The sequence below is a fragment of the Capsicum annuum genome, chromosome 9 (assembly GCF_002878395.1).
Source record: "Capsicum annuum cultivar UCD-10X-F1 chromosome 9, UCD10Xv1.1, whole genome shotgun sequence".
NCBI classification, from domain to species: domain Eukaryota; kingdom Viridiplantae; phylum Streptophyta; class Magnoliopsida; order Solanales; family Solanaceae; genus Capsicum; species Capsicum annuum.
In genome coordinates, this window is record NC_061119.1 from 215872727 (window position 1) to 215933868 (window position 61142).

Consider the following 61142-nt stretch of genomic DNA (forward strand, 5'->3'; position numbering starts at 1 on the left):
TTCAAATTGCCCCTCAACAAAAACTGAAGAACCATAATTTGGAAATTGGAAAGAAGAGCGAGAAAGAGAAACAGAGCAGAATCGGAGAGAAATGGAAAGGATGATTTCATGCAGGTAGATGACTTCTTTCTTTACCTAAACAAGTATAGAGGCAGTTGAAAGAGAAAGCAGAAAGTCGTTTACTCGCTTTATTGCCTTCCCTTTCATCAGTTTGTTCATCCTACCATGAAATGCTTTCAGTTTTTCAAGACTTTCATACTCACAGTAGCAAAGTATATGAGATTTAAGATTTTATTTAATTGTTTAATCCGAATGGGAGTTCTCTTGATGATAAGTTGTTCGGATGGTAAGCACTAAGCACCCTCCACCTCCAGCCTTGAGGCTACGGGTTCGAGTCACCAAAGGAGCAACAGCGGTGGGAGCTCTAGGGGAGGGGGTTTAAAAAGAAAGAGTATCATCTCTCGTAACTCATGCATCAATAAGAAAAACACAACATTAAACACTGCTAACACAAATTGCTCCATCTTAGAAAAGCAAAGAATGGTAATAAAGATGCATGTAACCTCCATTCCAAAAGAGGTAAAGCTTGGTTTGTTGCCTCATCAATATAGAGAACAAAATGTCCCAAAAGGAGCTTCTCGAAATTTCTAAAGGTAAAAAATAAAATCATGAATACATACCAATTGATTGTGAATCTTCTGACTACAAGTTGTTGACAGACCAGCTACAACAACCTTAGCATCAACAGCATCCTGCATGCAGAATATGAAACAAGTGAAGAGTTTAAGAAGATATAAACAGATACCAACACTTCGAAAGCAAAAGAAGCCCTAATACCACACCTTAAAATCCGCTAATAATCTCTTCACAGCATGATAAGCAGGATCAACGGTACTTTCAACCACAAAGAGGAACTCCAAAGGACCACCATAAAGAGACGTGATCTGCACCATTCACAAAGGGAACATAAGCAGACCCAACAGACTATAAATTTATCTGGACAAAGTGAGAAAAAAATGGAGCATGTAACTCAAGGTCTTCATCACACATCCAAAACAACATGAATATAAATTAAACTCCAAATGGAGAGCTAAAACACAATATTTTTCTATGTTACTTATGAAGTATAAAGAAAAAATTCATTAAAAACGGCAAAAATGCCCATATACAAGAAGTATACCAAAAAGTAGAAAAACTTAACAAAAAGACTTAAAGACACAACAATATGCGACTAGGCCCACTATGTTGTATGTAATGCAGGGCTTCTCAGAAGCAACAAAGAAGAATTAGGTCCCAAACTTGAGATTATATTTTATAGCTGAAAAGATGCCATAAAGAAACCGTAGCATAAAGTCAAGTACCTCAGCTTAATCGAAAACTCAAAGATAGCTCCATGCCAAAAGGTTTCTTGTCGTTTACCTGGCTTCTCCAATTGTGTAGATTGTGCTCGCCAAACCCTTTCAAAGGCATTACAACTGTGACTCGAGGCAAATTGACCTGATTTGAATGCTCAAGATCATTAATGTCCAATGTAAGGAATGCAAAGTTATTTCCACTTTTCATACTACTCTTCATGCGTCGAATCTCCCTGCCCCTGAAAAAAAAAAAAGGTGCATGCAAATCATTACTTAGAATCCATTCATCATCTAAGTCAACAACAACAACATACCCAGTGTATTCACACATAGTGGGGTCTGGGGAGGGTAAAATATACGCAGTCCATACCACTACATCTGAAGAAGCAGAGAGGTTGTTTCCGATAGACCCTCGGCTCAAAATGGAAGACAGTAAACAAGGTCGTAATAAAACATGAAACAAGATGAAATAACAGAAATAAAACACCCACAAACTAGTACTCAACACTATCAAACCGGGAGCACACCCCTCACCCCAACCCTCCTACGACTACTAGCACGGCTACACCAAAGCACTCCTATCTACTAGCTACGCCTCCCCCGCCCACACTAGCCCTCTAACCTAATTCGCGTCTTCTGCAACGTCCTATCCAGGGGCATGTCCTCAGTAAGCTATAACTGATCCATATTACAAATAATCAGCAAGAAAAATGTCCACCATAAACAACTAATATAGATTATAAGATCTCATACCTTACATAAGCAGCCAAAGCCCATCCAAGACCCAGTATTAAGACAATTATACATCCCTGCATACACAAAGTCCCATAAAAATAGAAGAAAAATAGATAAAGAAACAAGACATGGAAAGTAGAAAAGTGTGATAAGTAAGTATTACAGTTTTCTTACTGTCGATAACAGACCAAATACTAATCACACGCTGATAGAACGCAGAGCAGTTGAGCATAAGGAAAGAGATTTATTCATGTTAAACACATCGCCAAATATTAATAAACAACTGCAAATTTATACATATTTTGTCATTTTGTCTTCAGGCATATCAAGCCATTTTATTCCCATTCAAACAAAAGATATATAGAAGACAAGCTTAAATAGATAAGACTATTTATTAGTAACCTTAAATAGATACTTACTCAAGTCCCAATTCCTAATTCCTGTGGAGTCAATTTGACTAATCGTTATAGTTTAAATTGAATTTGATCAACTCAATATTTTAAAATAAAAATTTAGATATCAAAAAACTATATAAGTATTATAACTTGTTGGTCTTCTCATGTCCATATGATTAAAAAACAAAATACATTTCAAAATATTGATCAAAGTTCACATAGTTTAGATCTCGAGAAGTCAAAAGTGGTCATATAAATCGGGACGAAGGTAGTAGCTTTCATGTGCACTTTATAGTATAAGCCAGCATGACTTGACATAATTTAAATCATGTCACTCGGCAATCTGCACCCGCACCCTAATAACTTCCCTTTTTTTTGGTTAGATTCACACTATAATAATTGTGCATGAAGTAGGTTATCGACTTATCGTAGGTATTTTCTTTCTTGGTTCATCCATTTAGCAGTTGATCAAAACTACAAACACGAATGAGCTAACTTTGTCGAATTCTTTCTCCGTTTTATCACTAAAGTCAAGCTGAATAAAACGAATTTATGCAGAGCAACTTGTTGCAGTCATTCCCAGCAAAGGCATACGAAACGTTCTGTTACAGCTGTGGAGCCATTGAAATGTGATGAGCACTTATTAATTTCTTCGAAAAAATTCTTTTCTACTTAAACGCGAAACCATAGGAACGTACAAACCAAAGGTCTTGCCAAATAAGCTTCTCTATCAATAGATTACCAAAGAACTTGTAACGAATGGTGAAATAACAAAGGCATACTCCCTCATTTCACTGCGTTTTTTCTTACTTTCTTTTTTAGTCCATTTCAAAAAGACTGTGTCTTTACTTTTCTGGCAACTCTTTAATTTCAGTTTTACACATGACATGATTAAAGACCACAATATTAAAAAATATTTTGCTACATTAGTATCTTTATTCTAAAAGTTCTCTTTACTTTGTTAAACTCCGTCAAGTCAAAACCATAAAAACAAATTGAAACGAGGTCAAAACATACCTCAAGTGCCCCGGTTTGATGAGTTTATGCAAGTTTACTATCTAAACTATCACCAATTATTTGTCAAAAAACACACCTCAACTATCGTTTCTTCCCTTTTCCTACATGAAATATCACCAATAGTTCAAGTATAAAACTCGCACACCTGATAGTCGAGACATAAAACTCGAAAAAACACAATACTTTAGATATACTTTAGACGCTTCTTTCTAAGTTAAATTAACATTAAAAAAAAAAAATAACCAATGAATGCAGCATGATACAATAAAAATTGAAAATTCAAACTTCAGCAATATATTATCAACAAAATTCTTCATCAAAAAACTGACAAACAACAAAACTCAAACCAAATTAAACTCTAACCATTAGATCTGAACCGTGTCAAACAATTTATTGCACTTTTTCCAAATATGACAAAAAAACAAAAAATAAAAAATAAGAAAATCGTACCTGGATCTGAATAAATACTGCAAGAGGACTACACAATGCTCTACTAGCATTGAATAAAAACGCATCAAACAAATCAACCTCCATCATTTTTTTCCTCGACACACACAATATATATCTATATATATTTATATATATATAAAAAAAATTCTATGTTTGTTTTTAATTTTAAAATTTTATGAGATATATACATGTATATCTCTTCTTCTCCTATATCTGTGTCTATCGCTCTCTCTTTAATGGCGGGTGAAAATGTGGATGTTCTAGGGCAAAATGATGCCCTAGATCTGAGAGAGAGAGTTTTTGAATATGGAATTTGTAATTATTGAGTGTATTTGTTCTCTCTCGGATGAATTTTCACCATCATGTATGGGGGGAGAGAAATGTATAGAGAGAGAGAAAGAGGGAGGAATGTAGAGAGAGAGAAATGGAAGGAGGAGGAAAAAAAGATGAAATGTGAGAGACCGCGTAATTTTATATTTTGAAGGGGGGAAATTATTGGATTTTGTTGTGAATAGTGAAAAGAAAGAAAAAGAATATGCTTTCATTTTGTCCTCCTTATTTTATTGAGAAAATTAAATATTTTTTTTTTGGGGAGCGGGGAGGGGGGATCAACAAAATTTAGATAGTTGAGAATTTAAGTAGAGAAAATCTTGATATTTTATATAATTATTAAAAATATTGATTTTGGGTGTATCGAAATATTGAATTAACTTTCGATACATTCAACGAAAATATATTCAACGAAAATATATTTCTTCTCGTCTAAAGATATATAATTAGCTCATATATATTTTTTTATTTTGGGTCTGTCGAGATATAAAATTAGTTTCTGATATATTTTTTTGATTTTGGATCTGTCGAAATATATAATTAGCTCCCGATACATTTAATGAAGATACATAATTAATTGAAATTTTTGTAATTACTTTGTAAGGATGGAGATTTGTGAAAAATATAGTGAGTTAAGGTGTATGTTTATGTTTGTTTTTTTTTGGTCTGCTATAATTGAATGGATATCTATATGGAGCAGTTACAGCTTACAGAAAACATGATCCTTGATAGGAAGGGATGAAGGACACGGATTAGGGTAGAGGGTTAGAGGTGAGAGTGTGTCGGTAATAATGAGGGAGCCTTCTTTTTTATTGCTGAAGTTTCTTGATCATGGTGTTGAGTGTTGTGTATGATTTTGGATAGATATTTTTTAGTGGTAACTTGTGGATGTAGGATTATTTTATGGTTAGTGGTATTACTTTATTTTAGAGATTGTACTAGTTTGTATGTATTTATTTTTTGTTTGTTATACTGTTATCGGTCCTAAGCCGGGAGTCTATCGGAAACAGTCTATCTATTTCATATGAGGTAGTGGTATGGTCTGCGTACACTCTACCCTCCCAATCCCACTTTGTCCCCAATCCCACTTTGTGGGAATACGCTGGATATGTTGTTGTTCTTGTTCTTGTTGAGATACATAATATATCCAATAAAGATGTATTTTTTTATTTGTAAAGATACATAATTAGCTGCAATATATTTTCTGATTTTGAATCTGTCGAGATACATCTTTGCCAAAAGCCCTCCTTCCGACTTAGTTAGAAATACCAACTCTAAATAGTTTTAGCATTTCTTGAGTTGAAAAGATATTTATAGATTCTAGAACTCGGAGGGAGGTTTGGAACCCTAGTAGCAGAATGGAACCAGTGTATTGGACTAACTTTCATGTCAACACGAGTAGTTTAACTCATCACTACCTCGTAAGGGCGTTGAGAATTTTTAGATTTTTTTTTGCTAAAAACTTTGGAAAATGTATTCAAAGAGCCTTTGCATAGTTTATGAATTTTGCTTAGCCCGATACATCTAATGAAGATACATTTTTTCCGTTGTAAAGATACATATTTAGCTATATATACATTTTTTCTATTTTGGGTCTATTGAGATGCAAGTTTTGCTTGTACAAGTTTATATGCATTTTATATTTTGTGTCTGCTATACTGTTATTGATCCTAAGCCGGGGGTCTATCGGAAACAATCTCTCTACTTCACTAAGGTAGTGGTATGGTCTGCGTACACTCTACCCTCCCTAAACCCCACTAGGTGAGAATACACCGGGTATGTTGTTGCTGGTGTTGTATAGAAAGAATATGCTTTCATGTCCTTGTTGTATTTAAGAGGAAATGAAATCTCTTTGACACTTACAAATTGAATAAAAAACAAATAATTTAATCAGCTTTTTATGTTTAGTAACAACGATTTAGCGTAAATAACAATAACAAACTTGGTATGGTCTCATAAGTTGGGAGAGGGGAAGGGAAGGGGGGGGGGGGGGGGTCTGCAAAAGATAAAAGTGTATGTAGGTGTTGCCCCTACCTACCTCGAGATGACAAAAGCGATATTTTTAGAAGACATTCAGCTCAAGTAACGTACATTTAAAAGAAAAGTATAGAAGCAAAAGGGTTATAAAATTTATAAAGAAAAATTGGAAGTGGCTTACAAGATTAATTTTATCCATTAGTGAAATAACTTACTTGTGTTAATTAGTAATAAGGAAAAAAATATTATTTAAATGTTAATTCGAGGATAAGATATTTGTATTGATTTATTTTCCTAATTTGTATGTTCTTAGTGCATTTGTACAAATATATAACTTGTGTTGAACCTTCCTAAAAGGAAAAAACATATTGAAACAAATAAATTAAGATTCCTTTTGTCTAATGTGACAATATATGAAATTTCTCATGATATTTCATTAAATGATACATTTATGCTTTCAACTTCGTAACAGACGAATTCAGAATTTTAATTTAATTGATTTAATGTTCAAATCAATCATTTAAGAAGAGTTTACATCGATTGGTGTATGTAGACTTAGAGTATGTTTGGATATGATTAAAAAAATATTTTTTAGCTTAAGTGATTAAAAGTTTAAAATAAATACTTATAAATTATGCAGATAAGTGATTGGATAGAAGTGCTGAAACTGAAAAAAAAATTGTTGATGTGTTTGGTAAATAAATGATGTTAAACATTTTTTTTGTTAAAATGATTTAAATGTCCTTAAAGTTGTTAACGCCATAAATAAGGTGAATTATTTATAATTTTTTTTTTTTTTTGAAATAAAACTCCGATGTAATGATGGATTCGATGAAAATAAAGAAGAAAGATGAAGAGGAAATTGGAAGAAAGAGATGAGGCGAAGCGGCAAAGGAAAAAAGAATTATTTTTTATATATTTAAGGACCACAAGTTTAGAATATTGTTGAAATTGGAGTAAAATATAAAAGATAAAAAGGTAAATATTTTGGTCAAGCCTAAAAGAATTTCAATCTAAAAAATAAAAGTTGGGGTACTCATCTTCTCACTTTTTAATTTTTTAAAATTAGTTTTTAGCTTTTTTAAGCATTTTTTAATTTTATCAAACACATTAAAAAGCTAAAAATGAGATTAAAAATTAGTTTGACCAGATTTTAATACTATTCAAACGGGCTCTTAGCCATTTTCATCCTTAATGCAAAATAAATCTAAAACTTTCAGACGTGTTTTAGATTTATAATCTATATCCATAATATCTATAATTTATATTGGACTATAAGTATATTTTTAGTTATACAAAAAATAATTATGTATAATCTATAATCTATATCTATAATATAATATATTTTTAAGCACTTTTTAATTTTACCAAACATATTAAAAAGCTAAAAATGAGATTAAAAATTAGTTTAACCAGATTTTAATACTATTCAAACGGGCTCTTAGCCATTTTCATCCTTAATGCAAAATAAATCTAAAACTTTCAGACGTGTTTTAGATTTATAATCTATATCCATAATATCTATAATTTATATTGGACTATAAGTATATTTTTAGTTATACAAAAAATAATTATGTATAATCTATAATCTATATCTATAATATAATATATTAAAAGTATGAAGACCTTATAAAAGTGATTTAAACTTTTTAACCTTCGTTAAAAGACTCTTCTTTAGACAAAACTGTTTCTTCACTATTTTTTTAATTTATTATTTAATTATTTTTTATTATATTAATTAAACTTCGTAAAATATATTGGACTCCTAAAATATATGATAGGAGAATTAATTAATATTTTTCTTTCTACTAGATTTCTTAAAATATATGGTAGGAGAATTAATTGGTATTTTCTTTTCTACTGTTCAATTAGAAAAAATACTCTAAAATAAGACTCTATAAAGAAAATACTTCTATAAATATTGAGATGTACGTTAACTAAAGAATAGACCGATTTGCCTATTGGGAGGATATGATTGATGCTCATCTAACTTGATTCGATTGTATGTTTAGATTGTGGGTGCTTGATTTTCTAACTAGCAACTTATTCACTGTTTTTGTCAGGATAATAGAATTCAACATGTGTGTATATATATATCTTCTTTGTTTTCATTCAAAATCATTCTTTAGGTTCACAATTTTCGCTTATTAAAAAATTAGTTGGATCAAAATCGAAACTTTATATATTTTTTTATAGTTTACAGGTCCCAGATGAATGTCGATTGGTTTTGAAGAATTTCTTGTCTAAAAGTTAGGTTTAATTGTATTGTTTTGATAGCTTTATTATCTTTTTGTTTTATTTTAATTTACAGATGTTAGATGAATGTAGGTCGACTTTGAATTTTTTTTTAGGTAAAGATTAGGTTTAATTTTATTATCATAATATCTCTAATGGTTTGTTATTTTGTGGTAGATTACAGTTCGTAGTTGAATCTCGATCGGCATTGAGAATTTTTTGTGTGTAAAATTTAAGTTTAATTGTATTGTTTTGATATCACTTTTATCGTATTATTTTATTGCAATTTACAGGTGATAGATAAATGTTAGTCGGCTTTGAGGATTTTTTTTATGTAAAGGTTAGGTTTAGTCGTATTATTTTAATATCTCTATTATCGTATTATTTTGTTATTGTTTACAGGTGGTAGATGAGTGTCGGACGACTTTGAAAAAAAATTGTGTAAAGATTAGATTTAATTATATTATTTTAATTTCTCTATTATTGTATTGTTTTGTTGCAAATTACAGGTGGTAGATGAATGTCGATAGACTTTTAAAATTATTTTTGGTAAAAAATAGGTTTAATAAATAAATTCTTCATCTTTACATACTCAAAAGATATTAAATTTAATTATTATATTCATCTTTATTATTTAAACAAATAGTATCTTATTTAACGTAATGTTTGAACTCGCTAAAATAAGGTACACGAGCAAGGCGCATGCACCTAAACGAGTATAGAAATAGTTATGTAATGTAAAGTTATTTATGTATTTTATTTTTTTTATGCTTTATGAATTAATACTAAATAAGTTGACTCATAATTTTGCAAAATTCAAAAATAGCTACTTATCCCCTTAATTATGAGTTTCATAGCAACGGTTTCATAATTACATAATACAGCAAGTTGTATTTTGTATTTTTGCAAACTGTTGCTATAAAAATATAAATACATATGATTTTAACTGCCATTATGATCGATATGTATTTTGTATTTTTGCAAACTGTTGCTACAAAAATATAAATACATACAAATACATATGTTACAAAATATAATTTGATAAAAGTGTTATTATTTTTTATAATTTAATACTTGAATATGCTACTTTATGTATTTTTTCATAATTTATACTACACGTTTGTTATGCTGAATTACAAATTGATAACCAAACATTGTATTTATAGTATTGATATCTATACATGCGAATTAAAATATCATCAAACATGATTGTACTAGCTATGTTAGTTTAATCAGAGGTCTTGGTTCGACCCTGAGCTTGGAAAAAACTCTGTTGGGAGCGCTACCCCCGAATGTGGTCTTACCTGACACGAATCCGGATTAGTCGGGCTCCAATACGGGTACCGAACATCGAATGAGAAACCAAAAAAACTAGCTATGTTTGTTTTACTAATATAAATTCTTCACTTTCTAATTATCAACCTAACCATCTATGTCGAAGTCTGGCTGAATTTAGCTTTTGTGTATTACATGATCTATTTTCGAGAAAAAAATATTTTCAGCAGAAACTTTTTCAATTGCAAAAATTTAAACTCAAAACCTCTAATTAAATACTGAAGTATCTCAAATCATCCGCCACAATCCTATGTTGGTTCAATATTCTACATTTCTTTTTTATTTTATTTTTTAATTTCAATTCTGTTTGAATTAAGATTGACTAAATTTAGATTCATATATTACGTGATTTATTTATGTAGACAATTATTGGTGCAATATTTTAATTTCTACTCGTGTGAAACACGTAGTTCAAGAAAAAATCTAAATAGTAATTTGGACCCCTACCACTTTTATTCATTTTTATTTTATATTTCTTTATCGATTTTCCCAGATTTGGTCTCGATTTAGTCAACTAACAAAAGGGATCTTCAATAATTTTAAAAAATAGTTTAAGGTCTTAATTAAATATAAATACATATAAACCAAACTATTTAATTGGGAAATTAAAGCATAGATAAGTCAAATCATAGATTATGAAGTAGGTAGGTTTTCACCGATGGAATGAACCAAAATAATTGCAGCAAAAAACCGATATAAAACGAAGCATTTTATCTGTAGGCATATTGGGAAATTAAAGCATAGATAAGTCAAATCATAGGTTATGAAATAGGTAGGTTTTCACCGATGGAATGAACCAAAATAATTGCAGCAAAGAACCGATATAAAACAAAGCATTTTATCTATAGGCATTGCAGAAATGAAAGTATGCGCCTAATCTCTTTGCAAATGCTCCAGTACGATGGATCGTGGTGGGGTGACGTATCAAATTAAAGCATAAATAAGTCAAACCATACGTTATGAAGTAGGTAGGTTTTCACCGATGGAATGGATCGAAGCAATTGCCACAAAAAACTGATATAAAACGGAGCATTCTGTCTATAGAGATTGCAGATGATCTCGCATGCGCCTAATTTCTTTACAAATGCTCCAGTATGGATTGGGGTGGGGGTTACGTATAAAATTAAAGCATAAATAAGTCAAACTATAGGTCACGAAATAGGTAGGTTTTCACCGATGGAATGGATCGAAGCAATTGCAGTAAAAAACTGATATAAAACGAAGTATTTTGTCTATAGACATTGCAAAAACGAGAGTATGCGCCTAATCTCTTTACAAATGTTACAATACGATAGATCAGGTGGGTGGGGGTATCCGTCAGAGAAAATGCAACACGATTAGAAGATTTCGCTCTGCCGCATAAGATCTTCAAATCAAAATCAACCACAACTATCATCTACGATCTATTTTCGTTCTCTTCCCTACCATTGAAGTGTTGTATGATCGATATTCTTGCACTTTTAACAAAAAATCTCGGGTTGGATTTTACAAATGGAGTACTTTTTGTGTAAATTGTTTTATACATCTGAATTAATCATGTTGGTAATTTTCAGATATTTATCGATTAAACAAGAAAAAGAATATGAAGGGATTATCTATCTAAAAACTCCATTTTAAAATTTAAATTCAAAATTTTTTTCATTAAAGGTGAAAGAATATTTACCGTTATATCTACCCTTGTGGACCACACTAAAAATTGTTGCCTGAAGAATATTTGCTCAATGGTGTAAGTTGTTAGCAAATGGCACTAAACCAAAATGGAATATACCTTTAAATTCTTTCTCCATGGCTTTATTAATTAACTTGCAAATATGGGTTATGGTAGAATGATTAAGATTATTTTCCTTTTAATAAAAGGTTTCGTATTTGAGCCAATAACAACAACATGTCTGGGTCAGTGGCCGAGCCAGAATTTCCACTAAGGAGGTTCAAAATCGAAAGAAATAGATACACAAACTAGCTGAAAGGGGTTCAACATCAATTTTTTTTTTTTTTTTATATATATATAATAATCTTAACCATACAGCTGAAGGGGTTTCAGGTGAACCCCTAACCATAAGTTGGCTCCGCCCCAGCCTAGTGTAGCTCCGCATAATAAGATTCGAGGACGGTAGAGTGTACGCAGACCTTACCACTGCCTCAGAGTGAGGTAGAGACACCGTTGAGCCATGAGTATGAAAAATTTTGTTGGAAACATCGGCTATGTAAACGATTCTTGCAATGTGCAAATTCAGATTAATAGGACTTTAATGCGAGTATCAGACATCGACGGGACCAGAAAAAGAACTTTATAAACTAAGCCAATACAACATTTCATTTTTCATACAACTGGCACGGCCTGTACTTGTCAACTACCATACTGATATACAATATAATGTATCATATTTGTCATCAGCCAAATAGTTTAGTATTGGTCATAGTCATTTTAGTGTTTGGCTATGCTCATTTCATATATAGTATCTTGTTTTTGGTTTAATCATTAAAAAAAAAGTAGTTCGATGCATTAAAGTTGTTATGCGAGGCGTCATGCAATTGCAAATTCAGGATTTAGGGATCGTGGGTGTTCGGGAGCCTCATTTTGACGCTGAAAATCTTAAAGTTCTGCCTGAAAACTAAAGCATTCATCTATCTTCTTGATTTACTGTGGTTTTTTTTTAAAGTCTTATATCAATTTTAATACTGTATTTTTTAATTATACTTGGTCCATATCAAATTTAACGGGTGCCGGAGCACTCAAAATTTAGCCTTAGGTCCGCCCCTGGTAAAGATTTATTGTATGCAATCTTATCCTACATTTCTTTAAGATACTATTTTCACGGCTTGAATCCGTGACCTTTCGGTTACACGACAATAACTTTTTCAGTTACTTCAAGGTTTTCCTTCTTTGGTTTAATCATTTGATGTTTTGAAATTCACATGCTTAAGTAAAACTAGATTATACGATTCAATTTGTTTTTTTTTTTTTTGTTAAGTTTCGTATCAAATTGATATCAGACAAATAAATTGAGACGGAGCGAGTAACTTTGTGCATACTTTAGCAACTGGCACAAAGCAGTGGGGCAGCCTGGAGCAAGAGAGGTATCATTCCTTGCAGGAAGAGCCATATATTTGACCACTTAGATAGTGACCCATGTGCCAAAGTGGTCCATTTTTTGCTCTTATTTAGAGTAATTAAAAAGTTTTGAATTCAAGCTCTAAAAATAAAATAAGTACATGAGTATGTTGAAATAATTTATTTTTAGCGTGTCTAACTTGACGTAAATTAAAATTTCTGATAGAATTATGGAGATTTTTTTTAGTTTTAGTGGGTCGTGAATAAGATTGTGGAGATTCTTTACTTATAGTGGGCCAAACTTGATGTGAATCAAAATTTTTGATAGGGTTGTGGAGACCATTTACTTTTAGTGGACCGAACTTGACGTGAATCAAAATTTCTGATAGAGTTGTGAAGATTCTTTATTTTTAGTAGGTCGAACTTGACGTAAATCAAATTTTTTGATAGGGTTGTGGAGACTTTTTACTTTTGGTGGATCAAACTTGACTGTGGATCAGAATTTCTAATTATGATTGTGGAAATTTGATTTTGTTGTTGTCAGTAGCGGAGCTACCTTTATTCGAAGGGTGTCAAATTGATAGTTTGACAACATTCTTGATTAAAAAATTATATTGGGTACATATGATACATAAAGATATCGACGAACATATTTTTCAAAATATATTTGAAAATACAAAAGTAAAAAGTTTATTTAAGAAAATTCTACATATGATACATAAAGATTTTGCCAACACGTGCTTCATTTATCACTTACATCATTTTCTCTTTGATACATATTTATATGGTACACTTGTACTTGGAAAATAAAAATAAATTGAGATAAAATTTAGAAATAACATACTTATTCTCTTAATTATGAGTTTCATAGCAACAGTTTCATAATTACATGATATAACAAGTTGTATTTTGTATTTTTGCAAACTGTTGCTACAAAAATACGTATACATATGATTTTTACTACCCTTATAATCGATATGTATTTTGTTTTTTGCAAATTATTTCTACAAAAATACAAATACACATGCCACAAAATGTAATTTGATAAAAGTGGTGTTATTTTTGTAATTCAATACTTAAGTATGCTATTTTATGTATTTTTTCCTATTTTTTTCTTATAATCTATTGAGTAATGTGAAGGAACTTGATTGAAATTTGTCCCTTGGGCCGGCCCACTTACCAAACTGAAATCTTGGGTCCATTATATATAGCCCAAGTAAAATGTTCTAACTCAGCCCATATACAAATGAGAAAAAAACAGGGCAAACAACATAAATTCCGACAGTTTGGAGTTTAATTACAAAAAAATTTAATATTTTGCATAAGTCAGGCAATTGATATCGAAGAGTATGATTTATTATGAGCAATATGAAAACGGCGAAGTGATAGCGTGCGGCTCAAGTTACTACTACCTTGACCATACCATACGTGGCTTGAAAGACATAATACATAAACATACCCTTTAACCGAGTTGCAATTTGTATCTATGTCCTCTAACTTTGTATGCACACAAGTAACAACAACATACCCATACCTAATGTATTCCCACAAAGTGGGGTCTGAGAGGGTAAAGTGTGTGCAGTCTATACCACAACCTCGGATGAAGTAGAAAGACTGTTTCCGATAGACCTCCGGCTCAGGACATATAACAGTATAACAAACTAAAAACACAAAAGCAAAAGCAAGGACCTACATAGACACTTAGTAGCCGTTTGGCCATGAAATTTTTTACTTTTTTTTTTTGAAAAATTATTTCATTTTAGTGAAAAAAGTGAAACAGTACATGTTTGTCCATGAGAATTCCAAATACAATTTTGGAAAAAATGAAAACAAGTTTTACTTGTTATCACTTTTTTCGGTCATACTTCTCTTACAAAATTTTAAAAACAACTTTAATTTATATTCATAGTCGAACACAACTCCAACTTCTACTTCAATTTCAACTCCAAAAAATTATAATTTTCATGGCCAAACAGGGCCTTAAATTCGTATAAAGTTGAATAAGTAAACATATGCATCTTATGTGGCGTCCTACATGACTAATTCGTGTCTCACGTGGCACTCTACGTGTATCATGCCGCATAGAACACATATGCCTACTTGTTCGACTTTACAAGTGTCAACTTGCAACTATCCAAAATTTAACGTCACAGATTCAATCTGAGATTATATTAAAAAATATATTTATATATTATGAAAATTTCAAAATTTAATTCGAGAAAAAACATGTGAATCATGATGATGGACTTGATCAATGATGTGAAAAATAATTCTAGAGGGTGACCATTGGATTAATAATTTGTAAGTATTTGCTTAAAGGAAAATAATAATGATGTAGGCAAAAAGATTAGGATGATGTATATAATATGATATTTATTCAAAGTTTGAACTTTGAATTGGTAATAAGTAAACGTGACAAAAAGGATCTTTATTTTTTTCCTAGTTTGGAAAAAGGTACATAGGACTTTTCGTATGGATTTATTATAATGTTGACGTAGAGGTGATAAAATTAAGACTTGTTAAATTTATTTTGAAAAATATTTTTTTCTTTGATATATTTTATATAGTCATCATAAATATATAGAGAATTTTTTTTATTAGGTATTCGAATGATTTAATATTAATAAGGATTGATCGAGTTAAGATATGATTCGATTTTTAGTTCATTTCAATCAAATTCTCTTCTGTGCAAGTAACATTTTAGTGATTCTATCACAACCCCCCTCCCCCCCTCGTTCCCTCCTATTTATTGACTTGGTTCATTTAACATTCTCAAATTCAGGAAAATCGTTTGCGTGACACTCACTCCTATGTTGACGGATGAAATAAGCTTCTATATACATTTATCAGACCTCGCGAGTCGCGATCATATTCATCCTTGATTAAATATTTTGAATTTGAGCTTTAGGAATGAAATCATATTTATTAGAGGACATTTTACATTCTAACGTAATTTTTTCAGTTGACTCGAATATAAATTTACTCAAATCTCAATATAAATATAAATATCGAATCAAAATGTTTCAAAGTATTGCTACAATTGGTGATTTAAGTGTAAAGTTAAAGTTATAATAACTAAAATTTCAAAGTTTATCCAATATGTACGCTTACGCCTTATATAGAATACAATAAGTTGAGTGCATACAAATCGAGGTTATAATTTATGAGTTCACGTGAATTTATGTCACAAGTTAAAATAATTTAAAGATATTTTTAATATAATAGTATCATACATTATTTTTCGTTTTGAGTCAAGCACACACAATTTTTATCCTACGCCAACCAATAAGACTATCCAATATCTTACAACTTAGAGTTGGCGATCAAAAACACATATGAACTATCATTTTTCCGCGAGCTCATGTCTCAACTATTAATTTTTTTTTTTATCTGAACTATCACCATTTATATATTAAAATACACGTTAAAGCTCGTCTGGGCAACTATCAATTATTCTTTTTTTTTTTTTTTAAGCCTGAACTATCACCATCTACCTAACTAAGTGCATTTAATACATGAAAAAGTAATTGAGATATGAAACTCGAGAAAAAATAAAATTTAAGAATGTTCTTAATCATTATTTTATAACTTATAAATAGCTTCTTCTTTTTATAGCCACTTTAAACTCACTTTTATAAATTTATAAATTTTATAATTATATTAAGAATCATGACTATTCAACAAAGGTTTCTACTAATAAAATAAGAAATAAAGCAGTGTGAAAGGCTTTTTTTTTTTAACAATATTTTATACCAATCAACATTTGACATTTGGAAACTATTTTTTAAAATTAATGATTTCAATTGCACCGCTTTATGATAATGAAACCAACAAACAAAAAATATTAAATTTGTAAAAACGTTGAAGTTTTTAATTTATTTATTGGTTAAAAGTGTAAGAAAATATGGTTCATTACACTAACTGTTTTTATAATAGGTATCAATTTAGAATATACTTCGTATATTTTCAAGTAAATATTTAACTTCATTATACACATGTAATATGAAACTAAAAAAAGGACAATTTTTTGTTGATTTTTATTTTATTTATGCCTTTAGTTAAAAAAAATATTATTTCAAATATGTATCTTTTGAAACTAAACAAAAATTATGTAATAATAATGAAATAAATATTCTAACGAGGAAGTAGTCATAGGTAGATATAGATAAACTTAAGAACTTTTAGTTAGAGCATTACAATGTTATTACTTTGACTATGCAATTTAAAATATTTTAATCATGAAAATTTTGTAGACTGCATTTAAAATATATTAATTAAGTTTTTTTTTTCTTAAAATCAGAAATCAGACATAGAATATTCACTACAATTAAATAAGTTGATTAAATTAGTTGACTTTGATCCAAACTTTACATTGTTTTGGGATGAAAGATAGCAACTAGAAGCAATCAAAATTATTATTATTATTTTAATTTTTTTTTAAAATGAATCATGAAACTTATAATGATGGAAGGTATATTCTACTATTCTTCGAATGCGCAAGGGATAAAACTCACTTCTTTATAATAATTTATCAATCGCAATAGAATCACAATAACACTACAACGCGACAAGCTCGATTAAGAAGATGTCGACAAAGAAAATTTGATCTTCAAACTTTTTTTTTTTTTTTTTTATGAAATACCATCTGCCACAATAAATCAACCTTATATTCCTAGTCATCCACTAAATTCCAATGTAAAAATTATCATTATTGCAAATTCAATTACCACTAATTAATATCCACGAAGCTTTTCTATAATGGTTTAATTTATTGTGTAAGACAAAAGTAGCACTAAAGTGGAAAAATATCACTATATTTCATGATTGTAGGCACTCATGATTGTAGGCACTCAACTTATGGTAAAAAATTTCCACACTTTGATAGTTATATATAGGGAAAATTTTAATCAAAAAAAATTAACGTTTATTATAGTTATATTTTTAAAATTAACCTTGTAATACATTATAATTTTCTAGTAAAAGGGGTGCAGATCCTGACTTCAAATCTATTTTCACCGCTTTAGAGCCAAACAAGATGGAATGGTGGTTAGTTGAACACTTTTTGGCTAAATATTATATCTCCTATATGAAAAATTACGTTGTCTATAATATTTACAGATGGTATCTCATAAGAAAGATTAGAGATCGATTTCTCCTGTCGACGTTTTTCCAGTCAAGTTCGTCGCACTAGACTTGTCTAACATAATTTACCTCTCTTATGTAGTTTGTGAGTTATTACATATGAACCAAAAAAATAGTAACTGCGAATTTTCTTGTAATTCTAAAAATAAATTTTATTAAAGAATATATAAAAATAATCTTTGCAAATTCAATTACCACTAATATCCAGTAAACTTTTTTATAATGGTTTAATTTATTGTGGAAGACAAAAGTAGTACTAAGGTGGAAAATATCATCATATTTCATGATTTTAGGCACTCAACTTATGGTAAAAAATTTACACACTTTGATAGTTATTTATAGGTAAAATTTTATCAAAAAAAATAAAAAATTAACATTTATTATAAATAATATTTTAAAAATTAACCTTGTAATACATTATAATTTTTTAGTAAAAGGGGTTCAAATTCAGATTTCAAATCTATTTTCACTGCTTTAGAGCCAAACAAGATGGAATGGTGGTTAGTTGAACACGTTTTGGCGAAATATTATATCTTATATATGAAAAATTACGTTGTCTATAATATTTACAGGTGGTATCTCATAAGGAAGATTAGAGATCGATTTCTCCTATCAACGTTTTTTTCAGTCGAGTTCGTCGCACTAAACTTGCCTAACATAATTTACATCTCTAATATAGTTTGTGAGTTATTGCATACGCACCGAAAAATAATAACTGCGAATTTTCTTGTAATTCTAAAAAATAAATTTTATTAAAGAGTATATAAAAATAATCTTAAAAGACTAATAATGTGAGCCACAAATAAACTATTCACCTACTAAATTCCAACAATAGTAAGTCATCCACTAAAAGTCAAATGTATTGAAAATCCATTTGCCACTAATTATGGAAAAATCAAACTTTTTTTTAGTGGTTTTACTTGTGGAAAATTAACTCATCACTAATTTAGAAAAAAAAAATATCATCATCTAGATAAGGTTAATGATTATAATCATCTTGTTAATTTAACATGGACAAACATAGGAAAAAAAAATTGAAAGACGAAATTAGAATTTGAAGTTTATAAGTTTTGAGTTTGCTTCTAATCTCTTAGCTCGTTTTAGTTATCGAGCTTGCAACCATGTTTGGATGGTTGTTATATATCGTTTTATAATGTATTATATTATATTTATATTGTGTTGTTAACTCGTGACCAACAAGTCACGGGTTCAAGCCTTGAAAATAATCTTCGACAGCAATGCAAGGTAAGACTGCGTAAACTATACTCTTGTGATGGGGCCTTCCTCGAACATTGCGCGTAACGATAGCTTTAGTGCACCAGATTGCTCTTTTTTTGTTGTTTCGATGCATATAATGTTTGAATAGATAATATCGATTCTCATCATTACATAATACTATATCTCAGTAATTTAAAGGATAAACTTACGAGGAAAGAAGGTACAGAATATGATCACTACGGAAAGAAGGTAAGAATAAATAGTAAAATAAACTTTTAAAATAATAGGCAAAGAGAAAATGAGGGGGGAAAAGATTGGAAAAATAACATAAATTTCGATAGTTTTGATCTTAATTACAGAAAATTCTGATATTTTATATAATTATTGAAATCTCAATTTTGGGTTTATCGAGATGTATAATTAGCTCTTGATATATCCAACGAAAATATATGTTTTCCTTTTGTAAAGATACATAGTTAGCTCTCGATACATTTTTTCGGATTTGGAGTATGTATCTCGACATAATTAGCTCCCAATACATTAAACAAAGATACATAATTAATTACATTTTTTACAATTACTTTATAAGGATAGAGATTTGTTTAAATATTGTAAATTAAGGTGTATGTTTATATTATTTTTTTCAAAAAGATATATTATAGATGAATCATATTAGTGTTGCATAGATGAGTCGTAAATAATAAACTTATTAAATAAATAGCAAAGATATATCAGATTAGTCGTTATATAAATAAGACTTTTCATCGCTATATAACGATACGATGAATTTAATCAATTAAAGAAATTGTCATAAATATTCCATCTTTGATTTAATACAACTTAATTGAGTAAAGTATTTAACCATTGAATTTAAACACTAACAACTAACACTTTGCAAATTGAAGACGTAATTGTCTAGCTTTTCTTCTAGAAGGAAAACAAAAGTAAACAAATAAAGACTTTAAATTATATATTTAATAATATTTTCTTTTTATATCAGTAGTATACATAACTTAAGCTCGTAAATAAAAATAATTAGTTTATTGATAGGTTAAGCCAAAATGTATATTAGTCCAATATAATAGGCAGTTTTTTTTTTCTTTTTTTTTTTTTTACAAAAATAAGTAATTTTTTTATTTGTTGGTAAATAAATTTTTCGTAAAGTATAAGTCTATATTTTCGATCATTATATTTCACAAATTGTGTTTTGTGCCTTTAAAGAACTGATATTTTCAATTAGTTGGTAAAAGTTAAAGATCAAACTATTTAAATAAGAGAAAATATAGATCAATAAATTTTAAAATAATTATTTAAAAAGCAAATCGTACAATTAAATAAACAATTAAATCGTCCAATGTTTCATGCCTTTTTATTTAGTTTATTTAGATCCATCCAATTTTAATGACAATTGATACTTTTTCTATTAGTTTAAGAATTCTAAATCAACTAAATTTGGTTTTAAGAAGATTTGAAAAATCTAAAAATAAATATAAAACTATTAGAGTAAGAAAAAATTAAGAAGTTTCAGATTTTTAAATGTTTTAAGTACGTAATAGAATGTAATCAATAAATTTGTAAAAATTTGACTTTAAAAATAAGGAAAGATTTTAAATATAAAAAAAAAATAAGGGATAATACCCACGAAATAACCCGAACTTTAACCAAATTTCCAGTGGAGCATATTGAACTTTGCGGGGTCCTATTACCCCCTATATTTTTTTAAGTGTAATTAATTCCCCCGAACTTTTTTAAAGTGGAATTAATTCCCCCTGAAACATTATCCCCAGTTTTTACGATAGGAGGTGCAGTATATACGTTGCTTCTTCTCCGCTTTATCAGTTTTCAACATTTTTTTACCATTAAAACCATATTAAAGATTCCATTGAGTCAAGCTCAAATTTCAAGTCCATTCTTATCACTCCAAAAGTTTTCAAATTCAATTTCAAGTTTCAAACTTTGAATTACATTGAGTTTATGAAGAAAGTTTTTTCAAATTATTGAATGAAATCTTCCATTAAAACTCGGAAGTTTCAATTAGCGAGTTTCATTAATGGAAGATTCAATGAAACTTCCTAATTGAATGGAACTCGCTAATTGAAAACTCAATGGAAGATTCAATTTCCATCAATGGAACTCGGAAGATTCAAAAAAAAATAATTTCATGTATGAAGATAAAAATACGGAATCTACATGTATGAAGCTATTCAATCTTCCGTTAATGGAACTCGAAAGATTCAATTTCCATTAATGGAACTCGAAAGATTTAATTAGCGAGTTTCCGAGTTTGAATCTTCCGAATTTTCCATTAAATTTCAATTAGCGAGTTCGAAACAGAATCTTCAAGAATTCAATTTCAATTCAATAATGGAGCAAATTCAATTTCAATTCAACAATGGAGTAACCATTGTTGAAGAAAAGAAGGAAAGAAGAAAGAAGAAAGAGAATGAAAAATAAAATAAAAATATAAAACTTTAAATAATTATAAAATTAAGGGGCTGTTTGGCTAAAAAAAAGAGTTTTATAACGTTTTAAACACTATTCACGCGCTCAATGCGCGTGACTGTTTTATAACGTGTTAAATACTATTCACGCGCTCAATGTGCGTGACTAACACGCAATATGCCAAGTGGCAGATGCATGCCATTAAAATACGAAAAAAAAGCCTAGGGGGTTATAGAACCCCCGCAAAGTTCAGCATGCTCAACTGGTAATCCGGTCAAACTTCAGGTATTTTTGTGAGTATTCTCCCAAAAATAATCGTAACACATATATGGTTCAAATTGATGCGTCCCTCTTAGCATGTGGCAACAAAGGAAAAAGGTACGCAAACGCAAAAGTGATGATCAATCAACCACTTGGAATTGGAAAACATATATGTGCATATGTTTATGTTTACATTATTATATTAAAGTGTGAAAGATTTTTGAAAAGTGATTTGAATTTTTTCACTTTATTAAAAATCTCCGCAATAGATAAAATAATTTGATTTTAAATAATCAAATGTTTCACGTGTGATTAAACTAGTCTATAATCCATATCTACAATCTATAATCTATAATCTATATCTATATCTATAATCTATAATATATTAATAGTGTTAAGACCCTTAAAAAAAATGAAGTGAACTTTTTATCCTTCATTAGAAGGTCTTGTAATAGACAAAACTGTCATTTACTAATTTTTTAAATAAAAAATTTTAATCTCTAATAATAATAAATAAAACTTGATAAGATAAAAAAGGAAAACGAACGTATTTTTTGGTTGAAACTTAAAAGTCATTAACCATTGAAATTGGGAAAGGTTCAAAAAACGGGGGAAAAAAAATGATAAATTGAGTTGGCGTAAGTTAAAACAAGAAGGAATAAAAGTTAAATAAGCATAAGAAGGAAATAATTGGTGCTGCTAAATTCCTAATATTTAGGAATCATCCGTTTAACCCTTATATATTAGTTAAAAAATTATCTTATATAAAAATAAATTTTATATATATTTTTTTAAAATATATGGTAAGAAAAAAATTCTATTGTATTAGAAATAAATTTTCAATAAATTCTAATAAGGTTAAAAAAATCCTCTAATTATAAAGTTTTATACCTCATTCGTCTCCATGCCTGTACATTGGAATACTTCTCAATTTGTTTGATCATATAATTACGTATAATAAACTTTATAATCTAAATATGTAGTTGGCTATATGCATACGAATTTTTTCTATTGAATTTTTTGTGAGGAATATTGACATGAATTTTATGATGATATGAGTTTATTGACATGGATTCTATCTAGGATCATGATATGAGGTCGTGGATAAGGTTAGAAGGCTAGTGTGAGTCGTTGGATTGTAGCAGGTTGTCAGGTGAGATCTTGTGTAGCCGGGTTCGTAATCCTAGGATTGTGTACTTAGGTGTCGTTGGTATGTGAGGGTATGCTACTTTCCTATTTCTTAGTTCCTATTTTCTTATTTAGTGTTACCCTTATTTTTCGTATTTCATTTTTTCTCTGGTTTCATTTCTATTATTTCTTATTCCTGATCTTCCTGTTGTGTCATCCATCCCCTTGTTTACTATTGAGCCGGGTTTCTATCGGAAACAACCTCTCTACTCCTTCGAAGGTAGCGGTATGAACTGCGTACATCTTACCTTCCCCAAACCTCACTTCGTGGAAATACACTGGGTTTGTTGTTGTTGTTGTTTGTTGCAGTTTACATGTAGATGAATATTCGATTGAGCTTTGAAGAGTTTCTATGTAAAGGTTAGATTTATATTATTTTGAGATTATTAATTTATTTGTTGTAAAATATTACTCTGTTAATATTATTCATCATTCACTATGTTAGTTATATTTATTTGATGTTATTTGATCTAATTTCAAGTTGATGTCCATTTACACAAAAATTCTTGTGAAAATACATATGATGTTATTTGCAAATATTATCAGTAGCTTTTTCATAGTCAGTGAGCTATATAAATATTTAGCGCATAAAATATTGAATTAAATAGACATCGGACAACAAACTGATTGACATTTTGACATGAAGCACACGTACAACGCACGTACACTTGACTAGTAAAAAAAAATAATTTGATGCACTAAAACTTACGCTAAGTGCGGGATTCGAAAAAGAGTTATACCACAAGGATCTATCGTAAGCAACTTTATCTTACATTTTCGCAAAAGACTATTTTTCACAACTTGAACTCGTACTTTCCTGATCACGTACATTTCTGCAAGATGTTGTTTCTGATTAGACTACCGACTTTCGATGGACACGAAGCCAACAGATTTAATTAAACAACGTAACGAATCTAACTTTAATAGGCATACCATTTTTACTTAATTTCAATGACTATGGGCCCTTTGCACTTTTTTCTCAAGTTTCTTTCTATCCCTCCAATTTTAACAACCAATCAACTATTATTGAAGGAAGTGGTGAAATCAAATGTCACACTTCGGGAATTATTTGATACGCGGACTAAATTATTTTGAAATACAGTCTTAGATTATAATTTATGTACTAATTTATTCAACCTGAAAGCTGAAAGACGTGATCACAGGAGTCTATTGCATGCAGCCGTCCACGACTTCCTGATCACACATTTATGCAAGATGCTGCTTCTCCTCCTTGAACTCGTGATCTCCTGATCACATGACATCAGCTATACCGGTTAATCCAAGACTCCTATTCAAGATAGAATCTGGAATATCTCGCCTTATACCACATACTAAACGGCCCCATATAGTATACTTTTCTATAGCACAAACCTGAATTAATCAGATCAGTAAGTTCTGAACACCGGTTTCTACTCCTTGAATCCGTGATCTCCAGGTCACATGGCATCAACTACACCAGTTAATCCAAGACTCCTCTTCAAGATAGAATCTGAGATATCTCACCTTATCCCACGCACTAAATGACCCATTATCGTATACTTTTCTATAACACAAACTCAAGTTAATCAATCAGAATACCGAATAAATAGTTTTTTTTTTTATTTTCCATCCGGTGCTCGATACCCGTATTGGAGCTTTACTACTCCGAATTCGTGTCGGGTAGGGCCCTATTCGGGGATAACGCTCCCTACCAAGAATTTTTTCATACTCAGGGCTCGAACCCGAGACTTCTAATTAATAGATAAATAGTTGAGTCAAGTCAAGTCAACCACCTAACTATATGACAAAAGCACACAGTATTTGAAAGCAAAAAAGTCTATAAAATCAGAGTTGACCAGTATTGAGTATTCACATTTATCCCAACACACACCATAATTATCACAATCATCTTTCTCAATTCTTGAAAAAAAAAAAAAATTCAACTAAATGCTCATACAAACCAAGAAAAAATAAAAAAAATGTCCAAAATAATAACACCCAAAATCTCATTTTCCTTTCTGATATTCCTGTTGTTGATAACACATGGAAATTCACAGCAAAATTCAGATCAAGAAAAGGCCATTTTACTCAACTTACAAAAACATTGGTCTAATTCACCTAATGTAACCAAATGGGATGTTACATTAGACCATTGTACATGGCCTGGAATTCGTTGTAAAAACAATTCAGTTTCAGGTATTCAACTAACTCATGGTAATATATCAAAACCAATTCCAAAATTCATTTGTTATCTTAAAAATCTCAGTTTTCTTGATTTGAGTTTTAATTTCCTCCCTGGAAATTTCCCTGATATTTACACCTGCACTAATCTTGAATACCTAGACCTGTCTTACAACTACCTGAATGGTACTCTCCCTGATGAGATTAACCGTCTTTCGGTTAATCTTAAGTACCTTAATCTAACTGCTAATAACTTCAATGGTGATATACCTAAAGTTATTGGTGGATTAAGAGAGTTGAAGGTTCTTGAACTCGCTGCGAATTTGTTTGACAGATCTTTTCCTGAAGAGTTAGGTGATTTGGTGAATCTTGAGAAGCTCGTGTTGAGCTTGAACAGGTTTGCTCCACAAGGGATACCGTCGAGGTTCACTCAGTTGAAGAAGTTGAAATATTTTTGGATGACGGAGGCGAATTTGGTGGGAGATATACCAGAAGGTATTGTTAATATGACAAGTCTTGAGTATTTGGACTTGTCTATTAATAGGTTGAGTGGTAGTATTCCAGCTGGTTTGTTTCAGCTCAAGAATCTGAGTGTTGTGTTTTTGTATAACAACAGATTGTCCGGGATCATTCCGCAATCTGTTATGTCAATGGATTTGGATGTTGTTGATCTGTGTAACAACAGTTTGATTGGGAGGATACCGGAGGACTTTGGGAAGTTGATGAAGTTGACTGGATTGTCGTTGTTTTACAATCAGTTGTCCGGTGAGATACCGATGAGTATTGGGAAGTTACCATCACTGGTGAATGTTAAGTTGTTTGGTAACAATTTATCAGGCGAAATTCCGCCTGATTTTGGTCGATTTTCGAATCTTGAAGACTTTCAAGTTTCAGAAAATCGACTTGTCGGTAAGTTACCTGAGGGGATTTGTAATAACAAGGTGTTATCTAAGATGATTGCTTTTGGGAACAATCTTGAAGGTGAATTGCCAGTTTCACTTGGAAGTTGTGACAGTTTGAAGTCTCTTCGAGTTGAGAATAACCGTCTTTCTGGTGATATACCAGATGGATTGTGGAGAGGAGAGAAGTTGTCGACGGTTACGATGAATGATAACTCGTTCACCGGTCGACTTCCACGTAGAGTGGGATCGAATCTATCGCGAGTTGATATCAGCAAGAACAAATTTTCGGGGGAATTACCAAGTGGAATGGGTACTTGGTACAGTCTAAGTGTGTTCAGGGCAAGTAATAATCTCTTAAGTGGTCAAATCCCTCAAGAATTGACTGTTCTTCCACAACTAACTCAACTTTTTCTTGATGGTAATCGACTTACCGGAGAATTTCCCTCGAATATATCGTCGTGGAAGTCACTTGTCACTTTAAATAGTAACAGAAATCAGTTATCAGGTCCTATTCCTGCTGCACTTGGCCTTTTACCAAGCCTGATTGATTTGGACTTGTCAAGTAATCAATTTTCAGGTGATATTCCAGCTGAATTAGGTAACTTGAAGTTAACTTCACTTAACCTGTCGTCCAATCGCCTGTCGGGTAGAATCCCAGCTCAGTTGGAGAATGCAGCTTTCGGTAGGAGCTTCTTGAATAATCCCGGTCTTTGTGCAAGTAATCCATCGGTAGGACTCGCGGCTTGTAAGGGGGAAAACAAGTCGGACAAGTTTCCGGTTGGACTTGTTGCTGCTCTAGCTAGTGTAGCAGCAGTTACTTTGCTGGTGGCAATTCTATATGGCCTGTTTGTGTGGAGAAGTCACAGAAAAAGAAAGCAAGAATTAGTTTCGACATGGAAACAAACGTCGTTCCATAAGTTAGACTTCACAGAATCAGACATTATATCCAGTCTGACCGAAAACAATGTAATTGGAAGTGGAGGATCAGGACAGGTTTACCTTGTTCCCTTACGTCGATCAGGCGATTATGTTGCTGTAAAGAGGATTTGGAGCAGCCAAAGGTTGGATCTCAAGCACGAGAAACAGTTTCTTGCAGAAGTTCAGATACTAGGCACGATTCGACACTCCAATATAGTAAAACTCCTATGCTTCATCTTCAACGAAGAGTCGAGACTTCTTGTCTACGAATATATGGAGAATAGGAGCTTGGATATATGGCTTCACTCGAAGAAGAGGTTGAACATTGCCTCGGCATCAGCACCACATCTACTCTTGGAATGGCCTAAGAGGCTGCAAATCGCAATAGGAGCTGCTCGCGGTCTTTGCTACATGCACCACGACTGCTCACCGCCTATTATTCATCGTGATGTGAAGTCAAGCAACATCCTATTGGATAATCAATTCAATGCCAAAATCGCAGATTTTGGCCTTGCCAGGATGTTACTCAAGCCCGGAGATAACACGGTGACAGCTGTAGCTGGCTCTTTCGGGTACATTGCCCCAGGTATAAAACCATCAAAACCTATGTATAACATCATTATGAGTATTGCTAAATGCTAATACATGCTGATATTTTCATGTTGGTATTTCAGAGTATGCTCGGAAAACTAGAGTGACGGAGAAAATTGATGTGTATAGCTTTGGAGTCATACTTTTGGAACTGGTGACCGGAAAAGAAGCCAATCTCGGAGATGAAGATTCATGTCTTGCAGACTGGGCGTGGCGCCACATTCAAAAAGGAAAACCTATGGCTGACGCGTTGGATGAGGACATCAAAGAAACGCGATACTGGGAAGAAATCTTCATTGTGTTTAAGCTCGGAATCTTTTGCACCAGCACATTCCCTTCATCAAGGCCTACAATGAAGGAAGTTCTGCAAATCTTGATCCAATGTAGCAGCAACAGTTCACCTACATCTGGAGAAAAGAAAAATGAAACCGAACATGATGTTTCGCCACTCCTCAAAAATTCAAGGAGGGAGAAGATCGAAGAAAATGACGGTGTTGGTTTTACATCACTCATTTGATGGCATTACAAGTATCGCTAACTGATAAAGTTGCTGCATTGTGATCAGGAAGTCACTGGTTTCAAGCTGTATAAGACTATGTACAATAGACCCTTGTGGTCCGACCAACCCTTAGTGCACTGGGCTGCCTTTTTTTTTTTCACGATATGATTATAGAGTAAGAAATAGCAAAGAATAAGACCAAAAGATAATGTATTAGGCAGTGAACACTAGCATTGTACATTGTGCATCAGATTCATAGTGTTTGCTTTAATATTATTCTGCTACAAAAGTTTTGCTTTACCAATGTTTTCTTGTTTTCTTTACTCATTGAAGGGGAGCGTTTGAGTAACTGGTAAAGTTGTTACTATGTGACCAGGAGGTCACAGGTTCAAGCCTTGGAAACAACCTCTGGCAGAAATGGTAAGACTCTGTACAATACACCCTTGTGGTGGGGTCCTTCCCCGAACACCGCGCATAGCGGTAGTTTTAGTGCACCGGGCTGCCCTTTTTAATGTTTTCTTTACTCATCAAATAACTGTCAAAAAGGAACAGTAAAACAAGAAAGATTGAACTACCTCAGTACTATTAACTTTCTGGCAGCAACAAATCTTGGAAAGATTACACAAAAATGTGGCAACTAGAAGAACTTTATTTATATCCTAGCTTTATTTCTGCCTAGTGAGGAAAAAAACTACGTTTACATTTGGATAACGATGATCCTTAAGAGGCACCAATAGTGAAAATGTCAGCATATTCGTGTTTAGCTGAACCATGGCTCACTTCAAACTTCAAAGCTCAATCTTGCACGACATCCACAGGTAAATCGTTTCGGAGAAGAAAGTAAGAAGAGTGTTCTCTTTGTCACTCTTACCGTGATCAAGATTCGTCAAGTCCAAGGTATTGTGAATGAGATGCAGCCAAAAGTGCTGCGCCAACGCCTGAACCATCGCTCGAGAGCTCAATGACTATGCTGTCAGCGGCGTCTCCCAGTAACTCTTTAATAGTTCCTTCCATGCAATTTCTGAACTTTGTGTAATGCTCGAACAATGCACCATCTACAGCTACGACAGACCTATGCTTCTCTCCGTTCTTCAAAGTGTCTATTCCTAATTTCTTGAGGATCCCCACGATCCCTGCTGCAGAAAGATGAGCTCCACGAGAGGTGATAATGTCGCATAGCTCCACAACTATTTTCCTCGTTTTCAAGGTAGAATTAGGCACCTATAACCAAAAATATTGGCATATAAGATGAGAAATATGTCGATCTCCACTTAAGCCAAGACAGCTTAGTGATACTCCATGGTCTAAATTCAGGTGTTAAAAAAAAGGGAAGCCCGGTGCACTAAAGCTACCGCTATGCGCAGTGTCAGGGGAAGGGCCCCACCACAAGGGTGTATCGTACGCAGCCTTACCTTGCATTTCTGCTAGAGACTGTTTCCAAGGGTTGAACCTGTGACCTCCTGGTCACATGGCAGCAACTTTACCAGTTACTCCAAGGCTCCCCTTCTTGGTCTAAACTCAGATAAAGGACAAAAAAGACGAAAAGCTTCTAAGAGTGATAACGTTCCACTTTCAGTCAAACGTTTGATCTTAATACCTCTAAGATATCCTTCAACTTATTGCCAACCACCTTGAGATCAGCAGACTCGTCGTGATGCATAGCAGCCATGTCCGGAGTCCTGCATGCGTGGCAGTTAATGCTTCAAAATTGATATATGCTAAATAAATGTATACAAACCTAGTCCGATCTGAAGCATAACTTACATTGTAAGAGATTAGTGCAACTACATAAACCTTAAGTTGCATTACGGAAGTAATTTTCATGGAGAACTTGATGAATGCGCGACAGAATTGCATGAAAAAAGAAACCAACCAAACAAGATAATGACTTAAACTAAAAGGCAGCCAGGTCTACTAAAGCATCCGTTATGTGTGGAGACCGGGGAAGGGCCGAACCACAAGGGTCTAACGTACGCAGAATCTAGCTTAAACTCATTATATAGAATCTAGCTTCTCACTTGTGGCAGAATGATAGACTTTTTCCTTCCGAAGTAATTCTATTTTTAAGTAGTCTCAAACAATGCGTTATGGCGTTGAAAGTAAACTTAGACGAAGAAACTACTATCTGCAGTGGACGCGACACCAATTGGAGATCTTTTTCAGTTTTCCACCTTCTCGTCATGTCTCCTATCGGTTGTGTTTATTTGTTGAAATTTTCTTAGAAGAGATGAGTGGGGTTTGCGGCTGCCAAAACGCAAATCACTGCCATAACAAATGTGTCGATCAAAGCAATACGCTACCTCAATATGAACGGAATTTTCAGTCTCTGTGGTACATAATCACCGAATAATGAAGCTTCTTCAGCCATTCTACACAATACTCTACGCAAAATTTCTCCGAGATACATGCCAGAAATCATCTTCTCATAAATCTGCGCAGTTTCCAGACGTTCAAACGTCAGATGTAAGATAGAAGATGTTGAAAGGGAAGGAATTATCGTCTTTGTTACCTGTTCCGCGGGGTTTAAACTCTCAGCATCAAGATTTTGGTCATATTCTGTTACTGGAAGATGTGTCGAATGGAAATTACCCCATTCCATGTTGATTACCTTCAAAGACAAAGGGAGAATACTTTTAAAAATATGAATTAAGTCGGGAAGGTTGTATGAGATGTCGCAAGCATCTACCATCTCTCCTGATTTCGGCAGCAGGCCATGCCATTTCGGAATCGCGTGTGCCCGCTCAACATATGCTGCATTGGTTCCAGTACCCAATATTACGGCAGCAATGACATCAGGATTATTGTACCGACCTCCTGCTAACGTTCCAACAGTATCGTTGACCTAAACAACCGAGTCAACTAAGAAATTCAGGTTCAGGAATTGTCAAACATACAAAAATCTAATACACGAACGCCATCAGCTCACTTCTATATTATAGAATTTGATTGGGAGCAAAACTTACTAAAGCAGCCACACGCACATCGAGGTCGACCCTTTCCATTGCTTTTGTTAATTCCCCAACCACATCTTGGCCAACCTATGTCAGATTCCTTGCGGAGTTCAGCATTGACATACAATATAACGTTGGAAATGAAATCTTATAAAGTAAATTAAATCAACTCAGCGAAAAAGCAATGAAATACTACATTGCTCGGACTCAGATCATTCAAAAGGTACTGCTTTTGAAGGATCCAACATGCACCTGGCTACATTTTTGAAGATTATTTCAAAAACTTTGCATGTATGAAGTATTATGCATTAAATCCTCATCAATGCAAAAATGTACATCAAAATAACTCGACTAAATCTAAGGTTCATTGTTGGGCACGATCAATCGGAAGTGAAAATCAGAAACTCTGTAGGACTAACCACATCTTCTATGGAGAAGCCCTTTGTCCATTTAATAAGAGTTCCTGATGCAATCGACAATTGTTTCACTGGGAAAGAGAAGGTAAAGCCTAACTCCCTTTGTCTACCGGGTGGAAGATGAAAATCATCACCTTCTGTAGCTACGAATTCTGCAAGTGCCGTGGCAATAAAATCAAATAACACCTGCGATTACCAGTTTGAAGTTTAATCGTACGAGTATATCCTTGAATGGATTAAAAAAGTTGCAGGCTCCACAGGTGATAGAGCTTAAGACTTACATCGGATGATGATCCAGCCATCACATTCTGTGGAATTGAAACTTCTTTAACTTCATGTTTAACTATACGGTTTTCTTTCCCACCCAACTGCACACGCATCACACGGAAGTTTGTACCGCCTAGATCCAATGCATAAAACAGACCTTGTTCGTCCCTAAGATGAAGGAATAAAAGTAATACCAGACATTAACTTGAAGTAAATATACAAGATATACACACACAAATACTCATCCAGTTATTAACTTAGCTAATAAAAGCATCATGAGTTTGCCAATGAATCATTTGAACAAACGCAAAAGTTTGACACGGCTTCACCCCACTGACTCCAAATGACCAGAAGCTAATATCAAGAGATAACACCTCCAATTGACGCAGAACCAAAATTTGATGTTTGTAGGTTCAAAACTTGTCGCCCAACACATAGCTCGTTTTAGTTACTGTGTTCGCAATTAGAAATTTACACATATTTAATGAACTTCTTAGTAATATAAATATAGGGCATAAGAAAAAGATAAGAGATTAGTCTGAACCCGTAGCTAATACTGTAGCTCCGCCCCTGCCTCCATGATCGCAACTTTACTCAAGAGAGACAAATTCTTGAACACCCAAAGGGCAGCCCCCTGCACTAAACTCTCACGATAGGTGGATTCGGAGAAGGGGCGGACCATTAGGGTCTATTGTATGCAGCCTTGCCTTGCATTTCTGCAAGAGACTGTTTCCACAGCTCAAACGCATGACCTCGTAGTGACGTGACAACAACTTTACCGGTTATACCAACGCTCCCTTCAAATTCTTGAACACCCAAATAAGCAAAAATAAGTTTATGCTGCTCCAAGATCACATCTTTACCGTAAAAGAGAGAAATTCTTGTACACATCCAAATAAGCAAAAAAATCAGTTTCTGCACACACACAGAGAAATACTCACCCGGTAGGGAGGTTATCAACATAGCTAATAAGCATCCTGAGTTGGTCAATGAATCATTTGTGAAAAAACATAATAATAAGTCCACCCCATAAGCTAAAATCAAGACCACAACACCTCCAATATCACAGCTTTATTGAAAAAAAAAAAGACAAATCCTTGACACCCAAATAAGCAAAATTCAGTTTTATGCTGCTCCAAGATCACAGCTTTAATGAAAAAGATAGAAATTCTTGAACGCCCAAATAAGCAAAAATCAGTCTCTACATACACACAGACAGACACAAATACTCACCCAGTGGGGAGGTTATCACCTTAGCTAATAAACATCTTGAGTATGCCAATGAATCACAAGTAAAAACTAAAAACACAAAATTCTGATAATAAGTCCACCCCCAGAAGCTAAAATCAAGACACAACACCTCCAAGATCACTGCTTTTGTGAAAAAGAGACATATTCTTGATACCCAAATAAGCAAAACACAGTTTATGCATATTCTTGAACACCCAAACAAGCAAATTAAAAAAAAAAAAGTTTATGCACATTCTTGAATACCCAAATAAGCAAAAAAACCAGCTCATGCACATTCTTGAACAATCAAATAAGCAAAAATCAGTTTCAGTTGCTCCATGATCACGACTTTAGTGAAAAAGAGAGAAATTCTGAACACCCAAATAAGCAAAACACACACACACAAATACTCACTCAGTAGGGAGGTTATCAACATAGCTAATTACTTCCACCTTCATAAGCAAGTCCAGCATGCATCTCTACACTCATAACATCAGCCACTTGCCTTAGTTTCCCCACAGGAGTTTCACACTTCTCCTCCAACTCTTTCAATATATATTGGTCATATTCTTATGGTAGAGAGATTGAGATTAAGAGATATTTCTTCCTTCTCTTTTCGACATTCTTTTGTCCTGGATTTTCTTTCTATTTAATTTTTGTTAAGACTCGGGCCCCTACTTTATACTAGAAGAACTTGTTAAATACTAGGGATATATCTATAACAGGTGAAATATCGTAAAGGACAGTGTCTTTGACACACCTCAAGCTATGAGAATTCTATGTTAGTGTTCTTGATCAAGTATTTTCCAAAGATTTTCAACAACAAAATCCACAATATCACTGTTTAATTGAAAAAAAGACAAATTCTTGAACACCCAAATAAGCAAAAATCAGTTTATGCTACTTCAAGATCACAACTTTAAAGAGAAATTCTTGACCACCCACATAAGCAAAAAATCAGTTTCTGCACGCGCGCGCGCGCACACACACACAAATAAAAGTATTCAGCCAGTGGGGAGGTTATCAACATAGCTAATAACCACCTCGAATATGCCAATGAATCATTTGTTAAAAACAGTTTATGCTGCTCCAAGATCACAACTTTACTGTAAGAAGACAAATTCTTCAACACCCAAGTAAGCAAAAGACAGTTTATGCACATTCTTGAACACCCAAATAAGCAAAATTCAGTTTCTGCACACACACACACACACAATGACACAGAAATATTCACAAGGTAGGGAGATTATCAACATAGGTACTAAGCATCTTAAGTTTACTTCCACCTTCAGAAGCAAGTCCAACATGCATCTCAACACTCATAGCATCAGCCACTTGCCCTACTGGAGTTGCACGCTTCTCCTCAAACTCTTTCGACATAACTATCCCTTTTTCCCACTCCCCACAATTCTTCATCCTCCTCTTCATTAACAAAACTGCAGCAGTACATACAACTGCTACACACACAACCAGCTTTCCATTTTCACTAACAAATTTGAATTTTTTGGGTATATTTTGACTGAATATACAGTAAAGATTGTAGCTTTTTGGATTGATTCTTAAATGGGGTTTGTTAAAGATTCATAATTTGATGAAAAAGACAGCTTATGCACATTCTTGAACACCCAAATAAGCAAAAAAACAGTTTATGGACATTCTTGAACACCCAAATAAGCAGAAAACAGTTTATGCACATTCTTGAACACCCAAATAAGCAAAAAAAACAGTTTATGCACATTCTTGAACACCCAAATAAGCAGAAAACAGTTTATGCACATTCTTGAACACCCAAATAAGCCAAAAAAAATAGCTTATAATGCTCCAAGATCAAAACTTTACTGTAAAAGAGACAAATTCTTGAACACCCAAATAAGCAAAATCAGTTTCTGCTACTCCAAGATCAAAACTTTACTGTAAAAGAGACAAATTCTTGAACACCCAAATAAGCAAAAAAACAGTTTATGCACACTCACACACTACCACCACCGCCACCACCAACAACAACATACCCAATATATTCCCATATAGTGGGTCTGGGAAGGTAATGTGTACACAGACCATACCACTACCTCAGATAAAGCAGAAGCACAAAGGCTCTTTTCGATAGACCCGGCTCAGGACAAATACCAGTATAACTGTTGGGTTCAAGGTGTATATGTAAATGGAAAATGAAGGAAAAATAGTGGAGGGAAAGAGATTCACCAAATTGGAAAGTGTACTCTTTTTAAAGGAAAGTTCACTAATTCTCCCACATTTGTGGGAGAAGAGAACTTGCAAGAGTTTATGATGGATTAAGGGCATTTTAATATGCATTTTAATATTATTCTTAAATGCCAAATTCATTATTATAGTCTCTTTAAGATCTTACTTTGTGGAAGTTACAACATTTATTATTTGTTGGCAATTGCTGTGGGGTCCATCCCCATGACACTTTTTCTTACAATTTGCTGAAAGTTGAATTATTTACTTTTGTGGCCTACTTTTTGTTGTCAAAAATGGCAACTTTCGTTGCTTACTTTTGAAAATTCAACATTTGTGGCTTACTTTTTGTTGTCAAATTTGACAACTTTTTCTTTTCAAATAAGTGCATACGACTGTTGTATGCACTTATTTGATCGGAGTTTTCAAATAAGTGCATACAGACTGTTTTCAAATTTGGCAACAACTCTTGTCCAGAGTTGTAGAGTTGTTGTAAGAAGATTGTTCTGGAGGGGACAAGTCACAGAAGATAACTGCTGGATCGGTAAAATATTTGCTGCAACGGGTTTGAATCTACTTAAAGAGAGCGAGATATCCACGCTTCGCCGAAGAAGATAGTCTTTTATATTTTATTCACTTGTAATTTACAGTTGTAAGTTTATTGTAATTTCACCAACAATTTTAAGGAGATTCAATGGCAACAACTGAAAATTTCGCGAATATCAAGATGGGAGATCTTAATAAGCCATTCCGGTTCAACGGTACTCACTTCAAGAGGTGGAAAGGTAAAGTGGTTTTCTACTTGAGTCTTCTCAACGTCTCTTATGTTTTAACTGAGAAGAATCCAAATAAAGTAGATAACTCTTCCATGTCCGACGACGAACTTATCTCTCTTCAAGAGAAAGTTGAAAAATACGACAGTGACTCTTACAAGTGTCGGTACTTTTTACTTAATTGTCTATCTGATAATTTTTATGATAGAATTTACTCTAGTGCAAAGAAAATTTGGAAAGCATTGCAGAGTAAGTATGACACTGAGGAGGCGGGAGCGAAAAAATATACGACTAGCAGATTTTTTCGTTTCCAAATGGTGGACAACAAATCAGTGGTAGACCAAGTTCAAGACTTTATAATGATCATTGGCGAGCTCAGGTCCGAAGAAGTCAAAATTGGAGATAACCTTATTGTTTGTGGCATAATTCATAAACTTCCACCTTCGTGGAAGGAATTTCAAAAAACTATCCGCCACAAGCAAAAGAAAACTTCTCTTGAAACCTTGATAATGAGAATCCTCATGGAAGAAGAAGCAAGGGGCCAAGATGCACTTATGCAAATAGAAGAAAACAATATCACACCGAAGGTAAATTTAACTTCTTCAAGTAATGCTACCCCTGAATCTAACAAAAATACTACTTTGAAGTCAAAGAAGAAAAAATTCAAGAAAAATGATGGTAGACATCTCAAGTACAATAATGGTGAAAATAACCAAGCAAAAAATCAACATGTACAACAAAAAGGACCGTGCTTTATCAGTGGCAAGAGTGGACATATCGCTCGATTTTGCAGATTTCGGAAACGTGGGCCTACACCTCAGGCAAACGTTACCGAAGAACCATTTGTGGCAGTAGTAACAGACATAAACACGGTTGAGAATGTTGATGGATGGTGGGCTGACTCTGGTGCAAACCGTCATGTCTGTTATGACAAAGACTGGTTTAAATAATATATAAATTTTGAGGAGCCCAAAACCATCATGCTTGGAGATTCACACACAAGTCAAGTACTTGGAATGAGAGATGTCGAGTTGAGGTTTACTTTTGGAAGGGTATTAATCTTAAAAGATGTACTTTATACTCCTTCTATGAGTATGAATTAATTCTAATAATTTAGTTTTTCTTTCAACTTGAAAATAAGGCCTTTTTGTGATTTTGGCTTTACTAAAAGCCTCACATTTTTCAAAATTCTTTTTGATCATTGGAATTAATCCTAAACTACTCCTGATTCCCACATAACGTTCATTTATATGACACAAACGAGCATGCCAAAAATTAGTAGAAGAAAGCATGTAAACAGAAGTAGATGTTTTATTCATTTCAACACTCAACTTGAACATACCATCACATGCATACCCTTTTCCTATAAATGTAGAGAATGAAGATGAAGTTGTGCTGATTTCATTGATATGTATGTGTATATATACAAGAGAACACAAAACAACTAAGGAAAGAATCAACTAATAAAGAATTGTGATCTTCTCGTAAGTAGAAACTAAATCACTAAACTGATCTTCCATATCTTAGTTATCAATCAGGAGTACATTCTCCATTATGCCCCCCTCAAGTTAGGTGTGACGAGACAACACCTAACTTGGGTAGCATCCGCTGGAAGGCTAGTTTAGACAATGGTTTGGTGAGTGGATTTGCAACTTGATCAGTGGAGTGGATATGTGATACTTGGACTAAGCCATTGTGAACTTGATTGCGAACAAAGTGAAGATCGACCTTGAGGTGCTTCATTTTTGTATGATGTACCGGGTTTTCAGCAATGTATGTGACCCCAAGGTTATCACAAAGTACTGTAGGTGCAACAGAGAGTGGCACATGAAGATACCCGAGCAAGTGAGTGATCCAGTTTGTTCCAGACAAAGCAGAGGCAACTGCCCTATACTCAGCCTCAGTGGAGGATTAGGAGATAGTAGGTTGCTTGCAAGAACACCAGGAAATAGGAGTCGTACCTAGAAAAACAATGTAGCCAGAGATTGAGCGGCGATCATTAATATCACTCGCCCAATCAGCGTCAGCATAGGCATAAAGATCAGTGGACTGATGTGGAGAAATATGAATACCATTCTGGGATGTTTCTTTGAGGTACCGAACGATGCGTTTAACTGCCTTCCAGTGAACCACGGAGAGAGAGTTGTTGAACTGAGTAAGCTTGTTTACCGAATATGTGATATCCGGTCTGGTAAAGAAAAGGTACTGAAGTTTACCAAGTACACTCCTATACTCTTTGCCATCAGTTTTAAGTGCTCTGTTATATAACAGTAGTGCCTCAGATATACTCACTGGGGACTAAACGCCTTTGCAGTCCTGCATCTGAGTGTCATGCAACACCTCTTGAATATACTTAGATTGGCTAAGAAATAAACCATTGGCATCCCTGTGTACCTCAATGCCCAAGAAATAGTGCAGTAAGCCAAGATACTTAAGAGAAAATCTTTTGGAAAGAGAAGAAATGACTTCTTGAATGAGTGTTTCATTGTTGCCCGTGAGTATGATGTCGTCCACATATATTAGTATGTACATAGTTACTCCCAAGTTATGCAGAACAAACAAAGAATGATCAGATTAAGACATACGAAATCCCATTCGGATCAGAGAATCAGTGAGTGCATCATACTAGGCTTTAGGAGCTTGTCGCAGTCCGTAGATAGCCTTTTTGAGATGACAAACATAGTCTGGATGTGCTGAACTTTCATACCCGGGTGGTTGCTTCATATAGACATCTTCCTGAAGCTTCCCTTGAAGAAAAGCATTATTGACATCTATTTGATGTAAGGGCCAACTTTTTTGTACAGCGATGGTGAGGATGGTCCGAATTATGGTTGGTTTAACCACTGGACTGTACGTTTTATGAAAATCAACCACAGGAATTGAATGAATCCCTTTGCAACCAAACACGCTTTGTACCTATCAAAGGAGCCATCAGGCTTTGTTTTGATTCGAAACAACCATTTGCAGGAAACAACATTTTTGGTGTGGTCCGGTGGAACCAACTCCCAAGTCTGGTTTTTTATTAGTGCATCATACTCAGCCTGCATAACATCTCTCCAATATGATAATTTTTGTGCTTGTTTGTGGGTTACAGGTAAAATGGCGGGTACAGACTAATGGAGCATGTACTCCTGATTGATAACTGAGATATGGAAGATCAGTTTAGTGATTTAGTTTTTATTTAGGAAAAGATCACAATTCCTTATTAGTTGATACTTTCCTTATTTGTTTTGTGTTCTCTTGTATCTATACACATACATATCAATGAAATCAATACAACTTCATCTTCATTCTCTACATTTATAGGGTATCAAAGCCAAAATACTCTTAACAGAGTCCAAGATCCATTTTTTTTTCTTCTTCTCTTTGCAGCGATGGCCTCTTCTACCCCCATCATTAATGCCGACGCAACTCCTGTCCTCAAACACTTGATTCAATTCAATCCATCATCCCAGCTGCCCATTAAATTGACTGGCAGCACTAATAGCACTAATTTCACCATCTGGAAAGCCCAGATTGCCATGTTGCTTCATGGCCATGACTCTATGGTCATCTTGATGGCACCATGCTGTCCCCTGCTCAAACAATAACTAACGGCCTTGAGACAGCCAACCCCGCATACAAGAATTGGTTTCGTTAGGATAAATTGATCCAAAATGCTCTTATGGCCTCTATAGATGCCACAATCGCACCCACGGTAGCTTCTGCTATCAATTCCAAAGCTGCGTGGGATCAACTTCACACTTTCTTTGCAAACAAATCGCAAAGCCGCGTCTTCAACCTTCGTCACCATCTCAATTGAGTCAGTAAGGACAATAAAACCATTGCTGAATATATGCGAGAGATTCGCTCTCTCTCTGATGAACTCGCCACAGCAGGTTCACCCGTCAATAATGAACTAGTGGTGAAAATACTAAGTGGACTCGGGTCAGAATTCCGCGAGATCTCTGCAGCCATACGGGCAAGGGACTCTCCTATTAGCTATGAAGAACTTTTTGACAAGCTTCTTGATCATGAACTTTTCCTCAAACATGAGGACCTCAAGAAGACTTCTACACAGATCACAACAGCTGTTGCTCAACAAGCAGCTCCATCAGCCCCACGCAACAATAGACGCCAATCCAACAACAATAACTAGCGTCCCCAATACAGGCAGCCTAATCAAAACACTCATTCTCAGTATCCAACGGATAATTCCCAGTGGCGCAATCCAATGGATAATTCTCAGTGGCGTAACTTTCCACACCATTCATCACGAGTACGTTGCCAACTTTGTGACAAATTTGGGCATACAGCAAATGTTTGCCGCTCTCGGTCCCATAAACACTTTGAAGCAAAAGCAAATTTTGCCGCGCACTTAACACCGAGTGACCCCTGGATTCTTGACTCAAGTGCTTCTCACCACATCACCTCGGATACCAACTTACTCCACAATGTTCAAGAATTCAAAGGTCTGGACGCAGTGACAATAGGCAATGGCAATGTGATTCCGATTACTCAAACTGGTAATACTCACTTAACTGCATCAAATACTGCCTTCAAACTCTCTAGTATTTTGTGTGCTCTAGCTATCAAACGCAAACTCATTTCAGTTCATCAATTTTGCAAAGAAAATCTAACCTCCATAGAATTTTTTCCTTTTACTTTTCTTGTGAAGGATCTGACTACGGGAGCACCTCTTCTGTGTGGCCCGAATAAAGCAGGTCTCTATGAATGGCCGTCCCTGACTCGACCAAACATCAACATTGCCATTGCTGGACCTTCCTTACATCCATCCTCACTCTCGAGTTTTGCTTTCCATTTTAAACAGTTCCCGTCTTCATATTCTTCAAAAGACAAGTTTACTTATTGTAATTCTTGTTGCTGCAATAAAGCTCATAGATTTTCATTTTATTCAAACACTTTGTCAAACAAACATCCATTAGAAATAATTTACAGTGATTTATGGGGTCCATCCCCTGTTCTTTCTATTGATAAAAAACGCTACTATTGTCTATTTGTTGATCAGTACACCAAATAAATTTGGTTGTCCACAATGAAAAACAAACATGAAGTGCAAAAACACTTTCAAAGCTTACATCCTGTGCTTGAAAAATATTTTGGTCACAAAATCCTCACACTTAACACTGATGGAGGCAGAGAATATAAAGTCATGGAACCATACCTTAATTCTAATGGCGTACAACACCTTGTCTCTCCCCCCATACTCCTCAAAGGGTTGCATTGGCTGAAAGACGTCATCGACACCTTATTGAGACTGTCAAAACGTTGCTTCATCAAGCAAGTTTGCCCTCCAATTTTTGGACATTTGCCTGCCATCATGCTACCTTTCTCATTAATCGCCTGCCCAGACTTGGGAGTTGGTTCCACCGGACCACACCAGAAATGTTGTTCCCTACAAATGGTTGTTCCGAATCAAAACAAAGCTTGATGGCTCCATTGATAGGTACAAAGCACGTTGGTTGCAAAAGCGTTCCTCACCGTCGCTGTACAAAAAAGTTGGCCCTTACATCAAATAGATGTCAACAATGCTTTTCTTCAAGGAAAGCTTCAGGAAGATGTCTATATGACCCAACCACCCGGGTGTGAAAGTTCAGCACATCCAGACTATGTTTGTCATCTCAAAAAGGCTATCTACGGACTGCGACAAGCTCCTAAAGCCTGGTATGATACACTCACTGATTCTCTGATCAGAATGGAATTTCGTATGTCTGAATCTGATAATTCTTTGTTTGTTCTGCATAACTTTGGAGTAACTATATATATACTAATATATGTGGACGACATCATACTCACGGGCAGCAATGAATCACTCCTTCAAGAAGTCATTTCTTCTCTTTCCAAAAGATTCTCTTAAGTATCTTGGTTTACCGCACTATTTCTTGGGCATTGAGGTACACAGGGATGCCAACGGTTTGTTTCTTAGCCAATCTAAGTATATTCAAGAGGTGTTGCATGACACTCAGATGCAGGACTGCAAAGGCGTTCAGTCCCCAACGAGTACATCTGAGGCACTACTGGTAGATGACGGAGCCCCTAAAACTGATGGCAAAGAGTATAGGAGTGTACTTGGTAAACTTCAGTACCTTTCCTTTACCAGACCGGATATCACATATTCGATAAACAAGCTTACTCAGTTCAAAAACTCTCCCTCCGTAGTTCATTGGAAGGCCGTTAAACGCATCCTTCGGTACCTCAAAGAAACATCCCAGAATGGTATTCATATTTCTCCACATCAATCCATTGATCTTTATGCCTATGCTGACGCTGATTGGGCGGGTGATATTAATGATCACCACTCAATCTCTAGCTACATTGTTTTTCTAGGTACGACTCCTATCTCCTGGTGTTCTCGCAAACAACCTACCGTCTCCTGATCCTCCACTGATGCTGAGTATAGGGCAGTTGCCTCTGCCTTGTCTGAAACAAACTGGATCATTCACTTGCTCAGGGATCTTCATGTGCCACTCTCTGTTGCACCTACAGTACTTTGTGATAACCTTGGGGTCACATACATTGTTGAAAACCCGGTACATCACACAAAAATGAAGCACCTCGAGGTCGATCTTCACTTTGTTCGCAATCAAGTTCGGAATGGCCTAGTCCGAGTATCACACATCCACTCCACTAATCAAGTTGTAGATCCACTCACCAAACCATTGTCTAAGCTAGCCTTCCAGCGGATGCTACCCAAGTTAGGTGTTGTCTCGTCACACCTAACTTGAGGGGGACATAATGGAGCGTGTATTCCTGATTGATAACTGAGATATGGAAGATCAGTTTAGTGACTTAGAAGATCAGTTTAGTGATTTAGTTTCTATTTAGGAGAAGATCACAATTCTTTATTAGTTGATACTTTCCTTATTTGTTTTGTGTTCTCTTGTCTATATACACATACATATCAATGAAATCAATACAACTTCATCTTCATTCTCTACATTTATACAGACTGGGTTATTTGGGCAGTGTAGTCAACAATTTTTCGTCGCTTGACAATGTTATTTTGCGACCTTGTTACTACACGATTTTGCTCTATTTGTGGAACTTGAACTATGGGTTCAGTGGGTAGAGGCGAGTCAAGAGAGCAACTGCTCCCACCTCTGTTAGTATGGAGGGATTGTGATGGCTTTGGGCGACGCTGATAGACATGAGTAACTGGTGGTCGGCGATGTAGAGAGCGAGGATGCACAGAAAGGGTAGGGGGTTGGCTTTGAAATGTAAAGTGGGATGGTTGGGTATCAATAATATGGGATAGGGAAGTAGTTTGAGGATTACCTGATTCCGAAGTGGTGAAATGATCTGACTCTGGATTATTTCCCTGCGCGGCGCGAACTAAGCAGGTATCTTGGTGTGCACCTGGCCTGAACGGAATAGTGGGAGGAAGCAAGGTGAGATCTGGATTAATAGTGGTGGAACTAATTTCCACATCTGGATTTTGATGTTGTAAGGTGTTTTCCCAATTTAAATATGAAAAGTTTTGTTTCAAGTGAGAAAAAATATTTTCAAATGGGAAAATTTCTTCTAAAAATTTTACATCCCGTGAGAGAAAAAGTTTAGAACTGGTGGGGTCGAAACACTGATGGCAATATGAGTGACGGAAAAACCGAAATAAACACAAGGTTTGGAATATGGTTCTAATTTATTTTGGGTGTATGGTCGTAACCATGGGTAGCATAGATATCCAAATGTACGGAGAGAGTCATAAGCAGGTGTTTTGTTGAAAAGAACTTCAAATGGGGACTTGTTATCAAGAGTGGCAGTAGGCAGGCAATTAATGAGAAAGGTAGCATGATGGCAGGCAAATGTCCAAAAATTGGAGGGTAGACTTGCTTGATGAAGCAACGTTTTGACAGTCTCAATAAGGTGTCGATGACGTGTTTCAGCCAAGGCAACCCTTTGAGGAGTATGGGGGGGAGAAACAAGGTGTTGTATGCCATTAGAATTAAGGTATGGTTCTATGACTTTATATTGTCCACCTCCATCAGTGTAAAGTGTGAGGATTTGTGACCAAAATATTTTTCAAGCACAGGATGTAAGCTTTGAAAGTGTTTTTGCACTTCATGTTTGTTTTTCATTGTGTACAACCAAATCTATTTGGTGTACTGATCAACAAATAGACAATAGTAGCGCTTTTTATCAATAGAGAGAACAGGGGATGGACCCCATAAATCACTGTAAATTATTTCTAATAGATGTTTGTTGGACAAAGTGTTTGAATAAAATGAAAATCTATGAGTTTTATTGCAGCAACAAGAATTACAATAAGTAAACTTGTCTTTTGAAGAATATGAAAGACGGGAACTGTTTAAAATGGAAAACAAAACTCGAGAGTGGGGGTGGCCCAATCTTCGATGCCATAGATGTAAAGAAGGTCCAGCAATAACAATGTTGATGTTTGGTCGAGTCACAGACGGCCATTCATAGAGACCTGCTTTATTCGGGCTGCGTAGAAGAGGTGCTCCTGTAGTCAAATCCTTCACAAGAAAAGTAAAAGGAAAAAATTCTATGGAGGTTAGATTTTCTTTACAAAATTGATGAACTGAAATGAGTTTGCGTTTGATAGCTGGAGCACACAAAATACTAGAGAATTTGAAGGCAGTATTTGATGCAGTTAAGTGAGTATTACCAGTTTGAGTAATCGAAATCACATTACCATTTCCCATTATCACTGCATCCAAACCTTTGAATTCTTGAACATTGTGGAGTGAGTTGGTAACCGAGGTGATGTGGTGAGAAGCACTTGAATCAAGAATCCAGGGGTCACTCAGCGTTGAGTGCGCAACAAAATTTGCTTTTGCTTCAAAGTGGTTATGGGACCGAGAGCGGCAAACATTTGTTGTATGCCCAAATTTATCACAAAGTTGACAACGCACTCGTAATGAATTGGGACGCCAGTTATTGTTGTTGGATGGGCGTCTATTGTTGCGTGGGGCTGATGGAGCTGATGGAGGATTTGACACTCGTTGAGCTACAACTGCTGTGATCTGGGTAAAAGTCTTCTTGAAATCCTCATGTTTGAGGAAAAGTTTATGATCAAGAAGCTTGTCAAAAAGTTCTTCATAGCTAATAGGAGAGTCCCTTGCCCGCATGGCTGCAAAGATCTCGCGGAATTTTGACCCGAGTCCACTCAGTATTTTCACCACTAGTTCTTCATTATTGACCGGTGAACCTGCTGTGGCGAGTTCATCAGAGAGAGAGCGAATCTCTCGCATATATTCAGCAATGGATTTATTGTCTTTACTGACCCTATTGAGATGGTGACGAAGGCTGAAGACGCGGGTTTGCGATTTGCTTGCAAAGAAAGTGTGAAGTTGATCCCACGCAGCTTTGGAGTTGACAGCAGAAGCTACTGTGGGTGCGATTGTGGCATCTACAGAGGCCATGAGAGCATTTTGGATTAATTTATCCTGACGAAACCAATCCTTGTACGTAGGGTTGGCCGTCTCAAGGCCGTTAGTTGTGGTTGTTTGAGCAGGGGACAGCATGGTGCCATCAAGATGACCATAGAGGTCATGGCCATGAAGCAACATGGCAATCTGGGCTTTCCAGATGGTGAAACTAGTGCTGCCAGTCAGTTTAATGGGCAGCTGGGATGATGGATTGAATTGAATCAAGTGTTTGAGGACAAGGGCTGCGTCAGCATTAATGACGGGGGTAGAAGGGGCCATCGCTGCAAAGAGAAGAAGAAAAAAAATGGATCTTGGACTCTGTTAAGAGTATTTTGGCTTTGATACCATATAAATGTAGAGAATGAAGATGAAGTTGTGCTGATTTCATTGAAGATGAAGTTGTGCTGATTTCATTGATATGTATGTGTATATATACAAGAGAATACAAAACAAATAAGGAAAGAATCAACTAATAAAGAATTGTCATCTTCTCCTAAGTAGAAACTAAATAACTAAACTGATCTTCCATATCTTAGTTATCAATCAAGAGTACATTCTCCATTATTTCCCACAAAAATATTTTTCTTAACAATCACATAGTAATCAGATTCAATAATCTGTTTGAAGCCTGCTTTATTAAGAAGAAAACTAGACATCAAATTTTTTCTTATAGAAGGAATATAAAGTACATCTTTTAAGATTAATACACTTCCAGAAGTAAACCTCAACTCGACATCTCCCATTCCAAGTACTTGACTTGTGTGTGAATCTCCAACAACAACAACACAACAAAAACAAACCCAGTGTATTCCCACACAGTGGGGTCTAGGAAGGGTAAGATGTACGCAGTCCATACCACTACCTCCGGAGAGGTAGAAAAGCTGTTTCTGATAGACCCCCGGCTCAAAACAGAGAATAATAAATAAATTCATAATAAAAGCATGAAACAAGATGGCACAACAGAGATAAGACACCCACACATTAATACCCTACACTAACGTACCAAAGGCACCCCCCACATGCACTAGCCTTCTATCCTAATTCACGTCTTTCATACTTTCCTATCTAGAGTCATGTCCTCGGTAAGCTGTAAATGCTCCATGTCACGTCTAATCACCCCTCTTCAATACTTCTTCGGCCTACCCCTACCCCGCCTAAAGCCATCCAAAGCTAGTCTCTCACACTAGAGTCAGCCCACCATCCATCAACATTCTCCACCATGTTTATGTCTGTTATCGTTGCCACAAATGGTTCTTCGGTAACGTTTGCCTGAAGTGTAGGCCCACGTTTCCGAAATTTGCAAAATTGAGCAATATGCCCACTCTTGCCACCTAACTTACTTGGACTCTTCACTTTTGGGTGCCGCACCCGTGTTGACACGACATGGGTGTGGGTGTGGGTGTGGGTGTGGGATCCGTACCCGATCTGGTCAACCGATTTTGGGTACTTTGACCAAAATCGACTGGAAAAGTCCGAACAGATTTAAGATATTTTGTAATCAAAACAAAAGCTAAGGTGAAATTGAAGAAAATTGAATACCTTGTATATAGAAATTTCTATGTTATTGCTTTTCTTTTTATGTCCTTCCAAGATTTTCTTCTTGAACAACATCTTTTCATCAAGTTCTTCATATAATATCTCATAATTATGTTTTATAACTCTATTTTTAGATATTTAAATTATTTTTTGCCGAATCCCCGCACCCGTATTCATTTCTAGATCCATATCCCCGAATCTTTAAATTGAGACCGTGAATGATCCGACCTCTAGATCTGTACCCGTATCGGACACCCGCACCCGAGTTCGAGCAACTTAGCTTGCCACAGACAAAGCACGGTCCTTTTTGCTGTACATGTTGATTTTTTGCTTGGTTGTTTTCACCATTATTGTACTTGAAATGTCTACCATCATTTTTCTTGAATTTTTTCTTCTTTGGCTTCAAAGTAGTATTTTTGTTAGATTCAGGGGTAGCATTACTTGAAGAAGTTAAATTTACCTTCGGTGTGATGTTGTTCTCTTCTGTTTGCATAAGTGCATCTTGGCCCCTTGCTTCTTCTTCCATGCGGATTCTCATTATCAAGGTCTCAACAGAAGTTTCCTTTTGCTTGTAGCGCATAGTTTTTTGAAATTTCTTCTACAAGGTGGAAGTTTATCAATTATGCCACAAACAATAAGGTTATCTCCAATTTTGACTTCTTCGGACCTGAGCTCGCCAACGATCATTATAAAGTCTTGAACTTGGTCTACCACTGATTTGTTGTCCACCATTTGGAAACGGAAAAATCTGCTACCCGTATATTTTTTCGCTCCCGCCTCGTCAGTGTCATTCTTACTCTGCAATGCTTTTCAAATTTTCTTTGCACCAGAGTAAGTTTTATCATAATAATCATAAAAATTATCAGACAGACAATTAAGTAAAAAGTACCAACACTTGTAGCAGTCACTGTCGTATATTTCAACTTTCTCTTGAAGAGAGATAAGTTCGTCGTCGGTCATGGAAGAGTTATCTACTTTATTTGGATTCTTCTCAGTTAAAACATAAGAGACATTGAGAAGACTGAAGTAGAAAAGTACTTTACCCTTCCACCTCTTGAAGTGAGTACCGTTGAACCGGAATGGCTTGTTAAGATCTCTCATCTTGATATCCGCGAAATTTTCAATTGTTGCCATTGAATCTCCTTAAAATTGTTGGTGAAATTACAATAAATTTACAACTGAAAATTACAAGTGAAGAAAATATAAAAGACTATCTTCTTCTTCTTCGGCTTAGGCGCGGATATCTCGCTTTCTTTAAGGCGATTCCGATTCAAACCCACTGTAGCAAATGTTTTACCGGTCCAGCAGTTATCTTCTTTGACTTGTCCCCTCCAGGATACAACAGCCTTCTCACAACAACTCAACAACTCTGGACAAGAGTTGAGTTCAAAGCTCCACAATAAGAACACCTCCCTTCAATTAATACTCTTTTACATGACTAATTTTTATGAACTTTATATTAATCTTCTATTGGTATTCTTATGTATTGAAGAGAAGTGAAGCTGCCTCTATATATAGGCAGAAATCGTATGCACTTAGTTGAAAAGAAAAAGTAGGCAACAAAAGTTGCCAAATTTGACAACAAAAAGTAAGCCACAAATGTTGAATTTTCAAAAGTACGCAACGAAAGTTGCCATTTTTTACAACAAAAAGTAGGCCACAAAAGTTGAATAATTCAACTTTCAGCAAATTGTAAAGTGGCATGGGGATGGACCCCACGGCAATTGCCAACAAATAATAAATGTTGTAACTTCCACAAAGTAAGGTCTTAAAGAGACTATAATAATGAATTTGGCATTTAAGAATAATATTAAAATGCCCTTAATCCATCATCTTTTTAGACGAATTTTATTTGAAACTTGTTTTACAAGTGAAATTTTAATCAAAAAATCTGATATAATTATTTTCCTCCAAGTGCGGACGCATTTCAAACGTCATGCAAACGCATACGCAATGCATCTCGAAGGGATGCGATCCTTCGAGGTAAAAGGCACACTGTTTCGCGCTGTAGGGTGACCTGCGGGCGCAGATGCAACGCAGGTATGCGACCTGTGGGCGCAGATGTAGTGCAGAAGCTACTGGAATTTGCAAAACGTCACCTGCGGCGCATGATCAGGCGCAGGTGACGTGATTGTACTGAAAAGGTGCCTTTCTGCTGAACCAATGCATCCTTTTTGAAAGAACACATTAAAGGCTATAAATACCTGATATATTCCTCAGGTATAAATATGATTTTTGACAACAAAAAATATTTTTCTTCTGTACAAAAACTCTGTGTGATCATTAAGTTGTTGAGTGAGTTCAAGGAATCCAACAATTTGAGGTACCGCTATTGTTCGGATTGAAAGCCATTTTATCGTGGGAGGATGATTCCACAACCTCAGGTACAGTGAGGGAAATTATTCCTTAAGGCCATTCCATGAAGTCGGGGGACTTGGCTTTACATTTCTGTTTCATCTCATTTCGGAAAAAATAACACACTTCTTGGATAAATTACTTTTAATCTTGTATTGAAGGTGTTAAGGAACTTCATAAGTGTTCTTGTATTAGACTTGAACTTGTGTTGAAGTTGTTGTTGCCTATATACAGATTCTTGTACCGAAAACATTGAAAACAACAATAACAAACACAAAACATAAAAGCACACAACAAAACGGAATAACAGACTACTAGCTAATACAGGAAACAAGACAACCACAAGATATGCACACACACAAAAATACTCACCCAGTAGGGAGATTATCAACATAGCTAATAAGCATCTTAAGTTTACTTCCGCCTTCAGAAGCAAGTCCAGCATGCATCTCTACACTCATAGCATCAGCCACTTGCCTAAGTTTTTCTACTGGAGTTGCACACTTCTCCTCAAACTCTTTCAACATAGCCATAGCCTTTCCCCACTCACCACAATTCTTCATCCTCCTCATCATTAACAAAACTGCTGCAGCACCACATACTGCTGCAGTACATACAACTGCTACACACACTACCAATTTTCCCATTTTCACTAACAAAATTTGAATTTTTTTGTACATTTTGACTGAATATGTTGTAAAGATTGTAGCTTTTTTGATTGATTCTTAAATGAGGTTTGTTAAAGATTCATAATTTAATAATTTAATGCAAAAGACAGTTTATGCACATTCTTGAACACCCAAATAAGCAAAAAAACAACTTAAAATGCTCCAAGATCAAAACTTTACTGTAAAAGAAACAAACTCTTGAACACCCAAATAAGCAAAAAAACAGTTTATGCGCACACACACAAAAATACTCACCCAGTAGGGAGATTATCAACATAGCCAAATAAGCAGCAAAACACTTTATGCACATTCTTGAACACCCAAATAAGCAAAAAAACAACTTAAAATGCTCCAAGATCAAAACTTTACTGTAAAAGAAATAAACTCTTGAACACCCAAATAAGCAAAAAAAACAGTTTATGCGCACACACACAAAAATACTCACCCAGTAGGGAGATTATCACCATAACTAAATAAGCAGAAAATAGTTTATGCACATTCTTGAACACCCAAATAAGCAAAAAAATAGCTTATAATGCTCCAAGATCACAGCTTTACTGTAAAAGAGACAAATTCTTGAACACCCAAATAAGCAAAAAAATAGTTTATGATACATACACACACTAATACTCACCCAGTAGGGAGATTATCAACATAGCTAATTAGCATCTTAAGTTTACTTCCACCTTCAGAAGCAAGTCCAGCATGCATCTCTACACTCATAGCATCAGCCACTTGCCTTAGTTTCCCAACTGAAGTTGCACACTTCTCCTCAAACTCCTTCAATATAGCCATAGCCTTTTCCCACTCACCACAATTCTTCATCCTCCTCTTCATTAGCATAACTGCTGCTGCTGCACTACATACAACTGCTACAAACACAACCAATTTTCCCATTTTAACTTACAAATTAAATTTGTTCTCTTTTTGTGTATATTTTCACTGTATATACTGTATATATTCTAGTTTTTTTGGATTGATTCTTAAATGGGGTTTGTTAAAGATTCATAATTTAATGCAAATAAGATTTATTTTTTTTAAAGGTGACATAGATGGATGAAGACAAAGAGTGGGCCCCAACATTCAAGAATATAGATTCTTTTATTTACTTTTTGCAAGTATATAAAAATTAATTTTGTATAAGGAAAATGGCTAATTTGATGCTTATCTAAACTCTGTTCAAGAATCTTTTTTGCTTGTCTCCATCCACTTGCTACTTTTATCTGCTCATGTTTGACATAATACGTATAATAAATTTGTAATAATAAAAAAAAGTAAAAAATTATTATAGTATTTTTATTAAGTAGTCATCATTTGAATGTAGATAAATGCTAATACTTATATATTTAAAATTATAAGATTAAAGGTATTTAGTATTTTTTTTATAAATCACATTTAAATGTTAAGAAACGAATAATAAACAACACTCTTGTAATCTTCCAACCTAATTCAGTAAAATTAAAATTATTATTTTTAATATAGTGAATAAATAAAAGAATGGAGGATGTATAATATTATTTTTATTTTATTTATGTGGCATATTTTTTTTAGTCCTTTTAAAAAAAGTGTCACTTTATTATAACTAAAGAAAATTATGTTGATTTTTTTTTTTATCTTTAATGAAATAATTTATAATTATAAAATATTTTAAAATTATTTTAGATTACAAATTCTACATTTCGTTTTTCAATTTTAATATTGTGTCAAGTAAGAAAAAATATCACATAAAATAATATAAAATAAATTATAATTTTTATTGGGATGTGAACCAAATTATGAAGGAGTTTTTACAAGTTATTGACCTTACCTTAATCATCAAAAGTGAAACAAAAAAAGACAAACAAAAGGTATATCTTTAATACTCCCCCGTCTCAAATTATATGTCACCATTTTCTTTTTAATATGTCCAAAAAGAATATCATCTTTCCTTATTTAGTAAGTTTTTAAATATAAATTATAATTTTATCTTTAGTGATCCCACTTGATTTTAAATATTATTACTCTTTTTTTATTTATTTTTTTAATTAAAAGTGGTCCTACTTTATTTTAAATAATATTGCTCTTTTCTTTAAGAAGGGTAATGTTATAACTTTAACAAAATTAATACTTATTTCTTAAATATCGTATCCGATCAAATGACAGAGAAAATAGTACTTTTGAGTGTAATTATTTCTCAAATTCTATATAAACCCAAAATACTATTATAAATTGTACTATTATTTCTCAAATTCTATATAAACGCAAAATACTATTATTAATTATTTCTCAAATTAATGCATAAATTGTACATATTAGTCTCGGTACATGAGTCAAGCATTGTTGTGATTGTTATTTTCTTCACAAATAACATAAATCTCGACAGTTTGAAATTTAATTACAATTTTTTATATATATTTTACATAATTATTGAAAATTACAATTTGAATTTATCGAAATACATAATTAACTTCTGATACATTCAATTAATATATATTTTTTTTCTTTATAAAGACACAAGATATATTTTTTTTTCTTTATAAAGATACATAGTTAGCCTTGATATATTTTCTTTGATTCTGGTGCTGTCAAGATACATAATACACCCAACGAAAACACATTTTTTTCTTTATCAAGATACATAATTAGCTCTCGATACACTTTTTTCAATTTTGATCTGTTGAGGTACATAATTAGTTTCGATATATTCAACGAAAATATATAATTAGTTGAGATTTTTAGAATTAATTTATAAGAATAGAAATTTAAAGAAATATGATACATTAAGATTTATGTTTATGTTATTTTTTATTATTTTTTAAAAATAATTATTTATTGTGATTTAAAATTAAATTTAATAGATGGGAATCTAACAGGTCATGTGTTAATGCTGGAATTTTGAAGAAATTAGAATTCAGAAACCTTGAATTTTCACAATAATTTTTGTACCAATTGGACCAATTTGCATATATAATGCCAAAAATAACAATCACCTATGAGGTGATGCCTACTCTTATTTGCTTAATGTTTAGGTGCATATGGCCCTGATCTCAATGTGGTTGCAGGTTAATTAGGCGGATTTGAAATTTAAAGTTTATAAATTTTAAATTTTAGAATAATAATAAAAGTAATAACATTGAATATTTAAGTATTTTATTTATTTATTATTAAATTTGATATACATATTAAGAAATAATAACTAATAGATGTAATTTTATTATATTATTTTTGAATATAAAAAATATAATATTTTTAAAAATATATTGAATAGTGAGTTATATTTAAAAAAAAACAACATAAATCCTGAAAATTTAAAGTTTAATTACAGAAAATTCTGATATTTTGCATAATTATTGAAAGTTTTGATTTTGGATCTGTCGAAATACATAATAGATCGAACGAACATATATTTTTTTCTTGTAAAAATACATAATTAGCTCTGGATACATTTTTTTTGATTTTAAATCTATTTGAGATACATAATTAGCTCCTCGATACATCCGAGGAAGACACATAATTAATTGAGATTCTTGTAATTACTTTGTAAGGGTGGAAATTTATATAAATATGATAAGTTAAAGTGTATAATTATGTTATGTTTCTAATATTTAATAGCAATAGTATAATGAAAATAAAATGGTGGTAAGTTATTTAGTAATTTTTTAAATTAAACAAATATTATTAGATTTTCAATATATAAGGCAAGTAAAAATGGACAGAAGAAATAAGTCACAATCCAAATTAGGCTATGTCTACATTGTTTGAATGTAATAATTTTGCTACTTACCAACATGGATTGTGGTGCAATGAATAGGGCGGGGCTGCTCCACCCTTAATCAGAGGTCGAAGGTTCGATTCTGGGTATGAAGAAAATTCTGTTAGGGAGCGCTTCACCTCGAATGGGGCCCTATGGGGCGCGAATCCGAATTAGTCGGGCTCCAATGTGGGTACCGGATACCGGATGGGGAAAAAAAATTGCTACTTATTGAAATTGGACTTAGTTACAAGTGACTGATGATTGGGCCAGGACATGGGCCAACTTGGGTCCATTTCAGCCCATTAAAGGTGTCCACAACCCATTTACATACAAAATTTAGGATCCATTTGGTCGAAAGGATAAGAGATAACAATTACAGAATAATATACGAAAGTTAAATTACTTCACGTTTGGTTGAATTTTCTATTTTAAAATTATTAATCATGGAATTTTCGATAAACCACATTTAGTTGTAGATATCGATTTCGGTTACTAATTTCGGGATAAAACACACATAAATAGGAGTTTCAAATGACAGATTGAGCTATATTTGGACGAGTTAAAATAGTTGAATCAATAAATGAATTGTGCCATGACCTACTAATGTTTTTTTGTTTCAAGATTGACCAGCTGATTTTGAATTAAATAGTCGATCATAATTCAATTTGTCGATTCATGATAGTTCTTTGTTTGTTTTATTATTCTCTTATAATTTATTTAATTACCAAATCAAACTAGGAAAAATAATTTTCCTTTTATTTATCTGACTATAGCAAACAAACCAAATCTAGAATTTTAACATAAGTTTTTGATGGATTAACTTGGTTATGTGTTTTTAGCCAATCAATGAATGTTAGCCCACGGTTTTTGAGTGGGCCTGGGTCCGAACGCATTTTGAATCGAAAATCGACCGGCGGCCCCAGACAGGCTGTGGAGCGGCCCAGGGTTTTAAAAGTTGTACAAAGTTACCAAATTTTTAATCTCATTTAAAATGGCTAGTATTTGAAAAGGTGTTGAAAAGCAGCATTGTTTAATGCGAAAACATCGTGACGATTATAACGGAAAATTTGTACGAACTAACCACTTTTTAAATCTCTTTTAAAAATAGCCAGTATTTAAAAATTTATATAAAACAGCTACTTTAATGCGAAAACATCATGACGATAAGGATTTTAAACTTAAACAAGTGAAAAAAATAAGATATTTATCCTGATTTTGGATTTCATGACACTTTCATGTATTTCGTCCAGAATATTATATGAATTTCACTTTAATTTAGATCAGAAAGGATAGGGAAAAGAAAAAAGAAAATCAGTGCTTCTCCCATGAGCGACTCCAAAGTGGGCTCCACGAGGGATTCTGTCGATAGAGGTAAAGTCACCATTAGCTGAGTCTACTAAAAGAATGATCAACCTCGTCATAATGATTAGAGGACAGCGTGTTCGCCACCACACTGGCTGGCCGGTGCATTAGCCTTTATAGTATTATGGTTGTATCCACATAGAAAAAATAGCTATTTTTCAACAAATTTCAAAATTACAATTGTGAAATGGCTATTTTTGAAATATAACCTTTAGTTTGTTTCCTACCTTGTGGTCCATAAAAAATACAGAACTAGGAAACATAGGCCTGTGATGAGTAGTCCTTTAATTTCCTTTTTTATCTTTTGCATTAAAATTTTTTGGGATTTTATTATATGTTTTGTCACAATTTATTTGCTAATTTTAGCATTCTATATGTAGACTACAAACGAAATATAGCTAACCTATATATACACAATATTTTTTTCTGTGAAATAATAGGTTCATAAAATTCAAATATAGTTAGTATTGATGAGAGTATTTGAAAGAATGGATTTGGAGGGAGGAGAGGGGCCGGCGCGACGCACCCACCATAGCACCTAATTGGTCGTGGTGGCTAGTCCAATGCCGCGATCGCAGCACCCAAATGGGTGCGTTGGCTAGTGCAATGTGACCGTTGTAGCACCCAAATGGGCATGATGGCTAGTCCAATGAGGCCATCATAGCATCCAAATGGGTGCGATAGCCGGTGCGGTGTGTGACAGTTGCAACACCAAAATTGGCATGATGGCTAGTCGAATGGGACCATCACAACTCCCAAATGGAAGCAGTGGCCGATGTGATGTGATAGTTATAGCACCCAAATGGGCATGATGGCTAGTCCAATGTGGCCATCACAGCACCCAAATCGGTGCAGTGGTCTGTGAGATATGACAGTTATAGTACTTAAATAGACATGATGGCTAGTCCAATGCGGTCATCACAACACCCAAATGGGAGCGGTGGCCAGTGTGATAGTTGTAGCACCCAATGGACATGATGGCTAGTCCAATGGGGCCATCACAACACCCAAATAGGTGCGGTGGCCAGTGTGATATGACAGTTATAGCACCCGAATGTGACTGTTAATTTTGAAAAAGTGGCGTTATAAAGACTAAGTTTGTTTTCCAACATACGCTTAAAGGTATTACAAATATCATATCTCCTCCATAATAATAGACAATCTACTATAGTTTATAAGCTCAACAAAGCTTAATCGGGTTTCTTCACTATTAGTGGATCGAGTGTCTACTTTTTATTAGATTTCACAATATAAATACAGAATCAATCTCCACAAATAATATTAAGTTCCCGAAAAGTCACACCCGATACCCTGAATCAATTCGTCTTTTTTTGTGGAAATTCAAATTAAATGCTGAAAAATTGAATTTTATTGACTTTGTAAATTTTTAAGTAATTATGTCATTATCCATGCAATAAAGAAATAAATTTCTTTTATACTTAGATTACTCTGTCAAAATCAGATCAATTAATTTATTTCCTTCTGAAACCTATAATTTTTATAGCAGGTCGATCAGGATATTAATTAAGTCAATAAGTGCAAAGTTGACTGTAATTGTACTATTAAAACTCACTAATTATATATAAATATATAACTGAAAACTCATTTATTATTATAGATCAACTTGATATTGTTGTAAAAGTTCATAAATTTCAAATCTCAAATCCGTCAACCTAAAGGCATATGTAATTCTGAATGGTACTGTGTTTCGTAAAAAATCTCGAAAAAAAGTAATGTGTTTTGTAAGGAAAGTGTTTTTTAATTTTTACATATTTGGTTGGTAAATATATTTTCTTACTAAAATAATTAGTTCCTTAAAAATAAGAAAATGAATTCACTAATGAAAGTAACGAGAACAAGTTTCGTAATTGAAATTTCAAGTTACGTTCATTGTCTCATCTCCACCCATCCAACCCGTAAAACCTCAGCCCATTGGTCATCCCACCTCCACCAACCCCGACCTCCACTCCTCGTCCTATTTACCCGATAATGTTTTGCTAGATTACCTATAATTGTTTTTGAGATAATATTTTTCTACTTATTTACCAAACGCTAGAAGCAAAAAGTCGACATCAACATAGACAACGTAATCCCATAATTAGTCCAGAGAGGACGTGTATATATGCAGACGTTAATCCTACCTCGTAGAGACAGAGAAATCTCCGATAAACCATTTATTTTTCATAAAAAATATTTTTCTTCATGCCAAACACACCCTTAACTTTTAATATTTTTACAAACATGATAAAAGTATTCTGAAATTACCACAATATTCTTATTAATCAGACTATATATGATGTACCTACCTATATTAAGATAGTCAGGGACGGAGCTAGCTTGGAGTCACGATCCATCCTAACCTTCTCGACAGTAGCTTGGAGTCACCATCCATCCTAACCTTCTCGATAGTAAAAAATTATACTATTTATACACAATTAAAATTATGTGTATGGGGCGGAGCTAGTTTGGAGTCACGACCCATCCAAACCTTTCCGACAATAAAAATTATACTATTTATACACAGTTAAAATTATCTTTTATTTATATAGTAGACATCGAAATCCATTCGGGTCATTCACCTGTTTCAACAACAACAACATATTCAGTGCATTCCCACAAAGTGGAGTCTGAGGAGGATAGTTAATGCGTACGCAAACTATACCACTACCTCAGATAAAATAGAGAGATTGTTTACGATAAATAATTAATTCACATATTATTTTTTTTATATTTTATCCTCCTTAATAAAAATTCTGTCTCCGCCGATCATATTATTCTTTTTTTTTATCTTCCTATATATATATATTAAGTACCTACAGCACATAAAAGAAGTTTTTGGTCAGTTACTATACAGATAAGGATGTTCCATGAAAATGATTCAATAGATTTTTATTCTTCCAAGATTATATATATGTGGTAAACAAAACCCAAAAGATAATTCCAAATTGTAGTAACATCATAATTTTTTTTTGGAATTTTATAGCATTAATTTACTAAGGGTTAAAAAAAATATATATTAAAAATATACTCAAAGATAACAGTTACAAAAATGAAAAGTAAGTTTGAAATTGGTACGTATGAAATAATAAATGCACATTATCATTGCATCTAAAATTTCATCATAATAAAATGTAGTTATAGTCAGTCGAGTTTGTCGCATCAAATTTTTAATGAATCTTACGTATTTAAAGTAATTTATGAATTATTATACTAATATGAATTTTATTTTATGCGCATTCGAAAAATAACAATTATATACGAGTTTTCTTTATTAGAAAAAAAATCATTTGATTATAAATATAAAACTTTTAATTTTAGTAAATTGAATTTGTTTCAAGATAATTAGTGTTTTAGAAAAACAAAAAAGAAATTCATTTATTTTTTTTAGCAAACCATGTGTGTATTTTGCGGGGATTCTATGATCCCTTAGACTATTTTTTACCGTATTTAAGTATAGCTTATACATGAAATGAGACTACGGAAAAAAAAATAAGAGATATATGAAGAAAGATACTTTTTTGAAAAAAAATTACCTGATGTATAAGGTCCCGTTTGATCATGAAAATGATAATTTTCTGGAGATGGAGTTGGTGTACTGTTTGGTCATGAACATAAATTGGAGTTGTTTTTGAAATTTTGAGAGAGAAATATGAGTTGAAAAATTTAAAACAAGTTTTCAGAAAGAAAAAATCACCAAAGTAAAATAATTTTTATGGTCAAACACTACTATTTCGCATATTTCACTAAAGTGAAGCAATTTTTCGGGAAAAAAAATAAAAAAAATTTCATGACCAAACGCCTACTAAATAGTCGTAATGAGGTTCGATCAAATTCCAAGCCGCATGTTGCATGGCCTATTTATGCGAGCAACGCTTTCAATATGATTTTTTTTTTCACTCTCAAAATTTTGAATCTAATATTTTTTAAATTAAAAATGGAGAAATCTCAAATCATCTTATCGCAATTCCAAAAAAATACCTTTGAGAGATGCTTTCTGACAATCTCGTGAATACTTGGACAAATTTAGAAGTACATATTCCCTACTTTGCATTCTATTTATAAAAAAAAATTCGATGTCTGATACACACGTTAAAATTCGATTAATTTAAATTCGCATTGAATAGAACCTATTCGGAAATAACACTTCCTACTAAGAATTTTTTCATATTTAGAGTTCGAATCCAAAATCTTTGATTAAGGGGAACAATCTCATTCATTGCACCATATCCGTCATGATTTTGCATCTATTCTCACCTTGTACTTCTCATTACACTTGACTAATAATATTTTTAAGGGAAAAATATGCAAAAAATACATGTACTCAGGTAAAATTTACAGTTATGCACCTTGAACTTTGCGGGGGTCCTATGACCCCTTAGACTATTTTTTATCGTATTTAACTGGCATATATTTGCCCCTTATCAAATTTTTTTTCTCACGTGCTCAATATGCGTAAAATACACGCAGTGATTCAAGTGTCAAATATATGTCACTTAAATACGGTAAAAAATAATTTAGGAGCTCATAGGACCCTCGCAAAATTCAGGATGCGTAACTGCAAATTTCGTCGAAGTATAGATATTTTTCGCATTTTTTTCCCCTATTTTTAACTAAAAGGTGGTTAGATTAATAATATTCTCAAATTTTGTGTTCCATATGACCATAACAATAATTATTTATTTAAATAGTGCTAAATGACCATAAAAATTTGGCCATAATTATAAAAAGACTTCAATGACCTTTCTCTTTCAAAATAAATTAATTTTTTTTTTAATTAAAGAAAATTAAAGTCTTTGTTATTTTCTAAACTTAAAAGTCAATTACCACATTGAAAAACGATAATCAATAAATGACTATTCAATAAAATAAGAAAATGTATTTGTTTATTTTAAATAAGTTTACTAAAATGTATTTATTGTACAGGATCAAAATGTAGTGAAAATTAAATTCACTATATCAACCATGGGACGGGGCAGAGGGAGTAAGTTGTAATAAAATGTATTTATTTATTTTAAATAAGTTGAAATTTAGGAGGGATAATTTTGTTATTAAAATATTTTCAAATTATATTTAAAAATTATTTAAATTGTGTAATTTAAATTTTAAAAAAACATAATAATTTTTAAATAATATCTGTTATACCCTTTGCCTCAATTTATGTGGTATTGATACAATTTTGAGAGTGTACTAAATTTTTTTATATATTTTAAAAATATTTTTATTTATTAATTATTGTGATTTATAGTACTTGTTCTTTTGTCTCAATTTATGTGTCAGTAAAAAAAATTAGAGAGTCAGTTAAATTTTTTACGTCTTTTTAATTATTTTAAGTTGTTAATTATTATGATTTATAATACTTTTACGTAATTCTCGAATATATAATATATTAAAAAGTAAAGTTAAATAAACAAATATAAAATAAAATATCTAAGCAGGCAACACAAGCAAACATGTCGATCTGTTGTCTATTTATCATTCTTTATAAGTGAGATAAATAAATCACAAATACCCATTTAAGTGGTACAATGCTTAATTATTTTTAATTATTATGTTAAAATTAAATTATATATTTGAATAATTTATAAAAATAATTTTTGAAATATTTCAATAACTACAAATCATCACACTTTAGAAGTGGTAAATGTTGACACAATATGAAATTCATTCATATAGTCATATGTGCCGAACCAAAGAGAGTGAGACATAAATGTTGATGGTACAAGTCTTTCGCCCCTATGTTACGCCGATTTGATAAATTTTGAATCATTACTTATATTTGTTACTAAATTGACCTCTAATTCTTTATTTTTTAAGTATATGGTTAAATAAAATTAAAATATATATAATTTAATAATTCTCAGGCATAATTTGTAAGATATCGCAATAACGACAATTCAACATACCTTAAACTTGATAACGTTGACACTTATAAAAATTATGCATATAGTTCACATCTGTCGAACAAAAGAGAATGAGGTATAAGTGATAATCATATAAGTTTTTTACCCCTATAGTACGTCGATTTGATAAATTATGAATTATTATTTGTTACTAAAATGAT

At 33.5% G+C, this 61142-nt stretch overlaps 3 protein-coding genes across 8 annotated transcripts in view; 1 reads left to right on the plus strand and 2 right to left on the minus strand.

Annotated features, from left to right (window-relative positions):
• LOC107840971 overlaps positions 1-4481 on the minus strand; it is a 9415-nt gene extending 4934 nt beyond the window's left edge. Inside the window, exons 1-6 of one of the 2 annotated variants that reach the window (XM_047396586.1) lie at positions 3953-4409; positions 3503-3603; positions 2109-2164; positions 1420-1594; positions 843-944; positions 681-752 (exon numbers count right to left, since the gene is read on the minus strand). In XM_047396586.1, coding sequence (XP_047252542.1) covers positions 681-752; positions 843-944; positions 1420-1575 — 330 coding nt within the window. In that variant the 5' untranslated portion in view covers positions 1576-1594; positions 2109-2164; positions 3503-3603; positions 3953-4409. Of the gene's footprint in view, positions 1-680; positions 753-842; positions 945-1419; positions 1595-2108; positions 2165-3502; positions 3604-3952 lie in introns of both variants that reach the window. The other variant, XM_016684938.2, reaches the window with a different exon arrangement.
• Positions 4482-24976: 20495 nt separating this feature from the next.
• On the plus strand, positions 24977-28506 carry LOC107840970 (receptor-like protein kinase 5). Its single transcript, XM_016684937.2, has 2 exons — positions 24977-27698; positions 27787-28506. The coding sequence occupies exons 1-2, from the start codon at positions 25091-25093 to the stop codon at positions 28218-28220; spliced, it is 3042 nt and encodes a 1013-aa protein (XP_016540423.2). The 5' UTR covers positions 24977-25090; the 3' UTR covers positions 28221-28506.
• A 262-nt stretch (positions 28507-28768) lies between these two features.
• LOC107840969 (hexokinase-2) lies at positions 28769-51088 on the minus strand. Of its 5 annotated transcripts, none has more exons than XM_016684936.2 (9): positions 50621-51088; positions 31851-32004; positions 31573-31755; positions 31166-31240; positions 30889-31044; positions 30712-30810; positions 30503-30633; positions 29800-29881; positions 28769-29423 (listed from the first exon to the last, which is right to left on the minus strand). In XM_016684936.2, exons 1-9 carry the CDS (start codon positions 50881-50883, stop codon positions 29079-29081), a joined length of 1488 nt encoding a protein of 495 aa, XP_016540422.2. In that variant the 5' UTR covers positions 50884-51088; the 3' UTR covers positions 28769-29078. The 5 variants fall into 5 exon arrangements, with proteins under 5 accessions (XP_016540422.2, XP_016540421.2, XP_047252544.1 ...); XM_016684935.2 differs by lacking the exon at positions 50621-51088 and adding an exon at positions 49691-50031; XM_047396588.1 differs by lacking the exon at positions 50621-51088 and adding an exon at positions 47424-48094.
• Positions 51089-61142: the final 10054 nt, after the last annotated feature.

Excerpts from the sequence above, each read along its gene's own strand:
- LOC107840969 (XM_016684935.2), bottom strand. The coding sequence starts at position 49,998 with ATGTACAAAAAAATTCAAATTTTGTTAGTGAAAATGGGAAAATTGGTA. Across the intron at positions 32,005-49,690 it reads GTTGATAATCTCCCTACTGG|GGACGAACAAGGTCTGTTTT; the intron begins GTGAGTATTTTT and ends CCTTCATCTTAG. Across the intron at positions 31,045-31,165 it reads ATGTGCGTGTGGCTGCTTTA|GTCAACGATACTGTTGGAAC; the intron begins GTAAGTTTTGCT and ends TCGGTTGTTTAG.
- LOC107840970 (XM_016684937.2), top strand. The coding sequence starts at position 25,091 with ATGTCCAAAATAATAACACCCAAAATCTCATTTTCCTTTCTGATATTC. Across the intron at positions 27,699-27,786 it reads TTTCGGGTACATTGCCCCAG|AGTATGCTCGGAAAACTAGA; the intron begins GTATAAAACCAT and ends TTGGTATTTCAG.